Source organism: Ochotona curzoniae, unplaced genomic scaffold (genome assembly GCF_017591425.1).
Source record: "Ochotona curzoniae isolate NIBS_2020 unplaced genomic scaffold, NIBS_Ocur_1.0 scaffold_4506, whole genome shotgun sequence".
Classification (NCBI taxonomy): domain Eukaryota; kingdom Metazoa; phylum Chordata; class Mammalia; order Lagomorpha; family Ochotonidae; genus Ochotona; species Ochotona curzoniae.
The window spans coordinates 24,977,194-25,049,282 of NW_024467119.1; positions in this window are offsets into that span (position 1 = coordinate 24,977,194).

The following is a 72,089-nucleotide window of genomic DNA, read 5'->3' on the forward strand; positions in this document are numbered from 1 at the left end:
CTTTTACTAAGCTGTCAACGTAGGCTATCTGACAAATCCATCTGCCACTTTCCTCATCTAAACTCCCTCTACTACGGTTTTTGCCTTTGAGCTTGTAATTAAAATGCCCACACAGACATGGGAGGCACTGATTCTGCCAAACATCTTTGGATCTTTGGAAATTTAATTCAGTGTTCTGGCCATAGTAGCTGCTCAGTAAATAATTCTAGATGAAATTATAAACGAAGAAGGAGATGATGTTTTTTTAAAACACTCAAATGTAACCTAAAGAGGGAGAATAATTACAGCAACTAACAGGTCCCAAACAGGGGAACAACTTTCATCAGTTCTCCCCCTGTGATTTCAAGGGAGTAAACATATCCAATATTCTCAATTAATCCAGGTACAAATTTGGAAGGTACCGTTTTGACATTCAAAACTGGCTGCTTGGAGCAGGTGTTGGGCCTAATGGATACCAGTGTCCCATTTAGCAGAGGGGGAATGGGAGAGTTGGGTTCAATCCCTGACCTAGGTCCTAATTCCAACTTCCTACTAATGTGGATTCTGGGAGGCAGCAGTGATGGCACAGGTAGCTGGGCTCCTGACACCCACGCGAGAAGCCTGTCTTGAGTTGTTCACTCCCACTTTCACCCCTTTTCTGGTCCCCATGACTGCAGACACATGGAGAATGGGCCAACTGAGGGCAACTCACTTGCTCTCTCCCTTTCCCACTCCTGCTTTCTCTCTGATTCTCTGCCACTCAAATAAATCAGTAATTCTTTTTCTAAAAAAAGAAAACTGCGTCTTCTTCAGGCTCAATGGAGATTTTCTTGTGCCTTAATCAACATAGGCTAGCCCAACAGTTTTAACTATAATGGTGTCTAGCCTGCACTTGCTAAGCTACCAGCAACACATGACAACAGGATTTTTGTTAAGGTGTTGTCTTGGAGAGTGTCCTGGTGAGGTAAGATAGGGCAAGGGGCTACCGTCTGCAGGCACACATTTCTAAGGAGAAAGGAAGGGAATCTGTGTGGACACCAGTACTGATTCCTTACTTGTACAATCATTCAATGTCATTCACAGAATCTGGTCGGTGTTTGACAATTTTTTCTTGAGCAGAATGGATTTTCCAGAGACAAGTGAGCAGGGATATGAACTTGGGTGAGTACTTTTCCACTCACAGGCACCTTTCTTCCATTCCAATAATAACTGTGTCACCCGCGAGTGAAAATGTTTCATGGACATTTTCTGCTCACAGTCTTGAGAAATAGGAAGGCTGTTCCATGCTTGGGCAGAGGAGAAGACACAGAGAGGTTAGGTGATTTGGCTAAGGTCACACAGGTAGTTTTAAACCTGTTACCTACAACACCAATAACCCACACAGGTGCTCCACTTCCGATCCAGTTCCCTGCTAATGTGCCTGGAAAAGCAGCAAAATATGGCCCAAGCGTTTTAGGTTGCTGCATCCACAAGGGAGAGTCAGAACAGGCTCCTGGCTTCTGGCTTTCGCCTGACTCAGTTCCAGCCTTTGCAGCCTTTTGGGGAATGAACCAGCAGATAGAAGGTCTCTTTGTCTGACCTCATCTCTCTGTAACTTTGCCTTTCAAATAAATTTTAATAAATAAGTAAATCTCAGAGAAGAAAATGAAGAAATATCTGAGGGGCTGCCATTGTGCAATGGATTAAGTTGCCACTTGCCACACTGGTGTCCCAGATCAGAGCACAGGTTCTAGTCTCAGTATTTCTGTTTCAAATAACTCCCAACCTAACAAGGGCACAGGACAGCAGCAAAATACAGCCTGTGTGATTGGGCCCTTGTCACCCACACGGGCGATCCAGGTAAAGTTGCTGGCTTTAGTCTGACACAGCCCTGGCTAGTGTGATCATTTGAGAAGTGAATCAACAGGTAAAAGGTCTCTTTCTTGCCCCGTCTTCCCTTGTGTATGCATAGGTACGTAGTTCTGCTTTTCAAATAAATATTTTTTAGATAAACAAATACCTGAAACAACATATTTGTTCAACAACATGAACCAAAGGATGTCTCCTTCTTGACAGTGAACAGATCACTTGAAAGCAGAGCTGAGACTGGCTTACTGTGGATGACACCTCATCCCATGAAATCATTCAGCACATGTCAGGATGACAGTTTTAGAAAAAAAATCTAGGGCATGGAGCAATAGTTCAGTGGCTAAAACCCTCACCTTGTAACTGCCAAGATCCTATTAGGGTGCCTCTTCATGTCCCACCTGCTCCACTTCCCATCCAACTCCCTGCTCGTGGCCTGGGAAAGCAATGAAGGATGGCCCAAGGCCTTGGGACCCTAAGCCCATGTGGGAGACCTAGAGAAAGCTCTTGACTCTTGACTCCTGGCTCCTGGCTCCTGGCTTCAGACTGACTCAACTCCAGCCTTCGCAGACATTTGAGGAGTGAACCAGAGGATGGAGGATCATTCTCTCTGTCTCTCCTTCTTTCTGTAGATCTGCCTTTCTAATGGAAATGAGTGAATCTTGAAAAAAAATCTAAGATTTTTGAAATCTTAAAAAATACAGGAAAGACATTTAAATAACAAAATCCTTATGATCCAAGTTCAGAGACACACACAGCTAACATTTTTATTTAATTATTTTCTTTCTATTTTCAATGCAGGGTTTTTTTTTTAATTGAAAAGTCAGATATACAGAGAGGAGGAGAGACAGAGAGGAAGATCTTCCATTCAATGATTCACTTCCCAATGGCCACAACAGCTGGAGCAGAGCTATTGCAAAGCCAGGAGCCAGGAACCTCTTCCAGGTCTCCCACATGGGTGCAGGGATCCAAGTCCTTGGGCCATCATCAGCTGCTTTCCCAGACCACAAGCAGGGAGCTGTAAGAGAAGCAAGGCTACCATGATGAGAACCAGCACCCATATGGGAGCCTGGTGCATACAAAGCAAGGACTTTAGCCACTAGACTACTGCGCCGGGCCCAATGCAGTTTTTATTTAGTGAACTTCATATCACAAAAAAGCTTTTAATTCCCAAGACTCAGACAAGGTAAACATTGAGGCTCTTGCTTTTAACCTTAACATATTAAGCTAATAAACATTGGTCAGAATTTTTCATGAAAGGCTGACTTTCCGAATACTTAGTTAAATTCATTGGTTTAAAGGGATGGATCCACAGGACCCTAAATTTATTCAAATAATACTGTTACAGAATTATTTCAGGTTTCCTGAGCAGCAGAAATTCATAAATTTCCCTAATGACAGGAAAGCCCCAGTGAGGATTGCTGAATTCCACAAAGTCAGGAGTAAGCAAAAAGGAAATTAAAATTGTAAGGAAAGGGACATTAAACAGACTTTGTTCATTTGTTTTAATTAGTACAGCTGAATTTTAATTATCACAATTCTTCACCAAGCACTAGTAAATGTGCTGAAACCATCCTGTAAAATTAACCAAGCTTTAATAGGACAAAGTCTGCTTGAATTTTACTCCAGTCTTCATTTAAAAAAAAAAAAAGAGCTGATTTAAGCCCAAAGGTGGGACATTTGGAGCCGATGTGGAATAGAAGTCTTTTTCATTATGTAAGGAGCTCCCGTAACTGGAAGCCTCATGAAGGCAGGGCCCATGGTTTGAATAGCCCCAACAAAATGGTCACTTCATCTGCAACATGAAGTATCACATGGTGGACAGGTAGGACCTTAAAGAGGTGAGTAGGTTGGGTGCCCATGACTGGATGCAATGGTTAGTCCAAGAAAGGGCCTAATCCAACTGCTGGCTTACCTCCATCTCTTGCATGTGCTTCTCTAGACACAAAATGCCTGTGCTGCCTAAGAGCTCCGCAAACAGGCTAGCACATGAAGGCCCCAGCCAGATGCAGCTCCTTGACCCTGGTCCTCTGCATCCATGTGGGAGACCCAGATAAATCTCCTGGCTCCCAGTTTGAGATCAGCTCAGCTGTGGCCATTGTGACCATTTGGGGAATGAATCAATAGATGAAAGATCTTTCTCTTCTTCTCTCTTTCTCTCTGTAAATACACCTTTCCAACAAAAAAAAAAAATAGATCTTTTAAAAATAGTGAATGACTCTTCTCCTGACACCCCTAAAAGAACTATAAAGTTCACAAGGACAAGAATTGTAAGTTTGCTTTTCATACAAAATACAGCAGAATGGGTGAGAATGTGGGAGGAAAGGTACCCTAACCTGCTGTTGGTCGAAGTGTGGGATAGCGAGACCATTGTGAAAGGCAGTATGGAGATTCCTCGGGGATCTGAAAATAGATCTACTGTATGACCCAGCCATCTTACTCCTGGGAATTTATCCAAATGAAATTAAATCAGCATATGAGAGAGTTATTTGAACAGCTCCATTCACCATAGCTAACATTTGGAATCATCCCACATGTTCAACTGATGAATAGATAAAGAAAATGTGATATATGTACATTATGGAACACTGCTTGGCCATAAAAAAATGGAATCTTGTCTTTTGCAACTGAATGTATCCAACTGGAAACCACTACGCTTGGTGAAACAACCTAGTCCCCAAAAGACAAAACCCTATGCTTTCCCTGATCTGTGACAGCTAATACAGAGAGTATGAAAAAAATGTAAGCATTATGAGTGAAATTAGCATTCTGGGATTTTATTATTGTTTACAGCCTTTGTCCATAACACCCAAGGGATAGTAGATTTTTTTGTTTGTTTTCTTGTGTTTTGTCTTTTTTCTTTTTCACTTGCTAGGTGTTGCCATCTTTACTTACTGGAACATTAAGCTTATGAGAAAAAAGTGAAATCAAACTATGCCGTTGTTAAGCTAGGGGAAAGGGGGTAGGGGACTTAGGGAAGGAGGGAGGAGGTGAGAGATGTTATTACACTTCTAAATCTATATCATGGACTACATAAAATTAATTTATTTACTTTACATAAATAAATAGAACTAATAAAAAAATCAAAATGAGCAAGAGATGCCTCAGTAGTCAGGAGTCAGTCAATAGTTCCTTCTTGAGAAATACGTCCTTTAGGGGGTAAACCAACGTTCGCCATCACCCATTGCCAAAGATAGGACAACAGAGGCATAACCCGGCCAGAGACTAGTCTACTTCAGGAGATGCAGAACTATACTGCTTCCCCCAAACCCTACACCCAAAAGAAAAAGTTAATAACAATAATAAAACAATAATGATAGAATTGTCCCTAGACTGTCAGAGAAATAGCTTATTATTCTGTATTCTCTATGGTGATAAATACATTCATAAGTTTTAACATCAGGGATATAAGTCCAACACTCCCCGGTACACTGTGGTGTTGTCATACATTTCTTCTCATGTATGTTGGAATATTTCTATCTGTGTAATGGTGAAGCTTGACATACTGTTCAAGTTGAGTTCTGTTTCACTGTAATCATTTTTTTTCAACCTACTGATTTTCCTCCCTAACAATGAAGATGTGTCTTTCCCTTAACCTATTTGAATGATAAGCCTTGGATTTTGTAGTTAAGTGCTCTACGGATTCTAAATTTTACCTAGTTGTGGTTAAGTCAGAGTCCTGTTTGTCTTTACAGCGTGAGGTGAACAGATTTCTGAGAATCTATCCAGATACAGACATTTCAGAAATGAGATTAAAATATATGTGCAAACATCCCCATAAATCTTACAATGTCAGATACAATAATCGTATGTCACCTCTGTATAGATACCCATAATCATATTTACATCCTTGGTAGACTACTAATTAACTAAAAATAGGAAATACTGAATAACTGCTAATACTCAGATATGGGCATTAATCTTTCCTTCTAGGGAAGCAAAGAACAACACTCAGTCTTTTGTGTATGTAGCCAGACATCTAGGGATTGGTATATGGATGTCTTAACCATTTATATGTATTATATGGAGTGTTCAAGGAAATACATACTCCCCGCCCCAATTAAAACTAATGTACATTGGAAGGTGTGGAATACCATCATCTCCCATCCCCCTTCAGGAAATCACTGCAGGATATAAAACAAGAGGGCAGAGCTCCACTGCTTCGCCTTTTTTTTTTTCCAGGAGCCAAATTTGCATTATCCTTCTGCCATATGTTCAGGTAGCTTGCAATGGTACCTCATGCAGCTGTGTCATTGAATTCCCCAGCCCTAATGAATAAACTAATTACAGTCTGAAATGAACTCTTGCAGACGAGCTATCTCCCACCATGGATCAAGGAGAGAACTTTATTCCCACGCCTACATGCTAATTTACATTAACCATAAAGAGTGCAGCAGAGCATACTTCGCTACTGGAGCCAGGCGGCCAGAGCTGCATCAACAGGCTACTGTGCCACCGGTATTAATTGCTCACAGTTCAAGTTACAGCAGTAAATTCGCCACTGCCACAATGCTTCCTGAGTACAAATGTAACTGGGAAGCTATTGATTTACTTGAGTTGGATGGCAGCACTAATATAATTGTAAGTTTTACTGCATTAAATTTTACAACTGAGAACTATTATTCATTTGGGTCTCGGAGATCTCTTTAATTGCAAAAAGGTTTCCAAGAGGGTCAAAATAAAAGTTTGTCCATTTGAAGCATTAATGTAAAGGGCAACTTCATCAAATACAAATGTAGCTGAATCAAACAGCAAAAGTTACCAAGAAAAGAAGTTAAGGAGAGCTAGACACTAGATGTAAGCTCATCTTTGTTGTCTCCACCCAAGGTCCAAATTGGGAGCCTACAATATGTGTGAAGTTTTATTTTTTAAAGATTTATGTATTTATTTGAAAGATTTACAGAAATGGAGAGGAGAGAGAGAGAAAGAGACCACAGAGTCAAAGGTCCTCCACTCACTGGTTACTTCTATGATGGCCATAATGGCCTGCACTCAATCAAGCCAAAGCCAGGAACCTCTCCTGCATCTCCCACATGAGCTCAGGAGCTGAACCGCTGCTTTTATCAGGTACTGAATTAGAAACAGAGCAGTCGGGACACAAACTGATGCCCATATTAGATGGCAGCATCATAGGTGGGGACCTTACCCGCTATGCCACAATGCCAGTGGTGCCATAACTTGTGAATTTCAACAGTGAGCTGAAATTTAACAATTGTCCAACAAACAAAACCTCAGGGTTTCTTTATTGCCAAGTGATCACTCTCACCAACAGCAAGACACACAGTTGTAAGAGGCTAACAGAGCTCTCTGGGTTCATTGGCTTACATTTTCCTTCAAAGCACTTCCAAGTTTTTCCATTAGAGCTGTAGAATTTCAAAGAGTGAAAGTTGGGGCAACCTATCTCAAGTCAAGGGTGGGGGACTTGTCTGATAGTTACCTATACGTTAGGTGCCACTGTGTGGGATATAGTGAAGTGCGCTTGGGACCATGCTGCAGATGAAGATTCTGTGGCCCATTGACACCTGCTACAGAGACACAGTAGAATCATTTTTATTTGGCCTCTCTATGTAGATCGGCCCTCATTTTGCTTCCTCTAGTCATAATGCTTTCAGATCCACTATCCAACATCTTCAGGCATTATCGTTATCATCATCACAGTATTTGTGTAGAGTACAATTCCAAATTCCTTTTAAGAGCAGAAGCATCTTCCCTTGCATTATGTCCTACATTTCATAGAAAAATGAGGCTATAAAGTCACTCAGGAAATCCCCCAGGTCCTGGCAGCAGAAAAGATTCAAAGTAAACCACCTTGGGCAAAACATGGTCCTCTAGCAGGACTAGGCAGAATATCCAAATAGTGGAGAATGGAAAAGTAGAATTGATAGTGTAGTTTGCAGAAAAAAAAAAAAACTTGGACCTGGCGCAATGGCCTAGAGACTAAGGTCCTCGCCTTGAACGTGCCAGGATGCCATATGGGTGCTGGGTCATGTCCCGGCAGCCCTGCTTTCCATCCAGCTCCCTGCTTGTGGTCTGGGAAAGCAGTTGATGACAGCCCAAGGCCTTGGGGCCCTGCAGCCACATGGGAGACTTGGAAGAGCTTCTGGCTCCTGGCCTCAGATCAGCACAACTCCAGCCATTGCAGCTGCTTGGGGAGTGAATCATCAGATGGAAAATCTTCCTCTCTGTCTCTCCTTCCCTCTGTATATCTGACTTTCCAATAAAAACAAAACGTATCTTAAAAAATACTTATTTCTGGCTCAATGCCTACATCATTTAATCCATATTCTATAATCATATGTTGAAATGGATGGTTGTTTATTTTTCCCATAATTACTTCATATTACTGATAGAATAAATTCAGAGTTTTTCTTTCCACACTTATGCCTATACAAATTGTTTTTCTTTTCCAGATTTGCAATGCCCTGAAACAAACATTGCTCAACAGCCTTTCATTTTTTTCTCAACTTTTCTCAACTTTCACTTCAGCACTAATGAAATAAAATCTACAAGCTAATGTAGCAAGACCAAGATAGATAGCACTAGGCAAAGCATTTGTTTAATTTGCCCAGTAGCACTATAGATCACATTCTCTGGGAGACCTTACTAATGCCCAAGAACTCATTTATAGGGAGAGGGCTATTCCCTCCCGTATAATAGCTACAAGCCACCAGAACTTCAGTGATGACTTAGAACAGTGCAGTGCCTCCTTCCAAAAGGGGGGAAAAAAACAGAATCTTTATTACTGCTGCATATAACATGAATGACCTAGGAAGCACCATTTCTCTCAGCAAGTGTGTGGCTTCTTTCTTCAGAAGTTCTTCTAAACTAGCATCTCTCACTACCTCTTAATCCTACTTCTGTAAGAAGGGTCTTACAGATCCATCAGGATCTTAGCAGCAAATAGATGGTACACTCAACCTGGGCCACTAGCAGACTGTTTACAAGATGTGGGGAAATCAACAGAAACCAGAACCACACCCTGGAGCTAGTGGAATGCAGGTTGGTGAAATGGGTAGGGATTAGCATCCCCACCTGAAAGAGCAAGGTCAGTGCAGGAACCATGAGAACTCAAGCAGAGGACAGACAGCAAAGCCACGGACTGGGACACCCACATCCCACCGCCAAGTGTCACACTGAGTCTGAGTGACAGTTGTAGGCTCAGTTGCATTGCTTCGGATCCAACTTCCTGCTAATGACTGCACACACCAGCCCCTCTTGGATGATTCATGGGTTCCTCCCATTGGACCAACCCTACCAGAAGCCAGAGGGCAATGAAAATCCTTGAGGCATTCTTCCGGGGGATCCTTCACAGGGCACCCTTCAGGCTGAGGGATGACAAGAATCAATCCAGAGGGAATGCAGAAGCCCAAGTAAAGTGGATGAACCAACCACATTTCATAAGAGTGGGTAACATGTTTTCTCTAATGTCAGTGGAAAAGACGAACCCCTTTATTCCATGAAGAATTATGCCTTGTTTGACTATAATATGTCCTCATGTAAATTATTCTTAATATTTAACTATAATATGTTGTCATGTAAATTATTGTCTTTTAGATATAGCCATGATGCAGGAGTCAGCAAGTTGGGATATCATAACAACAGAATGAAAGGATTCTGACAGAATTTGCATTCCAAGTCCACTTGAAGCTATAGACTTAAATCTTTACCTGCAGCAAATTCCATATCTGTTAGTCAACTGAGACCATGGTAACGAAATACCCTATGCTGGGTGATCGAACAACATTCTGGAGGCCAGAAGTCTAAAACAAAACTGTTGCATGGGCAGTTTTTGTTTGGGGGGTCTCTCCCTGGCTTACACACAGATGCCTTCCCTGAGTCCTCGCACAAAACAGAGTGAGAGAATGAAGGCTCTGGTGTGTTTTCTTCTAAATGTACTAATCCCATCATGAGAATCCCCCCCTCGGGACTTCATCTAAACCTAATCACCTCCCAAAGGCCTTGTCTTCTAATGGTATCACACTGGGGCGAGTGTGGAGGCCAGGGGAGACAGGGACTAGGGCTTCAACATACAAACTGAGGGATACCTAATTTCACCCAGAGCATTCCACCGAGGATCCTCAAAACACACGACTTTATCACATGTAAAATGTATTCATATCATCCTAATGATGTTGAAAATCTTAATTCATCCCATTAACAACTCTAGGGATTAAGGTCCAAAAATCATATCTTTCATCTCAACCATAATGAGTGCAACTGGAGGTACAATTCTTCCTTAGGTATAATCGATCACCAGCTGAAAATCTATGAAACTAGATTCTACAATACATAGACATTTAAAGGCATACAAAGGGCAACTAAAAAGCATACACCCTCATGTCAAAAGGAAGAAACTGGAAAGAAGAAAGGGATGACAAATAAGGCCATGGCATAGCTAACCAAATTTCACTGGTTTTTAAGGCTCAAGAAGAATCCTGTTCAATTCAATGTTTTGCCCCCTGGGTCCACTAAAAGGGAGCTTGGCTCTCTGCAAGCTTCCCACTTCCGTGACCCTGCTGGACATTGACCCCACCCTTTGAAGCTTACATGGAGAAAACTGTGTCTCCCGTCCCCAAACCTGCAGACTCTGAGACCGTGGTGGGAGTGGCAGCTCTGACTGTGTCTGAATCATTGGAGGAGGGGAGCGTCTCTCCTTTTCTTGAAGGACAGTGTACATGTGCATTCTCATGGCTCTGCAGTCCCATCTTCTAGAAGTCTGACAGCCTTCTTTCAGTCCATTCCCATTTGTTTTATCTCTGTTAATTCCTTTTGGTGTTGTTTCTACTGTTATCAGCCCATCTCTACACCTGCTTTCTGTTGGGGTGGCTGATAAATCTGTGGTTTGTACTCATGCTAAAATCTTTATCCAAACACTGTATAGCCACATGTTTTGTATTCTCATCAGAATCACCTTTCTTGTTTTGCAATACAGGCAGGTGGGGAATATTCCAAACCTTCAAGTTCTGGCTCTCTCTCTTTTTTGCTTATCCTTTAAAATCATTTCTCCCCTTTCACATAACAATAGGTAGAAATAAGTCACATTTTCATTTTATTTTTATTTTACTTTAGGAGACACAAACAATACTCTTCATAGAATGATGTTGGGTAAATATTCTATTTTGTCACTCATGAGGGTTTTTTTTCAGTTTCATAACTTGTTTTACTTTCCACAAAACACCAGAGAACAACTCAACCAAGTTCTTTGCCACTATATAATAAAGATCAGCTTTCCTCCAGTTTCCTTGTCAAAAAGTGGCAAGCAGAATTGTCTTCATTTGCTGAGACATTGTCTGAATTGCTTGGACACCCATGTTTTTAGTATGCACAGTATGACCCTCAAAGTTTTTCTACTGCTATTACACAGCTCCAAATCATGTCCATGTTTTCTGATATTTGTTCCAGCATCACACCACTTCTTGATACCAAACTATTTCAATCAGCTCAGGCTGCCATTCAAAATAATCCATACTCTAGTTGGGTATCCCAAGGTTCTGAAGGGTGGCTAAATACTAACAAATCAGCATAACCACTTCCTCGCCATGTCCTCAATCTGGCGACAGAACAGAGAATATGTGAATCCCGGTGTCTCCTCTCACTTACGTACTAACCCTATAGTGAAGGATCTGCTCTCATTATCTCATCTTCACTGTTTCAAAAAGTCCAATCTCCAAGTGTTATCATATTGAAGTACATCAACATATGAATTTTAGGGAGACGAGACCGAGTCAAGAGCAACATCCAAATCAACACAGAAACAAAAGGCTGTTGTGCTTTGAGAATGGCCCAGGGATGGGCCTTTGGCAAAGCAGTAATGATGCTTTTGGGATACCCACATCTCATATTGGAGTGCCTGGACTTAAATCCTGATTCTACTTCAATTCCAATTTTCTAACACTACATACTCTTGGGATGGGAGTGGGGACATCAAGTGACGACTCAAGTATTTGAACCCCTCCCACCCCTCTGAGGGACTCATTTATAGGGCCAGGTCCCAGACATATTCACTCATTCATTCATCCATCTCTCTCTCTCTGTATATAGAATAATAAATCTGTGTGCATACATATGTGTGTATATGTGTATATATACATATATTAATTCCTATATAGATAGTAATTAGATAAATGAATATATGCATGTGTATGCATTATTAAACACATATATATGTGTTTATGTATATTGTGTTAATATGTATATATATTATCACACACATGTATTAGTCTATCTCATTTATAGAGTATATTTCATGTTCTATCTAACTTACATAATAATCATAATATATATTAATCTATCTACTAATTCCTACCATCCTTCAAGGTTCAATTCAAATGCTCCCTGCTGTGTTATGCTTTCCTCAAATCTACTAGGGAAACCTGACAACTCACAGCCCAGAAAAAAACTATTGTCACATTGCAACAGGATTGGCTTTTCACATTTCCAGCCTGTTTACCAGTTCCTGAACTCATTTGGAGGATAACACAATGTCTCATCTGTTTTTGACATAACACTAAGCATAGAATACATTTTAAATGTTCATTTCTAAAACACATATTCTTACTACCTCAAATAGTAAGCCCTACCTCTGGAAAAAGAATCTTTCTGAGCAACAGAACCTTTGGTAGATACAGAAAGGCATCCATTTAAGATGTGTAAAGTCACTGCTGACCAGTTAAGGCTGGACTTTAGGCAGTGTCAACAGGAAGGTTAGAATCAGACAACCTACATTCAAGTTAATGAGTAAAATTAAGGATAGGCACATAAATTTAGATTTCAGGTAAATAAAAAATAGTTTTAGTGGATGTTCAAACTATGGCAAAAAAAAAGTATTGGGCCTAACGCCGTGGCCTTGAAGCTAAAGCCCTTGTCCTAAACACACCAGGATCCCATATGAGCACAAGTTCTAATCCCAGCTACTCCACTTCCCATCCAGCTCCCTGCTTGTGGCCTGGAAAAGCAGTCAAGGACGGCCCAAAGCCTTGGGATCCTGCACCCGTGTGGGAGACCCGGAGGACATTCCTGGCTCCTGGCTTCAGATCGTCACAGCACCAGCCATTGCGGTCACTTGGGAAGTGAATCATTGGATGGAAGATCTTCTTCTCTGTCTCTCCTCTTCTCTGTATATCTGACTTCGTAATAAAAATAAATCTTTTAAAAAAAAACAAGTATTGCACAAGTTTCCTTTGTGTGTGTGTGTGTGTGTGTGTGTGTGTGTGTGTACATGTTTTTGCCCAGTGTGACAACCCTACATTGGTTCAAATCTCAGTTCTCCAGCTTCTGGGTGTCTGACCTCCAACAAGTTAATTAACCTTCCTGTACTTGGGTTTCTCATTTTTAAAATGGGAATAATAAAAGCAGCTATCTCACAGAATTGTTGAGAAGATCAAATGAGTTCATATTCATCTTTGTAAAGCAATTCCAGTTTCAAGTCTCTAAAATTGAAATGACTCAAAAAATGGATGAGAAAATCAACCTTGTTAAAATTTGTAGGAATGGGGAGGGAAGAATTTTTAAATGCTATAAATGATCATGTTCTAATGTCAAGGGATGACAATCTCATTTCCAATCACAAAAATGAAAATGCATTGTAAAAAGCAATCATTTTCATCCATATGTTAGTTTATCAGCACCACCACAACAACACATTAGCCTTATTATGCTGGACATCAAGCCCATCCCGATGGCAATCACTAACATCATATCATAGGATCATTTGCCAAGAGTGACTCTGTGCAGACTGTTAGAGCATGTTAGAGTATGTTCCCACATCCTTATTGTTTCCTCATTGCCCACTCAGCCAGGTGTAACCCAAGTCTCCTTAACTGAAAGCATAGCCAAATGAAAAGGGAAACATATCAAGCCAAAAAAAAAAATTAGCCTGCAAATACAAGGTCAAGAGAAACACCATCTCCTATGTTACCGTTAAAAACACAGGTCCATGCAGAGAGATACACACAGACATACACACAGAGGCACATCTCTGGACGAGAAAGGGCCCACAAAGAAGGAAGGCAGAATAGCTTGCTGAGCAATCATTACCAAACCAGAAGGAGGCCTGAAATCAACAAAGGATCGGTCACAGAAAATTTATAAGTTAATATCAGTCACACCTGCAAATAACTACAGTGAGACCCCTGACCAAATCCAGGATGCCATTTAAATGCATTTGGTGAGATATTTATACATCCCTTGGAGTTACTGAGATGCTCTGAATCTAAATTTATCAGTTATGCCAATTAAACATGGTGAGAGTAACATCTATCACAGGACAGATGAAGCAAATTTCACTGCCATGCTCAAGAATGGGGGTTTTCTAAGAAATCAGTCACACTAAATCACAAATCATGTGATTCAGGCTGTAAATGTATTGTTGGTATTTAATGATCAATGAAAATTTTTTAAAAAAATAAACCTTTATTGCTTAAAAATAACAAGACTCCCACATATACTTAGAAAACCCCAAACACAAAACACTCCCTGGATACTTCATGGGAATTTACTAAAATATGTATCTTGAGCTATGGGTCAAAATAACCCGACTGGAGTAACAATTGACATACATGTCACATCTCTTCATCTCCCTTGTTTCTGGGGAAAAGGTCAAAGCCATCAACCGACATGCTTAGCCAGAGTCAGGGAGAAACCATTTCACAACCGTGAAGTGGAACTCACAGCAAATGAGCCTAATCAGTCAGCAAGTGCGAAGGAAAGAGATTATGAGATCATAATTTTCTCACCAATTGAAAATCATGGTGCATAAAAATAGAAATTACTAAGGGGGGGGGAGTCAGAATACTTACAAAGAAAATAAAAGCCCTAAATAAAGTGATTTCTCAGCTGGGAAATGACTTCCCCTTGCAGGCAAAACTGAAAGCTCTCAAACACAGAGAAGTTAAGAGAGCAAGAATGGAAGCAAACCCTCCTGGAAGCCAGCTAACTCGGCTTCCTGATCCTCCAAACAGGATTTGTGACACAGAACGCCCTGACTGGCCCCCCAGATGCCACTTGCCTCGTGTCAGTAGCACTCTTTGTTGATAAGTGGGAAATAAATCTGATTTCACTTATATTTATATTTCATGGCTGCATATAGAAATGATTCAAGGCATCTTCAAAAAGTAACGCCTAGCATGAAAATAAAATGCCATGGGACTTCAAAAAATCTTTTGCACCAAAATAGATTTATTTTTTTCTATTCCACTTTCCATGAGTTTTTTGCGCTTCTCTCAAATAGCCCTAAACATATAGAAAAAGTGCTCTAAGGACTCATGAGGTCAATTGACCGTAGGGCACTGATTTGCAGGCATCTTAAAATCTTAGAAAAATCCTACTTACCTTTTTCTGGATAACTCCCACAACAAAACGATTTCTTTCTGATGCAGGAAGAAAAGGGGTTTTCTTTTCCCCCTCAACATTTAGGTATTCAGGAAATCCTCTGTGGAATTAATTTTTCATGGAAGAATACATCAGACATCCTTGGAAAATGCTATTTAATCTCCAAACTTCACTCCAAGGAGGATGGATTTCATTACAGAAATGGCCAAGTAGCCATTATGTTCAGCTGAGCACAAGCACGTGGGTTGTTGGGGGAATCTGGAATTGCTGCCCTGGGCTAGTGGGTGAGCTTGGGAGAGGTGATGTTTTCTCAAAAAAAGAGTAACAGGCTCAGATGTTCTCGCTGAAGAGTCAAGATGCTCATGTTCCACCTTGGAGCACCAAGATTCAATTATCAGCTTCAGTCATTGAAATTAGCTTCCTGTTACAGCAGCTCCTGAGTGGCTGGGTTCCTATCATTCACAAGGGAGACCTGGAGTAAGCACCCAGCTCCCAGCTTCCATCTTCCTGGATCCCTGTGGGTATCTGGTAAGTGAACTAGAGGATGAAAGTGATTTCTCTCCCTCTCGCTCAAAAATTAAAAACTAAGTGAGAAGGATCTGGCATTTCTGACACCAAACCTGGAGAGGTGATAGAAACAAAGAAAACTGAGCAGAGAGATGGAGGGTGTCAAGGTTGTGAAACAAAGCATTGTGAGCACTGAGGAGCTGGCCGGAAACACCTCCAAGGCCAGGAGCACCTCCAAGGCCAGGAGCACCTCCAAGGCCAGGAGCACCTCCAAGCGAGGAGCACCTCCAAGGCCAGGAGCACCTCCAAGGCCAGGAGCACCTCCAAGGGAGGAGCACCTCCAAGGCCAGGAGAACCTCCAAGGCCTGGAGAACCTCCAAGGGCAGGAACACCAAAGAAAAGGTCACCAGGTATATTAGGGCTGTGAGAGACAGCAGGGGAACTCTTCCCCTTTGCATCCACAGTCCTCTATGAAGATTCTGGTCATTGTTCCAATTCTTTGTAGCTGGAAGATCAGTCGGGAACTTTCTGTGACAGAGACAAAGGGTTGCCACAAGAAGCAGAGCAGGAAAAAAGAGAGATCTCCAAGAAAGCTTGCCAGGAAGGTAAAACCCTCTATGGTTTTCAGACATCTTAGAAAGGGCATCAGACCTCCCGGGGGATGCCAGTGTCTGAGAGGCAGAGTAACTCCAGTGGGTATTTACATACAGGTGTAGGAACCGTTCTCACAGCTCCGCTTCCTGGCTGCATGTTCATTCCATATTGTAATTCTGGCAAGGGCTCTCTGTGTACTCCCCTGGCTCCATACCTGAGAATTTAATTAACCTGATTATCCCCAACTGTAATCTACTTGCCAGTTGTTAACTACAGATGTTTCCCATGGGATTGTCATCCAGGCAACTAATTGCACACACAGGCAAGGCCCCACATAGCCACACAAGAGATGGCAGAAGTATACTTTAAAGCAGTTGGATAGAACTTTTTTCCCAGAGAAGTAATACTATAAATCAGACACTCTCAAGCCTTCATGTACACATGAATAGTGTAGGAGGTTGACTAAAAATAGATCCCGGAGATTCAGCTTCTGGGACAGAATCCAACAGGCAGCATTTTGATGGAACACTCAAGTAATTCGGAGGCAGCCGTACTTGGGGAAATATTGGCACTTGTTGTCATATTTTTGTGATAGTTTCACAAAAAAATTAATTTAGTTCACAATGTAACTGAAAGTGATCATTCTGAAGCCTTGAATACCCCCTGCTTTCAGCCTTGGATCCTTAAGCTAACAATGCAATAGCTCAGAGCACAGAGAGCAATTGAATGAGAACCAGTGAGATCTGGAGGAGGCCTCTGGAGTAAGGACTGAGTAAGCAAAGGAAGTTAGTAACTACTGTCCTATTAAAGGGTTGCCTGTAATTCAAGCCTTCCCCTGAACTGATCACCCACATGGAGCTCTAATTAAGAACATTATAGAACTAACATCTAGGATTTACAAAGAGCTTTAGAAACTGAATGTCAGCAAAATAAACAACTCTATGAAGAAATGGGTGAAGAAAATAAACAAACATTTTTCAAAAGGACAAATTCAAACAGCTTATGGATATATGAAAAAATGCTCAGGCTCCCTAGCTGTTAGGAAAATACAAATAGAAACTACATTGAGGTTCCACCCAACTCCAGTGAAATTGGCCCACATTCAGAACTCACCTAACAACTAGCATTGATGTGGGGGAACAATTACCTACTCCACTGTTAGTAGGAGTGCAGGCTAGTAGAGCCACTATGAAAGTCAGTTTGGGGAGTGCTAAGGCCATTGAAAATTGATCTACCATATTACTTAGCTATCCCACTTCTGGGAATATATCCAAAGGAATTGAAATATATCCAAACGCAATGAGAAAGTGATCTATACTCCCATATTGACAGCAGCACAGTCCACAATAGCCAAGTCATGGAAACAACCCAGATGCTCGTCAAAATGGACAAGGAAGCTGTAGTATATCTACTCATCCATTTTAAAAGATGAAATTCTAAAATTTGCAACAAAATGGCCCAAACTAGAGACCATTGTGCTCAGTAAAATAAGCCAATCCCAAAAGGACAAATATTATATACTCTCTCTGATATAAGGCAACCTTCATGCAAAATATTTGATCAATAGATATATAGGTAAACTTATACATGCATATATTTATATAGAGGAATTGTATATTGGAGACTAGCATATCAAGAAGTGAAGATAAATCACAGTATGCATCCCTACTTGCAAATCAAAGATGGACTCCCAATGAAACTGTGAAACATATCTTGACAATAGGATGCTGTACTTTAGGTCATTGTCTATACCTATAATGCCATGATACACTTAAATAGCAGACTGATGGACTTGTGACTGCTGTTGAAAGACCATACTACTGTAATAATATAGGAGAAATCAGTGGGGTGGGGAGGATTGGGGTCGGGTGTAGAAGGGGAAATTGCTGAGCCTATGGGATTCTTTTTCATGAAAAAAAAAAAGAACCTTCTGGAGTAAAAGAATTAAGATAGCTCCCCAACTTACACTACTTAGAGCCACAAAATGCAGTTGAGAAAATCTACCTCCGTTAGGTTCTGTCTGATGACAATGTTTCCAGAGAAGCAGAAAGTTTATTTTCTTGGGCAATTTTTCCCATGGATATTAATTGAAAGTAATATTCAATCGCTTCTCGGCCTTTTGGCTAAGATCAAGTGTGTGTGGAGAGAATCCAAAACCCCAAACAAAGACTGAATACCATGTGGTCTAGAAAATAAACACAGAAAAAAACATACCAGAAGGCTTAAGGCAGAAAGCCCTTTTTCTAGTATGGTGTCCAAAAAGATAAAGGAACAAAATATAACAGATTAGAATTGTTCTAAGTGGCTGAAAGATTACAGAGAGCCTTTGCACGATGGCCTGCCAGAATCTTAGTCTAGCAAAGGTTAGTAAAAGACAATAGACATGAGCAGGGCAATTTAAAAAAAAAAAATCTATCTACCATGCAGCTAGCAGGGTAAATCTAGACCTTGAGTGACTCAACATGACAATTTTATGGGATGACCTTTCAAAAGAAAGAAGATCTAATTAGACAGCCTGATGTGCAGGTTCTAAATTATGATGAGCAAGCAGAGGTTGGTAATCCCTGGAGCACTGCAGCTAAACATTTGGGAATAACACAGATCACTAAAGTGCCGCATTGCCACTGCAAAGCAGAGGTCCCTGTCTGGGCCCAGCTTCACAGAGCCTGCTACAAGTTTCCTCCGCAGAGACTTCATAGGGCTAAACAACACACCTGTAAAGGACTGGAAGAACAATGGCATGCGTTTGCCAGAGAATGTATAACAGTAAAAATCTAGCAAAAAACAAAAATCAAAATCTGACTATTTGTAGAGGAACATGCAAGCATAATATATGGCTTATTCATTCAGTGGTATAATATGTAGTACAAAACAGTTGCTTTCGGGAAAAAGAAGGAATTATGTATACACAAAAACTGTTGAAGCTGGCATTGTATCATGGCAGGTGAAGTCACTGCCTGGAACACTGGCATTTGATATGGGCACTGGTTCAAGTCCCAGCTGCTCCACGTCCAATCCAGCTCCTTGTTAAAGGAGTGGGAAAGCAGCAGAAACTGGCCTAATTGCTTGGACTCCTACATCCATGTGGGAGACCCATAGAAGCTCCTGCCTTTGGACTGGGCCAGCTATGTCCATGACATTGATAAATAAAAAAGAAAAATTAAAATACCTGTTAAACAACAAAATAAAAGCTTTGGGGGAGAAAATACACAACCCTAACATCTATTGTATCTCCAGGTGGGATTATGTGGGCCAATCTCTATATATACTTTATGCTTTGCAGTATACTTTGAATTCTTGATACAAAAAAGTATCAACTAAGTCATACCATCAAAAACAAATTGCTCAGTAATATCCATCTCAGAGAGGAAAGAAAGATTCTCTCAACCACATCATTAGGGTCCAACAGTATAGAGCAAGGCAGTTAAGACTAAGAACACTCGAACCAGCTTGAGTTCAACCGTTACCTCTTCCACTACCTAAGTCACCTGACTTCTCTGAACTTCAGTTTTGCTTTCTGTTAAATGAGCACAATAATAACAACCACTTCTGGAGGGTTTGTAAAATATTGGAGTAAGTTAATACATGTGTAGTACATAAAAGCCACCAATATTAATACTGTTATTATGATTCAATTAAATGAGTGAATACACCCTGTTTTGTCTCTCATAGTTTGAACCCCTTGCAGGGTTTCCTAGGATAACAGAATTAAAAGATCTACATTTCTAATGTGGCCTAGTCCCCCCAAAATAAGCTGATGGCTTTTAACAGTCAGCTAAAGCCATGGAGGGGCTTGTTTTAGCTAGGGTAAAAAGCTATAAAAGATAATGTCCGTTTTCATTACAACATGTCAATATGAATGTACTTCAAAAAGTTCCAGGAGGGCCAGCACCATGGCTCAATTGGCTAATATCTTCTTGCAAGAGCCAGAATCCCACATGGGTATGAATTTTTGTCCTAGCTGCTCCACTTTCCATCCAATTCTCTGCTTATGGTCTGGGAAAGCAGTAGATGGTAGCCCAAAGCAATGGAACTGGAAGAAACATGAGAGACTGGAAGAAACTCCTGACCTTTCCAATAAAGATAAATAAATATTTTTTTAAAAGTTCAAGGAAATGGGATTAAAGATAACTTGTTTTGGTGTTAAAAAAATCTTTCACTGCTTTTCCAGGTGCATTAACAGGGAGCCACATCAGAAGTGAAGCAGGCTCTTTGGACTGACACAGACATAGATAGCTAGGCAGCGTAACTCCCCGGTGAAGGGGATGTCCTGGGGCAGCCTGGCAGCACACTGGTGACTTGGAGGGTAGGCTTGCAGTGGGTCTGGGAGATGATGCAGGTCGGAGCAAGTGGGGACCTGAGGGTTTAGGTCCAGGTGAGGAATGACTACTGAGGGACTCCCATAGATAAGGACAATGTATTTGCAAGTAAATGAGGGGGCTGAGAGCAAGTGGTTTGAAGGAGAGAACAGGAGGAGCTTTAAGGGTCAGATCAAAGTACTAGCACATGTGGGAGACCTGAGCGGAGGCGTAATTAACATCAACCACCAGTGAATACCACTCACTGGTACACGCTAAAGCTCAGGCATACCTGGTGGAGTTAGATCACGGTGCCTACCAGTGATATTTGGAACAGGGGATGGGTAATGGTAGGCTGGCCCACAACATTAACTAGCACATCGGGTCTAAGGGCCAAATCTGTGGGGAGAATGTGGGCTCACCCCCGTGGAACTGCAATCTTCACTGGCACACGCAAGATTTGTGACTGAGAACAAGCCTCGTTGGGGAGCCAAGGGGTCGCCCTGGCTGGGTTGGGCTTCACACTCATGAGTGCCTGGGCCAGGGGGTGGTGGTTTGGATTGGATATGGCTGCAGTGTCCCTTGGCATGAGTGTAGACTGGGTCTGGGAAGTGCCAGGAACCCATATGGGTGCTGGTTCATGTTCCAGCTGCTCCACTTCCCATCCAGCTCCCTGCAAGTGGCCTGAGAAAGCAGTGGAGGATGACCCCAAACCTTGGGACCATGCACACTAGCCCTGTAAATATGCCTTTCCAATAAAAAATAAACAAATGCTTTTTTAAAGGAAGGAAGGAAGGAAGGAAGGAAGGAAGGAAGGAAGGAAGGAAGGAAGGAAGGAAGAGAAAGGAAGGAAGGAAGGAAGGAAGGAAGGAAGGAAGGAAGGAAGGAAGGAAGGAAGGAAGGAAGGAAGGAAGGAAGGAAGGAAGGAAGGAAGGAAGGAAGAGAGAGAGAGAGAGAGAGAGAAAGAAAGAAAGAAAGAAAGAAAGAAAGAAAGAAAGAAAGAAAGAAAGAAAGAAAGAAAGAAAGAAAGAAAGAAAGAAAGAAAGAAAGAAAGAAAGAAAACAGCCATGCCTTTTATGCTTTCTAGGTTAATCACTCCTCAGAGCTGATGGAGTGGCTCCTGTCCCACCCACGGTCCTGTGGCTTATCCTTTAACAGCACAGGAGTTTGAGTTATACAGATGAATGGACTGGGTGCCATGTAGTACAGTGAGAAAGACACAAAAGGCTGAGAGTATATAAATATGGTAAGGTACCACTCATGTCACTGTGGTTCCTTGTGACAGATATGTTCATTACCTGTCCTTTCTTATGCAAGGACAAAATACCCAGCCCCAGGCTGAGGTCCAGATGTCAGTCCTGATAATGCTGTCCCTCACCTTCTGAGCCTCTTTTGTGGCTAGTTACTAGGGGGACAGGGTGAGGTCGTTGGACTCGGGATTAATGAGATTTATGGAAGAAGACACTGGGCAGTGTGTTTCCAGAAAGGATTGTGCTTTCTTACCATGAAGAAAAGATGCAGATGGTACAACTCCTTTCCCTCAAGGCAAGCAAAGCCCAGAGAGACCTCAGCTCCCTAAAGTAGCTGCATCAGCAGCGACCTCCAGAATATTTTTGGAATATGAGAAAAATGAACCATTATTTGTTGCAGCCAAGGCATTCTGTCTTCTGTAGCCAAATGCACTCTGAGCAGATACAGTTCCTCTTCTCACTGAAACCAAACCACATGGCAGTGGAAAAGGCATGCCCAAGGAGGCCGGCTGAATTCAGCTTCTGATCCTGCTCCACCTTGCACCCCAGGCCCTGCTGGGCAGGGGAAGACAAGCAAGGCACTTGCCTCATGGGCCAGACCAAGTGGGTACCAGTCACTTCCTGAGACAAACAGCAATTTAACACCATTGTTTTAAGATGGAAAAAACAAATGTGCTCATTTTTCTTTTTGTTTCAGTCTCCAAAACAGCTTAGCACAACACTCTTAGAAATCCTGCCTTTATCTAAGTTGTGATAGTTACTCTACCATGGATATTTTGCGTTTACTTAGATTTTTGAAAGTATTATATTAACATATTTTAATCTTGATTATACTGTTTCAGTACCCCTTTCTGTCCTGTGGCCAAGAGGTACACTTTGTTTAGCCACCCTGGTCCCAACACTGGTACTGATCCACAAAGAAAGAAACATGCAGGAAATTGACAGGTGGGCATTTGTACTAAGCATACTTTTCTGTGGTGATCCTTCGACAGGTGGGGCCTTACTGACCCTAGGGAAACTGCCCCTTCCTAGGACTCACCAGCTCTGACAAATACTTGAAGGGTTTCCTAAGGAGTGTAAATGCCTCAGAAATCTATAGCCCAAATTTTTATTTCTTTTAATTTGTAATTTATTATCATTCTTAGAAATGCAGAGGCAGAAGGACAGACAGAGATCTCTCATCTGATACTTCACTTCCCAGTTTCTCACAACAGTGGGGATTGTGTCAAACTAAAACTGCAGTCCAGGTCTGCTTTAGGGGCTGCAAATACCCAAGACCTTTAGCGATCGTCTGCTGCCTCCCAGAGTAAACATCACCAACAGGAAGACAGAATTAGAAGCAGAGTCCTCACTTGAACCCAGGCACTCCCTGGATTCAGATGGGATTTGGGCATCCCAATCTGCGTCTTAAACCCTGTTCCAAACACCTCCTCTTTACTTACTAATTTGTTCATTTATTTATTCCTAAGCTCCTGCTTTCTTGAACAGATCATACTTTGATCAACTATCCCCTGGTGTCAGCCACCCCATGTCCTCTGCCCCTGTGCCCCCAGATCACAGAAATTATTGCAAGTTAGCTGTCTTTGAGCAGCTTACTCATCTCACCTGTTTATTCCCATAGTTGGCAAGATAAAGACTGTTGCCCTAACCTTCCCTTCCTCTTATTACCTGACCTACTCTGACGCTCCCCTGCATAACACCCCTGCTTCTAGGGTGTGTGCCCCCTCTTCTTGGGAACCGTAACAAACCATCTTTTCCTTGGTAATTGGCTCCTGATCTGTCAGCCTCACCCCGCCTGAAACCAGACTGACATTTGTAAACAGTCCTTGCAGAAAGGGCTACGCAGTGATGAATGAAGAACCGTCTTTGGGGCAGAAACCCAAAAATTTCTGGAAAAAGAAGATACCATCTTTTCTGCTGAACCACCTCTCCTTTGCTCCCGTGACCCCATCACATTGTTTCTGTTCCTATTTCTCTTGCCTTCACGCCTGCTGAGGTTTTCCTGCATCAGTGTCCCCAGGGATGCAGTATCACTGATGCTTCAAGTACAGATTCTCCCCACTGGCTCCTCTGAAGACCTGCTGGCCTTTTAGCAGACCCTAATACAAAGCCCCAACATATCCCATCTGACATCCATCTTCTCTTCACCCTCCCCAAACATGAAGACATTCCACACTTCCCACCTGGATAATACAAATATTCAATTTGCCCTTCTCCCATCCATCTATCCTGCAGCTGATTTCCACAGCACAGCATTGCTTGAGGATTCATGTCACTCCACTGCTCTACCCAGTCCTGTCTTTGCCGCCATCTACAACATGAAGCCAGAAGTTTGAGTCCCTAGCCATCAGGTCAGCTTCATTTCCAGCCCCCAAAATCTCAAACCTCTGCCCCCACTTCTGTCTCCCAAACACCAAAGTCCAATTTCCATTTACTTCATTGATTGCAGTAACTTTCACCTCCAATGCAGATAGGCTCTGACAATCATGTCCTGACTATTTGCAAGGATTCTCCTTTTTAAATATATTTTGATTTCGAATTTTGAATTATGTGGTACAATTTCATATAGGCTGGGATTTCCCCCCTAAACTCCCACCCTGGACAGATTTTCCCCAGTTTACTATGATAGTGTAGTCCTTCATAAGAATCATAATTCTATCAGTCTGTTATTTAAGTGTGCCCCGACACTGTTGGTACAGACAATGTCAGACAGTGCAGCATCCCATTGACTGCACATGTCCAACAGTTTCATTGGGAACCCATCTTTCGTCTGAATGCGGGGATGCTTGTTTGTAAGGATTCTCCTTATATAACAGATAAATCCATTGTAGAACAAGCCCAGTGAACAAAGTTGACATCACTACATGCAATCTTACCGTGCATCACCATTTGTTTATAAGCAGCAATTGACAACATAATATGTACAAGGAGTAGGATGTAAGCCAGATATGAAAGAATTAGAAACTCTAAGTTGTTTGAATAAAGCAGGGAAAGAACAAGAACAAAGGGGAGGTTCTTCTTTACAGGCTGTTTCAACTGGAACAATCTTCACTCCATTACTACATGGCCAACGTCTCATCCTTATGCAGCTTACTTAAACCTCTCCTTTAGAATTTCTTGCCAACCCTCCTGCCTTGTGCTAATCACCACCAGGCTTCCCCACTCTGCATCTGTGTGGCCATAGTGTGTCCATAGAGTGTCCACTGTGTCCATAGCAGCCCCTGTCACATGCTACTCAAGATGTGAGTACCAGGAATGTCCCTACCCTTCTAGTCCATGAGGCTTGGAAACACGGAGACTCAATCCCAGCAGATGACACATAGTAGGCTCTTTACCAATGCTTCCTGCTTCCCAGAATTCCCCCAGGGTCAAAAAAAAAATAGCTGCAATTCCACTTGACACAAGCCCTGTGTATTTTCAAATGTCTCTTTTTATCTTAAAACATTTTCACGGGCCATGTTTTAAACATAATAATGTATGTAACTCATTTTAATGGGACATGTTATACAATAAGCAAGTTCTACCAGATACCAGAGCGAATTAAAAGAGCTATTTGGAATAGTCCATATGCTCAACGAGCCTGCTCCAATTACCCAGCCCACCTTTCTTGCTGTCAATAAGAAATACCCTGCCTGTTTCAAAGCATTTAAAATAATCAATTAGTTAATACTTGCAACACATCTCAGGCTTTGAGAAATGACCTCGTAACATTTTAGAGATGTATTTTGTTGAGAAGTGGCTATCCTTCCTACATAGTAGGTGGATTACCCAAGGACGCATCACATGCAAGCCATTAGCAGCCAGTGCTCAGGATGAAGACACCAGCATACAATCTGAGTGCCCCAGAGACCCCTTGCTTCCACTATTCATCACTTGAGTGCGACTCATCTGAATATTCCACAGAGTTAAGGTAAGACTGCAAATGCAGCCACAGTTATTTCTGGGAAATACAGTGTCTTTGAACTAAGCCCGAATGTGTGGGGCACGAGGTGGGCTGGGTTTGTAAAGGCTCCACATAACTTGGTAGACGAAGATCAGTGACAAAAAAGGAAAAGGAACTAAAAGTGACTGCTTGGTAACTGATCAGGCTATAGCAGTGAGGCAGGTACTCAGTGCTCTGAGGAACAAATACACACAGGCACGCATACACATCTACCTAGACACAAATAGGAGGAAGGCACTCCGAGTCCAGTGTCTGTGTGTGTGTGTGTATGTGTGTAAGGATCTATCCCAATTCTGAACTTTTAAAATTTATTTTCATCTTCTTTAAAAGAAGAGAGAGAGTCAAAAAGACCTTCCTTTCTCTGGTTTACTCTTCAAATATCCACAGCAACAGAGCCAAGCCTGGATAAAGCCAGGACCCTGGGATTTCCTTCATGCCTCTCTCCTATTAGGAGGCAGAGACTCAGGGTCTTTGGCCATCACCTGCTGCCTCGTAGGTGCTCCTTAGCAGAAAGCTGGAATTGAAAGCAGAGTAGGCACTTGGAATCCAGGCACTCTGCCATGGGACATGGGCATCTCAAGTGGTATCTTAAACCTTGTACCACACACTTGACCCTACATACAGCCAAGCAAATGATTAATGTTTGTAAATAATATTGTCCCCATTTCACAGTGGAGAAAACTGAGGTTCCAAGTGACTGAATGATCTTTATTCCCAGTCAACCAGATCAGTCTTTCTGCAAATAGAAATTAAGCATTGCACCCTGCTCCCTCCTAGGACTGCAAGCATCCACTGACAGATTTTTCATCAGAACTCCAATAAGGAACTGATTGCCAAGTCCAGCTTAAGGAAAATATCATAAAGGGCTTGTCACAATGGGGTGGCCCAGGAGGTCAAGGAAGCCATTACAAGACAACATAGAATGAATATCAGTGGCCCCTGAAAATACACTCAACCCTGAGCAGCCAACAAGCCTTCTGGAATTTGGGGACAAAAAGGCTGTCAGGAGAGGGGTGCTTTACAGAACCCTAACCTGATCCCGAAAGGCAGCCAGGCCACGGAGCACCACACAGAGAGGGAAGAGGGAATGAATCCCTGGCCTCAGCCAGCTCCCTCCCTCTAATCAGCAAAAGTGCTCCCACCTGCCAAACCAGCAGCAAGGCAGAGGCTGAGGCGCAAGCACACTGACTGCCAAGTAAAGAAAAGGTGAACTGTGGGTCTGAAAAGGTAAACAGATGGCACAAACACGGATTCAAGTGAGAAACGTGGTTTCAGGAGATGATCCCGGGGGTCAACTGGAAGAGGTAGAGAAAGGCATATCCCTCCAAAAGATTGGAGGGAGAGACATTAAATCTTACATGAAAACACAATAAAAATCACACTTTTAAATTATTGGAAACATGTAAGATTATCAGGTAAATTAGCAAGAATCGAAATATGATCAGAAGTGTGATTGCTTTGTCTTTCTTTGACCCCAGTGGCTTGATGACTCCAAGGAGAAGCAAGGAATGCTAAATTAAACCATCCAGAGGAAACGATGACCTGAAAAGCAGCCAATTTCTTCCAATCCTCCTGTTCATGTTTTCTGGTAACTGGTAGGCTTCAAAAACCCCCAAATCTGCGATCTAAGGTGCTCTATTTTGGAAAAAGCAGAATGTTGAGAAATGAGGGAGAAATAGGATACAGCAACAAATGCAAAAATAAAGGAGGCCTTTTACTAGGACAACAGTCAAGAGATCTGTTCATCCCTTGGACATGGTCAACAGGTATCGATCACTGAATAAATCTCCCCACATATAAATTCTCCTTTTAATTTGCACTAGGTAGACTTCCTGTATAATGAAGACTGAGTCCATCATTAGGGGACAAATGGACATTGATGTCAAATCCTATTATAAAATAATGTTTAAATTGAGATTAAACGCAGACATAACACCAGCCACATTATTCTTCTAAGACAAGTTTTGACATTCAAAGGCAAGCATTCTTTGCTGTCCTGAACAAATTACACAACTTGCTGAGAGAGCAGAACTCACTTGAAAGCAAAGAAGGGATGATGGACTACCCTGGTCCTTAGGTTTGGTTTGCTTTGGTTTCATTAGTGATTTCATAAAATCTGGAGAGTGAACCCAAGGATGGGAGTTTCGATCTCTCTCTCTCATACACACACACACCTACAGCTTCCATGTCTCTCTGCCTCTCAAACAAATAAAACAAGTTTTATTCAAAAGTAACCATGAGATTAACCCCTTTGTGTCTGTATGCATATAAAGGCAAATGTTATCATGAGTGCTGCTGGGGAAGGAGCTGAGCTGGAAATGGGTATAAGGATGTGGCCAAAGGCAAAATCTGTGTGCATATAGAAGGATAGAAATATGGCCCAAAACAGCTGTGTGTAAGGACTTGCACAGGCCCATCACTGCTCATGTTCACAATCTATTTTTTAATTACCTTCAACAGAGACATTGGAGCCCAATCATGTGTTAGCTTACCTAAACCTTTGCCCACAGGCAGTTGGCTGTCTGAACCAGGAACCCATAACATAGAAGACCAACCTCAAATGGATTACCTCTTGAACTTCAGTTGTCCCTATCTTGGCCATGACCTATGCCTTTATTCATTTCACAAAGAATTTCAGACTCCCACTGGTGAAATCAGAGACCTTTTACTCAACAATATGAGTGCAGAAACACTGGTACAAACAGCACTGTTCAAGGTCAGGTAGGTGGTAAAAACACCCGTCATACTATCACGTGCAGAGACTCAAGGGGTTTTCACTGAGTCCTAAATCTAATCTGCAAAAGTGGCAAGGCTTCTCCCCTAAATGGTCCTGTGCCCCTCCCCCACATCAACAGAGATGGAGGAACATCCTGGGGAACATGCAGATGACTTGATGTCTCAGAAAGAGAGGATGGGACGCTTGGCTTTGGGTAGCAGTTCTCACCGGTTCAATTACCAAGTTGCAAAGTCCTGAATGCATTTCCTTCCAACATACATTGTACAGTGTGACTACCATTGGTTGCCCTGAAGCCTACACTGTACTTAAGAAAACAATTTTTAAAAGACCACATATACAAAAATATACTTTGCAACCACAAACACAAGATTGACCAATGTAGCTCAGCCCTTTTGTTCTCGACATTGAAACTACATAATATATCTTAAAGTAACCAAATCCAATTTCCACAGGCTAGCACATCCTGACAGTCTGTTGGTAAATATCTACACTGCAGTGCGTCTAAGCTAAAAGTTCAAAATGTTTCTCTGAAGAGTTCTAACCATTTCGGTGTACAGTGTTTTCACATTTTTGCAAAAGCCCCTTTTAAGTAGCTTCAATATGTGAACTTTTATTTCACAGCTTCCCCTAAGTATCCTCATTAATCAGCTCAGTATTAAATGCTATGTCCACTTATAATATGGTATTCCATTGCTCATAAAGTCCCCAATTAATTGCCTTTCCAAACTATACTGAACAACAAAGAAGATGAGGTGACAAATCAATGAGCAGACAATAACTTTGCCAACTGCTGGTGCTTCTGCAACATTAAATACTCACGATAAGGTGGCCAATCAGACAGTCCCAGCCAGGGCTTCTTTGCATAATCCTTTAATGAAATGAGACTGCTGCTTTGGAGAGAGTTGGGCAACCCTGACCCAGATTTGTACAGGAAAGGCACTTGCCCTAGATGTCTGTCAAGCTTGTGCATTAGAGTGTAGTCTTCATCAGTGAGCAATCAAAACAAATATTTCACTTCACTTCAGAAATCCATGCCATGTGATTGCATCTGACACGTCTAGGAGAAGGTAATCCCTTACAGTTCACTTCCTCGTGCTTCGAACTGCAGGCTAAGTTGACTTGAATAAGGCTCTCTGTTCTGCTTTGTCCTGGAGAGAGGATCTGGTCAGGCAGAAATTTCTAACTGATCATTGGAATAGGAATTGTGATCATCAGGATGACCTTCCCAGGTAGCGTGGAGGCCACTGGACTTGGAAGAATTCTCTTCAACAGAAATCAATATGCATTACCATGTTGTTTATCTCAGTGTTGTTTCTTTCAGCATTGTTGACAATAGCCAGGAAAAGAAGAGCAAATGCCTACTCTCCAATCAGAGAAATGGTTGAGTAAATTATTAACTGTTCACCCATGGATTATTATACAATTAGAAAAGGACTGTGATTTACATGCGAAGGCCATGGCTCGTGGAGCTGGGCTGCTCTGGGTGGCTTGCTCCCTGAGCCAGGGCACTCCCACAAATTACACATCTTGTCTGGGGGTGGGAGGCATTCTCACAAATGGACAATATTGGTACACAGTGCCTATTTCTCAAGGTAGATGAAGGGATTCAGGAGAGTGAGTTGATCAGAGGAAGCTGAATATTGTGTGATAATAATGATCAGTTAATATGGATATAGGAAGCTGTTAATAATTAAAATGTTTAATTAAGCCAGGCCAAATATGATAGCTGAATACAATAGACATCCTTAGCAAAATAATATCCAGCGTAAGAACATATTAAAAACTGACCCTATATATCATCATCCATTCATCTATGTATATTTTCTCAGCACAGAAAAAGATATGGAAGGACACACCGCAAATTATTAATGCTAGTTTGGAGGTGAGAAAGAGAATAAACTTTTTCCAAATCTATTTTTTCTTCTTTGAGTCATCTAGTAAAGTAAGAAAAGATATGCATGTTCTAGCTAAACATGTGCTTGCGTAAGTACAGTAAGGAGAGAGTTGGCCTGGCATCTAGTCCCAGAACAGCAGCACGGCAGGCTTTTGTCAGTACCAGCTCCACACCAAGCCTCCCTGGAGGAGCCCAGCCTCCATCTGGAACCTTAATTGAGCTCATGCTCAGAAGCAAGGAAGAGAATGCACAGCCACACATTCCGGTCAAAGAAATTCACAGGCAAGCCGCTGGGTTCCCCAGGGCAGAAGTGGGAAATCTCCACTATGGACGACACCAACGTGAATGAAAGCAATGCCCCCTAGTGCATCGTGCTTCTCCATCGCACTATGTCATTCACATGCGGGCTCGCTCCCTCTTCTGACAACTGGTCAACAATCCATTTCCTGGATGCCGGTCAGAGCTCAGATTTTCTTTTCTTTTTTTTTCTTTCTTTCTTTTTTTTTTTTTTATGCTGTGAGCATATGCTAGGTAGCACTCTAACCTGGATTTGAACAGCACCTTGCATTGCTATAGCAAACATTTGGCAGAGTCTCAGCTTGACGCCCACATTCCAGCCTGCTGTGATGGTCATTCCTTGGAGGTGTCATGAGGACACACATCAGAAACCCCATCTCCATCCAGCTTTCCTCCACATAGACACATGCAGAGACCAACTTAAGAGCTCAATGGGTTTTGAAGTAGATTAAAAATCTTGAAGTAGATTCAATCTCCATCTAAAAATATAGGCATTTATCCAGGGGATGATTTTATTAGACAGGTCTATTTCCCTCCCTCTGTGTGTGTGTGTGTGTGTGTGTGTGTGTGTGTGTGTGTGTGTGTGTGTCTCATTCTTTATTGTGAGGAAAAATATTTTTATCTAGTGACCCATGTAAATTTTTAATAGTGACATCATAACCTGTAGTTCGTTTCCACAAGATACAATGGCCACCTGCCATGACGTCAAATTTCATTCACTTTAAAAAATGAAATAAAGCAAATGATGAGTTCATAACATGCTAGCTCACCTTGCGCTTTGATGGTGATAGACATCTATACTTTAACATCAGGAACCTAAGGAAAAGCAGATTAAGCTAAGGAGGTAAGAGCATAAACGATTTTTCTTCTCATTTTACAATAAATCATAAGAGAACAGGACAAGATACATGTATTCATTGATTTAATTCTGATCCATTTACAATGGGAAAAGGAGAAAAAATTATGTTAAAGTCATGAACATTAATTGTAATGGCCTTTTCCAAAGTTTATGTCCCTGTGGTATTCAATTTAAGTCCTTGGTTTGGATTTTTCCCTCTTCTGTATTCATTCTGTATTGCAGGAAGGACTAATTCTATTTTGAAGACTTGTTATATTTATTTGAAAGGCAAAGTCACAGAAAAAGGAGAGACAAAGGTCTTTCATTCCCTGGCTCACTCCCCCAAATGTTCACAATGGCCAAAGCTGGGTCAGGCAGCAGCCAGGAGCCAAGAACTGCAGCCACGGCTCCTGCTTGAGTAGAAGCGGCCCAAACACTTGGCCATCTTCTGCTACTGTCCCAGATGCAATAGCAGGAAGCTGGAGTGAAAGCTGGGCAAATGGGACTCAAACCAGCAGTTCAACTGGAAGTGCTGGTGATTCAATGTGCTTTGTCACAATGCTGGCTCCAGTCTAATTCTGTTAAGTTTATGTTTTAGAATGGCAAAAATAATTTTTAGCTTTATTCCTTAAAGCAAAAAACAATACAGGCATGATCTCTCCGTAACAGGGAAACTACAGGAAAACGATGACAGGAGAAAACTCGCAGCTTTCATGCTCTTTTATTCAAATAATTCTTCTAAAATATGAGCTCCTTTTAAAGTGTCAGTCTATACACAGTTCCATTCTCCACCTGACCAGCCTTTATCCAGCACTTGTTATATAGGAAGCAGGGGAGCAAGCCATGTAGCAGGTACATGTAGTGTGTAGCATTTTGTGAGCAAGTTTGAGATTCTGGCAGAAATGGAAACTGGAGAAGAGGAGGGGTCAGTACTACAGGCCTGTTTTGCCAGTTAAGGTGTGACAGAGACTGCTGGGCAGTGGGCGTGGGGGACCTTGGAGAAGGCTCTACCCCTAAGGCATGTACCACAGAGAAGTCAGGCAGGGCTAGGAGGCACTGCTAGGTGTCAGAGCTCTAGACACGCAAGACAGATAGACAAGTCCATAAGTATCAGAACTCCACAAGAAAGCAGGAACCAAGAGCAATGCTGTCACTGATGTTGGCATACCTGGCTTGGCTCTCCAACCCTCCCAGGTGAGCAGGTGCCTCCCCTTGCAGCCCTCAGAGATGTACATGATCATCTCCCATGCCAGGATCCTCCGTGGATGCCCGAAATCACAGCTATATTGAACCCTATGGATTCTGTGTTTTTACTCACACATTCATCCCCATGATAAATGCCTGCCTTTTCACTTATAGGAAGACCTTAATGGCTTTTCTTAGTCATGTTCAAGTTACCAGCATCACAACTCCTGGGCTTTGGCAGCATCATTAAATCAGAGTGACTCAAACACAAGCATTGTGATACCAGGACAGTGTATCTGATAATGAAGTCCTGGTGGCTAACAGGCAGGTAGGTAAACAGAGGAGGATATGCTCAATGGACAAAGGGGAGATTCATTCCCTGGGCAGGAAGGAACATAAGAGTGTGAGCTGAGGTTTCATTGCTCTGCTCAGAACAATGTGCAGTGCTAAACATATAAATTGCTTCTTTCTTGGAGCTTCCAGTTCTGAATTGACCATGAGTAACTGGAATTACAGAAAGTAAAACCACAGAGTGGAGGGGGATAGCTACATATGCTTCACTGTTCTCACGTCTGCAGGGTGGTTTCAACCCAGGTTGGCAGAGAGGCAGTCACTGAGTCTTCTGCAAGGTCAGGATGGTGGCACACTCAAGTCCTCGGTGAGCACCCAAATGTCTCACCCCACAGCCAGACAAGAGCACCCAGAAAGGAACCAAAGGAGCCACCAGCAATCCACGCCCACCCCAGTCTGCTCATTGTGAGTCCCTGCCACACAGGATGAGTGCAAGAGCTTCCATAGTCCTAAGGCTAGAGGAACCTGAAAAATTCTTGGAAGAAATCTAGCATCTTTTCTTAAGATATCACTTGAGTATATCAGGGACATGCATACACCTGTTAAATAAAGGGTACCTCTTCAATGGCACACTGTATTGGGAACTATGTTCTGCTAGGAACAGAAAGTAAGATAATAGGTACAATGTGGTTCTTGCTTGGCAGAGAAGGAACTGGGACAGAGTGAGCACCTGTGTTTACAGTCTTCTGAGATGGCACTGGATGGGCTGAAGGCTGCGAAGAGAGATCAAGTGTGACTTTGTTTCATGCACCAACACACAGAGGCCTGGCTGCACATGCATCTGGCAGTGCAGCTGTGGCAGACTTGCTTCACCGCAGTGGCAGGAGGGCTGGCTAGCAGATGGCCTGGGAGTTGTACATAGCAGATGAATTTGGCTATAGCTCAGATAGAATCACAACCTACTAAACAATCCACTTCCCTATGTAGTCCTGTAGAAACAATCTCCTGTGCACGAGTCAAATCATCAAATACAACTGTGATTAAGATCCTCAGGTGGGACGGATGCTATTGCTCAGTGGATTGCGCTACTACTTGGACACCTGTACTCTGTATCAGAGGTCCAGATCCAAGTCTTAGATACTCCTTTTCCAATCCGACAGTTGTTGGCTCAAGTGGGTGGGTCCCTGATACCCTGATACCTAGCTGTTGCACTGCTGCATCTGTTTGGAAATTGAACCACCATATGAAAAATATCTCTCTCTCTCTCTCTCTCTCTCTCTTTCTCTCTGCGCATGTGTGTATGTGTGCCACTCTACCTTTAAAATAAGCAAATAAATGCATACATTTTTTAAAAAATAATTCCTCTGGCAGGGTCACCTCTAGCCCAATAAAGTAGCTGTAACCACCCAGGAAGGATCAATGGAACTCAATCATTTGCCCATTACAACGTCTACCCCCTTAAAGTTCACCAGCTTTGCAGTCATGTGACATGACCAGTATCACCTATTCTCTCTGATCCCAAATCTACAGTTTCTTATGCAGCTCACAGCTTCCATCCAACATCATTTAAAATCTCACCCATTCGGCACACATTATTTCCATCCTCACCACCACTTTCATAATGCACAGTGAGAAGATGCTGTGTGGCCATGCCTCAGGAAGTGGGCACTAGTGGCTTTAAAATAAACCATCCCCACATTGCAGATCAGAGCTGGGGCCCAGGATCCTGCATCATAGATCAAAAGACCATTGTGAAAAACAAAACTAAATGGGCTGACACAATGCCCTGTCCTCTGTTCGGTTTGAACTCAGAAAATGTAAAATGCTATAAACTCAATATCACAAAAATTGGAATGTAGTCTTATAACACTGTTGGTTTCACCCACAAAATAGATGCCTTCAAGCTTAATATTCAGTTTGAGCTTTCAACATAGTCCCCAAAAGCCATAAATATTTTATGCAAATCCTGATCCATAAATGACCAAAAAACTCAATACCTTCTCTATGATGGACAGGGGCTGAGAGAGATTAAGCTTTAAGCCATGTAGCCCAACCCTATATATCTTCCTATTTGGGTTCACAACCCATCATTTTGAACTTGCACTTTATTTTATAGAAGTAATGCTGCTAGATTTATGCACCAAGGCAATGTGCCCTGCATAATGAATGTGGTACTTGATTTACACTTGATTTTTAAGCTGGTGATGCTGAACTTAATGAATTAACCACTTTGCTTATCATCTCTTTCATTTCAACCTTCCTTTTGATCCCAAATTTATTTTGCACATCTACAGGTGTTTTCCACCATTTCCCCTTATATCATTACTGTTAAAGTGTTACTTGGAACATACAACACGATGTCTGCCAAAGCTAAATGGGAAAAGGCAGAGGAAGAAGAAGGGAGAGGAATAAATGGAACTAAATGGAAGAGAAGAGGGGGAAAGGAGGAGGAGGAAAGGAGAAGGAGGGAAAGGAGAAGGGAGAGGTCTTTTAACCAGTCCCATGCACGTGAAATTCACCACTTTCCCTCCACTTTCCCCTCCTATTCTCCCAGTGACAGAATCCACACTACAATCCCAACTCCAGTTAATTACCTTGTGTGCTCCCAAAAGACTCTCAGAGAATCAGTATCATTAAAGATAGCTGACCCCCTGCTGTCCTTCTCCTTAGAGAGGAGACCACTGTCAGTTAAGAAGGAAAGGGCAGCTGCTTAGACCCGTGTTGGGAGTGTCCCTGCTCATCTCCCAGAAGCTCCATCCAGTGACGTAGAGGGTTGATGCTGCTTTGGGTCTGGTCATCTCCAGTGTTGTGATTGCTTGACTCTCAGCCTCTGTCCTATCTGCCCTGAGCTGTCAATGAGCATTTAGAAGCATTGACAAAGTGCACATACTGTTTTCTAACAGTAGGAGTTACAGAGTAGACATACAAGATCTGCTGCTGTGTGGGCCAGTGATTCAGCCCACACTAAAAGCAGTCAGGACAAGGGCACTACAGTGTGGTTAAAAACAAAAATCCTGGGGAAGGCATTGCGGCACAACACATTAAGCAGCCGCCAGTGCTGCCAACATCACATACGGGTGCCTATTCAACTCCAGGCTGCTCTAGCTCCTATCTGGCTCCTTACTAATGCACTTGAAAAAGCAACAGAAGATGAAACTGGAGCATGAAGTCACCCATGTGAGAGACCTGGATGGAGTTCCTGTGCCAGTCACTGCCACCATCTGGGAAGTGAACCAGCAAATAGAAATATCTCATCTCATATCTTTATCTACTTTTCAAGTAATAAATATTTTTCTTGCAGATGTATCTTGTTTTTATTTGAAATATAGAGTTACAGAAATAAGGAGAATCAAAAAGAAAGAAAAAGGGAAAGTGCCAAATTTTCCATCCCCTGTTTTATTCCCCATAAGGCTGCAATGGCTGGAGCTGGGCAGTCAGAAGCCAGGAGCTTCTTCCAGTTCTCCCATGTGGTTGCAAGGGTTCAAGGACTGGAACCATCTTCCACTGTTTTTCCAGACCATAAGCAGGGAGTTGGAGCACAAGTGGAGCAGCCAGGACTTGAACCAGTGCCCATAAGAGCACCTAGCACCTTAGACAGAAGCTGAATCAACAACATTTTTTTCAGGAAAAAAAAAATCCAAACTAATCTGTATGCAATATCCTGTTTCATATTTTGAGCAGATACATGGGTATTTATCATTTTGCTTTCATTTTCTGCATCTTCTCTGTAAGCCCTCAGATTTAATTTCCATAAAATCATAACTATCTTCCCATTTCTTTATTCTCATTCATTTATCCCTCTCTTCTTCCTAAACACAAAACTCCACGAATTATCTCCTTCCTTTAATCATGAGTGTGAATTTGTTGGATAAGGAAAGAAAAGGAGACAACACAAAATAATTTTTAAAGATTTTTCCAAATTGAGTCAGTTAAAACCCTTACTGAGCTACTGCAATACTACCAGATATATGCCATACATGTATCTTACATAAATATATTCACACTTAAACCCCTTAAAAAAATCTTTGATCACTACAACAAAGGAAAAAATTCAATATGATAGTTCTTTTAAAAAAAGATACTAACTTACAAGTCTTACTTCATAATTTTTTTAATTGGAAAGTCAGATATACAGAGAGGAGCAGAGACAGAGAGGAAGATCCCCCATCCGCTGATTCACTTCCCAAGCGCCCTCAACAACCGGAGCTGAGCTGATCTAAAGCCAGGAGCCAGGAGCTTCTTCCGGATCTCCCTCACAGGAGCAGGGTCCCAAGACCTTTTGCCATCCTTGACTGCTTTCCCAGGGAGCTGGATGGGAAGTGGGCTGCAGGAAAATAAACCAGTGCCCATATGGGATCCTGGCACATGTAAGGTGAGGACTTAAGCTGCTAGGCTACCACGCCAGGCCCCATAATTCTTTTAAACACCAAGTGATCCATAATACCTCCCTAGTTTTGTGACATTTGCTGTACAGTTCCTCCAAAGATCAAAGTGGCATTTGCACAGGCAGAACATTGACTAGCAGAAAAGGAAAGGGTGGGCCCAGCGCGATAGCATAGTGGTTAAAGTCCTCGCCTTACACGCCCGGGATCCCATATGGGCACAAATTCTAATCCCAGCAGCCCTGCTTCCCATCCAGCTCCCTGCTTGTGGCCCAGGAAAGTAGTCGAGGACAGCCCAACGCTTTGGGACCCTGCACCTGCATGGGAGACCCAGAAGAGGATCCTAGCTCCTGGGTTCAGATTGGCTCAGCTCCAGCTGTTGCGGTCATTTAGGGAGTGAATCATCAGACGGAAGATCTTCCTCTCTGTCTCTCTTGCTCTCTGTATATCTGACTTTCCAATAAAAATAAATAAATCTTTTAAAAACAAACAAACAGGGCCCGGCGCGGTGGCGCAAGCGGTTAAGGTCCTCGCCTTGCACGCCCGGGATCCCATATGGGCGCCGGTTCTAGTCCCGGCGGCCTTGCTTCCCTTCCAGCTCCCTGCCCGTGGCCCGGGAAAGCAGTCGAGGATGGCCCAAGGCTTTGGGACCCTGCACCCGCGTGGGAGACCCAGAAGAGGCTCCTGGCTTCGGATCGGCATAGCATCGGCCCGTTGCGCTCACTTGGGGAGTGAATCATCGGACGGAAGATCTTCCTCTCTCTCTCTCCTCTCTGTATATCCGCCTTTCCAATAAAAAATAATAAAAATAAATCTTTAAAAACAAACAAACAAACAACAACAAAAGAAAAAAACAGAGAAGGAAAGGATGTGGCTCTGGGCGGAAGGAGGAGCTGAGCCACACTTCAGCTGATGCTCCTGCCCTTCAGCCTTGTCCCAGTCTGAGCTAAGGGGACAAAGCCCTCAAGCCTTGAACAGACACCTCCAGCTTCATATGTAAACAGGCTGGAGACAGGAAGGCGACTTTGGCTAAAGAGTCAGCAGGAGTGTGTAGCCAAGAGCAATCTCCCTGGAGAGGCACCCGTAGGCTGATGCCCCTCCCGCCCCTGCCAGCTCTCCTGGAAGTCGTGGTAGTGAGTGCCTTTGCTCTGAAGGGAGCTTCAGGGAGGTGCACCACATAGCTCCTCCTACATCTGAGCTCTAACGATGGAGGCGTAACTGTGCTTTGCATGGGTGACTGCAAACAAGTCACTGAAGGCTGGATAGGCCATTTTCTCCATCTGCCAGCTGAGGCAGGATGCATCTTCTCCCAGGTCCTTCAGTCCCTAAACCACCACCTGAGGGCCACATCATCACCCTGCAGAACTGTGTTTGTATGGTCTCTACTTACATCTTCTGTGTATATGTGGCTCCTTTGAATAAACACTCTGTGCCGTTCGTTTGGGCTCACTTGGTGTTGCCTGAGCTAGTGGGACTACTGTGAATGCCCCCTGATTAAGGAAAATAGAGAAATTTAGGGGAGAAAAAGATTTTTAAAAAACACCAATTAGAGGACATTTCAATAAATTATGACATATACCTATATATATATATATGCCATAAATATTATCACTGGCTGTTGGTATAAGAAAACTACACAATCTGTCAAGTAAATGAATGGGCCATGAGAGAGTATCTATGATATAGTCTTGTCTACTACAATGTTTACAGTAGCATATTTTTCTTCATTTCCTGAGTTTTCTCCTCTGAAAGTATATTTGCTTTAATGATTAGAAAAGGGGTGTTTTTAGTGAACAGATTCATGGACACACAGCAGACAGGGTGAGAATGGATTACACCACAGACTAAGGGGCACCGCGTCCTTCCTAACAATGAGCAAGCCAGGGAGCAGATGAGGCTGCGGTCTGGAACTTACAAGTACCTCACAGTGACACTAAGCTTGCAGTCCTAAAAGCTGGAAGTTACCTGGCCATGCAACAGGAGAGGTGAAGGATGCCTCGGGGCTGAGGAATCCTGAGCCAGCAGGTGCAGCTGCAGAAGAGCCCACGTGGGGCGTGGCCTGAGCAGGTGCACCCCACTGAGCCACCAGCCTCGTTGGCTCCCCACAGCTTTGTCCTAGTGAGGATCTGAGAGGAGAATTATGAATACGGTGGCAGGCGGATCCAGAAGGAAGAGTCAGACGATGCAGCATGTTAAGGAAATACCACCTTACACCCATGACACTGGCCACTCTCCAAAACAATTAAAAATAATAAACAAGAAGTGTTGGTGAGAACATGGAGAAGCTGGCACCCTTACACGCTGGCGGTAGGAATGTAAAAGGGTGCAGCTGGTGTGGTAAATGGAATGGCAGATCCTCAGAGAGCTCCCAATAGCTTTGCCATTGGATGCAGCAACTCCATTTCTGGGGATACAGAAAACGCTTTCATTTCCACAGACAGACACTAGTTAATGCCCATACCCATAAGAGCGTTATTCACAAAAGCCAGAAGGTAGAGGCTACCCATGATGGATGTACAACAGATCAACAAAGTGTGCCAGAAATAGGAGCACAGCACAGGACAATTTTTTTTTTCAGCCTGCAGATGAAGGAGAATCTAACAATGCAGGAATCTTATGGACCTCACACTAAGTGCATGAGTCAGTCGCAAAGACAACGCTGTGCCACGTATAACATAGGGTGAGTTAGATTCACCGAGTCAGAGGACGGTATAGGCTCAGGGAAGAGTAGGAAGGCGGAGCTGTCTGATGGAGACAGAAATACAGTGTCAGAGAATGAGTGTAGCTCTAGAGACTGCACGATGTCACAGGAGCAATGTCAATGTGCTTACCACTGAGCCACACACACCAAAGTGGTGAAGACGGTAAACCATGTGTGTACTTGGGCTCTATTTTAAACTTCATCACTTCAGGCAAGAATACTGAATATGCTGTACTGCATCACCTAATTATTGCCCAGAGTCTGTGACTGGCTGTCAATGCTGCCTCTCCCCACCCCTGACTGGGGAACTTGCACATGTCAGCAGGAGCCCCTCCAAGGCAGGCAGGATGGCCAAGTGATACGGGTTATCCCAAACCTGCCAGCCCCCTGCTCTGTCACCCTGAGCAGGTTCTTCTGCTGCAGCTGAAATCTAACTGCAAGAACAGGGTGATGCCATCTCACTCCACAAGGACTATCAGGCACAGATGATACGAGGAATGCAGAACCGTGAGTGATGTGTTACTATCTGTGCAGCAGAAAGATAGGCAGCAATTTCCCCATGCATTTTCATAGTTGTGTATGGAAAAATATCTCCATGAGGACTGTACAAGGGATGAATATCATTTATTTATTTATCTGGGCGATGATAACTCAGTAGATGGGAGGAAAATTTTTACTAGGCATTTCATGTAATTTTAAAATCTGGAACTTCAGATGTATCTGTTCTAAAGTGACTGCCATGAAAATAGGCATGTCTATACAGACTGTACATGATTCTATGTATATATTAAGTGTGATAGTAATTATTAGCTCTGTAACTATTCCCTTTTACACCTAAGTGAACCACTCTCTGAAGTTTATCTTAACAACAACAAAAGTCAAACCTTGCAAGCCACCCTGGAATCAAGATTCCCCATGCTTAGCCCAGAATTCTTCATGCATCATTCAGACAGAAATTTCTAGAATGCTAAGATGTAATCCTGCCACTCTGGAAATGGAAATCTAAGTAGAGACAGTGTGGGCCAAGAGAATGATGCGATGAGGGAAAGCAAGCCAGGGAGAAAGAAAGTGGACAGGAAATCGTCTGGAAATGTCAGCCTGGGCAGCAGGACTCCTTTTCTATTTTACTCACCCACAGCCCCTCCCCCTCATCCCGCCCCCCCCCACACACACACACACACTGCCCTGGCTAAACAGAAGCCAGTTGGCTTAGCTAGTTCAGGCAGCAAACAATTTAGACCCCTGCAGACTGAGATTAAACAGCCTGGGCCCAACCAGCCAAAAGACCAGGTGACAGGGCCTGGAGGCAGGAAGTCCCACGGAGCAAGGTCTGTCCTGCTCCACCAGCTGCCCAGGCCCTGGAAGGCACAAACAGCACCCTCCCATGGAAGCTGGGTGCCCAACCCCACCAGCTCTCATTGTCCCACCACCCCCTCATTGGAGGCCTTGCGGCATCCATTGTCCGGTTTCAATGTCAAAGCCAGCACGAAAAGACACCCTAGTGACAGAACCGCATCGCAGTCACAACCCAGAAGGCAACAGGAGCTGGACAGCTGCTTGCGGCGCGTCCTCGTGTAGGAAACAGACTGCCTGACTGGGCACTAAGTTATTTAAGCAAATCTGCATTTTTATATCTTCCCCGGTGCAGAAACAATCGGTTCCGCTTGGGTGCACAGGAATATAGAGAAGGAACACACTGTGATGTTAGCATCGGGAGCGTTGGGCTCATCAAGGACTGATCGATAGAGATGCTCGGACGCATGCAAAGTCCTCCCCCTCCAAGCCAACTTGCTACCCGCGGTGTTTCTCAGCCCCTACACCACGCAAACCTCTTATTAATTCTCAAAGATGTATTTAATTATGGAGGATCAAGCCCCCTCAAAAAATAATTAATTACCAAAGCTACTTAATATGCAGAGGTGTCACGCGAACAGATAACTGGCATTCTCTGCTGCTAGTTTAATTAGACAAGAAGAGGCGAAAAAAGAAAAAAAGCTGTCACTTGGGGAGGTGCGTGGCTGCAGGGGAGGGAAGCCCTGCTAAGTATTAGCAGTCGGCCATCTGTAGCCAACACAAAAGCTGCCCCCATGTGGACCCTGTCATCCGTCAGCAACTTTTTCTGCAGCTCTTTGATAGAAGGCACAAGACATTCATGAACTTGATTTTAAATGTGACGTCCCATGGATGCCACAGGTTGAGGAAAACAATGACCCGCTCGCTGACTCAGTTTCCCCATCAAATAAAAAAATAATAATACAATTCCTAAATGTCGCCCCTCCATCTGTCTCCCGGAGGAACAGCTGCTGTGCGCTTTCGTTACAAATGGCCAGGAGCGTGCCAAGCAACAAAACTGGCCCCGTGTTACACACTTTGATATAAATATGCTGGCAAGAAACAGAAACACTTCTTAATGTAATGGAGCAAGCCATTCCTGATGATTTCAGAGTTGGTTGTTCAAGTTGTAGCTTTTCTGCACTTTCCCCTCCTCCCCACGAGTTGATCAAATCATGCTTGGCCATCTGCTCACCGGATAATTCTCATTTCTTTAGGATCTTCATTAGACAAAAAGAAATCATAATCCCAACATTCATTACCACCGTTCATTGCATCTTGGGTCACTCACTGACATGGGACACAGCATTCTTATCAACGTTTCTACTTCACAGATAAAGAGACTAAAGTTAGAAGAATAAGTGACTTTATCAATGTCCCCAAATTAAGGAGCAAATTGGAATTAAAATTCAGGTCAGTTTGACTCCGGACTTCTTAAGATTCTTTTTGCCAATCTGTTATAGAGGAGGAAAAAATATCCAGAAACATCCCCATACACACAAAATAGTCAGATTTCTGTAGTGTGTGGTAATTATTATAAAAATATAGGGAAAATGGAAATCATTTAATGAAAGCAATAAAGTATTTTGGCTTTTCTCTTGGAATAGAAAAAAAACATTAGTACAAAAAACAAGTGAAATCTGATTAAAATCTGAACTGGGTTTTTTTTATCGCTTCTAAAGAACTCTCACCACTTGCATTGAAACCTGTAAATACTACTACCATCACTAAGCTTTAAAATAGAGAACAGCATGGTCAGTAAGTGTTGCTTTGAATATCTGTTTCATATAATATTTAACCCATATAACCCATATAATACTTAATATTTAACTTTGTCTTAGGAGCCCTTTGGGGAAAAAAATAACATTAATTTTTTAGATCATGATTTTCCCCCACATAAATAACACAGACAACAATTGAATTAGTGAGCAAAACTCAATCAGCATATCAAAAATATTTTTATATTTGAAAACTAAAAATTATAGTATATGTGCTGCCGAAGCGAGCACGAAAAATAAAAATTATAATATTAAACTGTTTTAATTGATGAAGTATAGGATCTCTAATTTCCTTCCTCAAATGAATTTGTTTGAAATAAGATGAATTTACTTAATACATTATTCAGTCAATCTGTTTGGGGTAAAATTAGATTTTATTAGTAATTCTTAGCATGCAATTAATTTTCCAGTAAAAACACATTTATAATAACAAAGCTACATAAATTGTTCAAATGAACAAAAGGACAAAGCAAATGCATTCACACAAAGCTAAAAATACATTAAAAATTTATAATTTAATTAAAGTATTACTGGTATATTTGTTAGCTTCTTTCTTTTACTATATTTCTAGTCTGTGCAGAATTTTGATACAGCCATATAATAGAGAATTTTATATGATTCTCACTTTCACTGGATTTTTGAATCAGCATTTTAAATTTTGTTTTGGCATTGGGTTTAAATCAAATCGACATAAAGTATAAAACAAAAGCCAGAAGGAACTACATAATGGCTCAGCATACTGCAATAAGAGAATTCACATATTTTTTCCTGACTCACAAAACCTGCCAGAGTGTTGTACTAACAACAACCAAAAAAAAGTGACTCAGGTTGCCATCTGTATAAAATGTGCCACAGAAAACAGGGCTATCCAAAGATTTTTCTGCCTCAGATCTGAATGTAAAACCAAGTCCACACATTCCACAGAAAACTGTGTAACACGGTAGGGAACCCATCTTCAGCCCTTTTCTATAAATCCATGAATTTTTCCCCCACTTTCTTATCCACTCACTCATTTGAAATGCATTTCTTAGTTTTGAATAGTCCTCCTTCCATATAGTTTTAAGCCACCAGGAAACAACCTTCCCAATTCCTCCCCCTCCAGCCCTACGCTGCACACACACACAGCCACTTGGTTTCCTCCTCAGCTCTCCCACTAAAGACCTTGGCCTTCATCGCGACAGGCTGCTCTGGGTGCTTCTCCCTATCAGAACTCTGCAGTCGCTCGCTTTGCACCACAGAATGATGGGAGTAGCTCAGCCTTGTGTTACCCTCCATGGACCTACATCTGCTCACTGCACAGGGTTCCCATTTGTTCAAGTTGCCCAAAACTCTGGCTCTTTGAAGCTGTTGTTCCTCACGCCAGCTTTCCCAACCCAACCGAGGTGGCATTGTGTTTTATGATTTATTTTATTTTATTTTTATTTTTATTATTAGAGTTATAGAAAGAATCTTCCATCTGCTGGCTCACTCACCCAAACAGCTAGGAAGTCTGGCACACCATCTGGGTCACCCCTGTGGGTGGGGAGGGTCAAAACCCCTGAGCCACCTTCCATTACTTTTCCCAGTCCTGAGAGGGAGCAGAATCAGATTAGATATGATCCATATGAGATGCAGTGTCACAGATGGCTTTATCTGCTTCGCCACAATGCCTACCCAGCCAGGGTGACATTTGGTGTTGGGGGTTATATATTACCAGCATCACCCCGGCCTCCCAAGTGCTTCTGGTGCTTGCTGTTGTGGCTGTGGTCTCTAGGCTCGTGTGGGTCAGCCAAGACAAAGGATCCATCTTCTCTAACTATAAACAACAAGGCTAAAGGTATCTAATCCTGCTCCCTTCAGTGACTGGTTACATTCAGCCCCTAGAAATCTGATTTAATTTCAAGTAACAATAACTCCATTTAGGTTCAAGCACTGAAAGAATGTAGGTTATCTAAGAGGCAAGACCCCATTGGAAAGTCACCCCAAGTATCACAGGCTCCCCACCCCTTCCCCACCATTTTCTATGAGCCACAGCTATAGTCCATTTCCCTGCAACCAAGTGTAGGCACACCTCAACATTCATAAGCCCAGATGCGGGGACTGCCAACAAGTAGCACTGCTCTCCCACATCACGGATCCTTGCTGAAAATTCAGTGTTAGGCAATGTCCTTGGAGACAGAGAAACACAGTCACACAGTTGACTCTGGCAAGCACTCGAAGCTTGTCTTACTGGAAGGGGAAGAATTTTACAGTCTTACTTTCAACTCCTTATATTGTAGAATTTATAATCAACACACTGTAAACATTTAGGCAAAAGATCTAACTTTGTAATTTAATACTGATGGGCCTTGGATGAGTTTGATGAATTGCAAACACCCGATTGGTGAGAACTGTCTGATTTAACTGTGCCTGTGCTAGGGGTTCCCTACCCTAGGAGCTACAGAAAGCGAGAGTGTCATGGAAGGAAGTGGCTGTCAGTTCCTGCATATGAACTTCTTGGATGTGTATATGGGGGCTCCTCAACTTTGTACCCACCTCCCACAATAGAATCTGTAATAGAATCTGTAACTGAACAGAAACGCAACATTATTATACAAGAGCTAAGAGTTGTGGTGCCAGACAGCATCTCAACCAACAGAAAAGTATCTCAGATGCTATTTTGGGCCAAATTGTGTTCCCCCAAAATTCATGTGCTGAAGTCCAAACCCCAAGAAGCCTGGATTTGACCTCACTTGGGAGATGAACTCTTTGGGGGATGGGTGGCAGGTCAATAGGTATGATATCCTTTGAAAAAGAGAAAAGTTAGGCGCAAACACAATCAGGGAAGGCCCTTGAACACATGAGAGAGTGTCCTCACAAGGAAACAACCAACACTTTAATCTTGCACATTTAGCCTCCAAAACTGTGAGAAGATGAAGTTGATGTCTGAGCCACCTGCTCCATCGACAGTACTTTAGCTTAGAGCTTGTAGTCATTTCAGAGTATATAAACTTCATGCAGAAAATATCAAAAAAGACTACTTGTCAGTAGAAATGACCCAGTGCTGGCACCTGCCTTCACATTCAAGGTCACAACTAATGAGAAGTTAAGTGTGTTCACCTGCTTCAACAGCAAATTCCCAGAAAGAATAAAAATGAGAAGTTGTTTTTGCTCAACCCCTTGAAAAACAAAAGCGTAGCATCATAAATTTTGACCATCTTTTAGTACCATAAATGCCTTTCTTTGTTTCTCTATCTTTTTTAAAGCAATGTTTATTTTTATTGAAGAGTCAAATTTACTGAGAAAAAGATCTTCTATCTCCTAGTTTACTCCCCAGGTGGCCACAACAACCAGAACTGAGCTGACACAAAGCCTGGAGCCAGGAGCTTACTCCGTGTCTCCATCGTGGTTCAGGGTCCCAAGGTTTTGGGACATCCTTTACTTTCCCAGGCCACAAGATGGATGGAAAGCAGACAGCCAGGATACAAACTGGTTCCCATATGGGATCCTAGCACCTGTAAGGCGAGGACTTTAGCCTTTAGGCTACCACACCAGGCCCAATCTTTTTGTAGGTCTCTTCTGAGCCATGTAGAAAACAAAATGTATTTGTTATCTTTTTAAATAAAGTAAAATGTTGTTATTTCCTTTATTAGCTTTTTAAGTAAGAAGAAACTTCAAGAAGTTCATGAAAAATGAAATATAAGAAACAAAATATAAGTATTTTGATGCAAAAGATGTTTGAATTCCATGAATTCCATGTAATAATATTTCATTTTTTAAAACCTCTAGTGAAGGTCTTAAAATCTTTTTCAAAAGTTTTGTTTATTTACTGATCTATATTGGAGAGGCTAATTTACAGAAAGAAAGGACAGAAGGATCTTCCATCTACTGATTCACTCCCCAAACGACAACGGCTAAAACTGAACAGATCTGAAACCAGGAGATTCTTCCGGGTCTCCCACACAGGTGCAGGGTCCCAAGACTTCAAGCTATCCTCCACTGCTTTCTCAAGCTATAAGCAGGGAGCTGGATCATAAGTGTAGCAGCCAGGATACAAAAAGTGCCCACCTGAGAGTCCAGCATTTGCAAGCTGAGAATTAACCTGTTGAGCTACTGCCCCAGATCCCCACAATATGATTTTCATGAGCTCTTTCAAGACAACTCCTCTGAATCCATTTCAAAATTTTTTATACCAAAATGAAATTTTGCTTTAGGACCCAGCACAGAAGCCTGGTGGCTTAAGTCCTTACCTTGCACAAGCCGGGATCTTACAGGGGTTCCAGTTCTAATCCCGACAGACCTGCTTCCCATCCAGCTCCGTGCCTGTGGCCTGGGAAAGCAGTCGAGGACAGCCCAAAGCCTTGGGATCCTACACCCTCATGGGAGACCTGGAAGAAGCTCCAGTCTCCCGGCTTCAGATTGACGCAGCTCCAGCCATTGTGGCCACTTAGTGAATCAACAGACTGTAGATCTTCCCCTCCGTCTTTCCTCCTCTCTATATTTGTCAAACTTTAATACTTAAAAAAAAGGAAAGAAATTTTGCTTTAGTTCCATTTTCTATGAACTTCCTGAACTCCTCTCATGTGGGTAGAAGAAGAAAGAAAAACGGAACCGTTAAGACCCAAAAGTAACAATGTATTATGTTGCTGTTGGATGTCAATGTAACATTTTCCATGACACTGTGAAATCATCTTGACACATCCCAACAAACAAGGTTATTACAGGTTAGTCAATAATACACGAAACATAAAGCTTTCAGATTTTGAAATACCATTAATAAATGTTCCTCAATAAAGAATGTGAGCAATTACAATTCTGTATTTTATGCCAAAAATGATGAAAGGGTTAATGTTACATTAAACGTTATTATCACAAAAAGTAATAACAATAAATAAAAGGATGGGAAGAAACCATCTAAGATGAAACGTGTGTTTAGGAAATAGATTGTGGTTGTTGTACGGCATACACTTATTTTCAGAGTCATCACTACGTACAGCTTTTTATGCCTCTCTGTAACTCTGCCTTTCAAATAAAACACAATAATAAGAAAAGAGCTCGATCAGCTAATCCTCTCATTGCAAGCATCAGGATCCCATATGTATGGGCACTGATTCGCCTCCTGGCTGCTCCACTTCCCATCTAGCTCCATGCTTATGGTGTGGGAAAGCAGCGGAGGAGGGCTCAAGTCTTTGGCCTCCTGCACCCAGAGAAGGAGTTTCTGGGTCCTGGCTTTGCAGAGATTCAGCTCTGGCTGTTATAGCCATTTGGAGAGTGAACCAGCAGATGGAAATGTTTCTGTCCCTACTTCTCTCTGTAAATCTGCCTTTCCAATAAAAAAAATCACATATATATTTATAACTATATATATAAGTATATATACACATATATACATATATATAATTATAACTATATATATAACTAAAAGAAAATTTACTTGGGGACCAGTATTGTGATGTAAGCATCCATATGAGAACCAGTTCATGTGCCAGGCGCTCTGTTTCTGCTCTGCTCCCTGATAATAGCTTGGAAAAAAGCAGCAGAAGATGATGCAAGTGTTACGGTGCTGCTACCCGAGGAGGAGAACCAGATGAATGTTCTGAGACTTCTCACAAGGCAGCCACTCGGCAGAAGGTCATGAAGAGTTTGAGGTAATTAACTTTCATTTAACTCAAATTCAAAAAATTTCTTTTTGTAAAAAAAATCATAGCTATATATAAGGGAACTAAGTGGTAGGGGGAGGCATCATGGCAAGTAAGGAAAATCCAAGGGCCAATGGAACTGTGTCATAGAATGAGAATAATAATTTTTAAAAGTAAAACAGAAAAACAAACAAAAACAAAGCCAGGAGCCAGGAGCTTTCTCCAGCTCTCACACGCAGGTACAGGCTCCCAAGGCTTGGGGCCGTCCTCTACTACTTTCCCAGGTCATACGCAGAGAGCTGGATGGGAAGTGGAGCAGTTAGAACACAAACAGGCACTCATAATGGGATCCCAGAGCATTCAAGGTGAGGATTTAGCTACTAAGCTATCATGCCAGGTCCATTAAGCTATTGTTTTTAAACACATGTCCACTGTGACTTGTAGACAAATTGGGAAATTCACATATTTTCTTGAGCATAATTTTTGTCTACTAAACACAAAATTTTTTATAATTAAAAAATCATAGTTAAAAACTCTGCACTCTAAAAAATAATCTATAGTCTATATGAAAAGGAACATTTTCTGGAAGTCAATAAAACTGTTACTACTCGAGTATTTTGCTATTTAAAAATTCACATGTTGCCTATGTCATTTTAAATTAAAATAGCACACTAATACATGAGTGAAATGGACATCTTTTCGTATGATTATTATTTCTAGCCTTCCCTGTATTCCTGCTGAGCTATGATCCTTTCACTTTTTACTTGTGAAGTCTTTATTTAATGGAGCCTGTGACTATAGTGTAAATCAAACATATGCTATCCCAAAAATTTAAAAAGAGAGCAACAGAAAATCATTCTGTTATAAGCAGGAAATACATTGAGTCTATTCACTTTGTTTTAATATCACATTAATATAACATGAGAATTGATGAGCAGTTGGGTTTATGTAGTAATTATCATAAATTTGCTGGACTCTGAGAAGGTAAGGAATTAATAAATTTCTTTATAGAGAAAACTATAAATTAAATACCTAATATACTAGATACAAATGATGCATTCAGTAAAAGCAATTTTGAAGATGTGACTGCTGTTTGTGGTGGCAATCAGAACACACGGGGATGTTGAATCATGGGCAGCTTTGGCTTGGGTGTCGGCAACAGCGTCACATCTCCTCCAATACAATGCAAACTAGATGGCCATTTGGAGCCATGGGTGCCCATTTAATACATCTTGACAGTTTTCGAGTGTTCCTACACTCACTTTGCTGTTTAATAGAACTGCTTCCTGCAGAAAACCATTCCTTGGTGCTCTGTACGAACTGTGTATGCATTCTGCAGCATCTTTGGTTGTGGCTATCCAATTTTCCTAATAAGTTTGTTAATGTGCTTCTGCAATTTGAATTGTTGAATAAATGGCAAATTAAAAATAAAATTATGCATTGGTGGAACATAAGGAACAACTTACAACTTATCATCTTTTGAAGATCCTGGTCCTGGATGTCCTCCTAAGAAAGATCTGCTTCCATTTTAAAGCTGGAAAGTCATTGGAATAACTTCTAAGAAAGATAATTCATAGCTAGTTAAACTTTTGGTATATATGTTAGGAATTGTAGAGTCTGCAATAAGGAAAGCTTAGAACAGACAGGAAATAGTCAGCTTGGACTCCCATATGCCTTACTAGGCGGAACACAAAGATTACTCTTCACTAAGGTATTAAAGATTTCTCTGCACACCCCTCCTAAAACTGTTCTGCTCCTCAATTGTTAATATATGCTATGTTTGAGTTATAGGCCTGTTTGGACTAACCTAAAATTCACAAAGTTCAGTAGAAATCATGCTTGAATACTATAAGCTGTTAAGTATAAAAATGGATATAGACACAAGACAGCTGAATAGTACCCTACAACTATTTTAAGGTGTATAGCAGCAGGTTGTGTATAAACAAAAATTGAAATGTCAATGAAGTAGTCACAGGATGTGGTTAGGAACTTACATTTTCTAACATATTGGTCACTTAATACCATGTCAATTAACTTCATGATGTTGCAAATTGTTGTTGAAATTGTGTAGTGGCTTTTTATTGGAGGGGATGATATTCTGCCAGCTCTACTTTCAGACCAGGGATGGTCTCCCAATGAAATTGTTGAATTTCTCTGGACAATAAGATACCGGACTTTCTGCATGGTCCATGTCCGCAATGAAGGAATCATGACTGGTTATAAGCTATACTACTGTAACAATATGGAGGAATTCAATATGGGGGGAGGGTATGGTGAAGGATTGGGGGAATCCCAGAGCCTATGAAACTGTGTCATAAAATGAAATTAAAAAAAAAAAAAAGAATTGCAGGGTCTGGTGTGATAGCCTAGTGCTAAAGTCTTCAGCTTGCATGTGTGGGGATCCCATACGGGCACCAGTTTGTATCCCAGCTGCTCCAGTTCTCTTCCAGCTCCCTTCTTGTGGCCTGGGAAAGCAGTGGCAGATGACCCAAGGCACTGAGACCCTGAACCCACATGGGAGACCCAGAATAGGCTTCTGGCTCCTGGCTTTGGATCAGCTTATCTCAAGTCTTTGCAGCCACTTACGGAGTGAACTAATGGATGGTAGATCTTTCTCTCTGTTTCTCCTCTCTGTAAATCTGGCTTTCCAATAAAAATGAATAAATATTAAAAAAAAAAAGCAAGTGTGGTAGTCAGAGTTGTGGCATACCAGGTTAAGCCAAGTTAAGCCTTAGCCTCCAACTGTGATGCCGGCACTCCATGTTGGCACCGGTTGAAGTCCTCATGGCTCTGCTTCTGATCCAGCTCCCCACTAATGTGCCTGGGAAAGCAGCAAAGTATTGATCACGTGTAGGGCCTCTGCATCCACATGGGTGACCTGGAAGAAGCTTCTGGCTAGTAGCTTTGGCCTAGCACAGTCCCAGCCACTGTTGCCATCTGGGGATTTAATGAGCAGATGGAAGATTCTGTCTTTCCTCCTCTTTCCATGACCCTTCCTTTCATATAAATAAATTAATAATATTTGCTTCAACTTTAACATGGAAAATTAAAATAGAACCCACCAAAATTCCAAAACAGGACAAGATGAAGCAAATATATATTCAAGTATATACATATAAAATGTGTATTTCTGACAATGGACATGTATTAAAGGACTAACTTTCTTTTAAATTTTTTCAGTGAAAATTAAGGCTTCCATTGAGCCTGCTTTCCAGTGGCATAGCTTCTTCCCAAGTACAGACACACAGAGATGGGAAACCCAGTTAGCAGAAATCTGTGCTTTAGCAAAATTCTTGTGAATTAGGGTTGTACCATGAAGAAAAATATAATCAAGAAGTCATTAAGACCTGTCAAACACAACCAAGTTCAGAAACTACTGGCAAAGGGAGACTCCACAACCCAGGGGTTGAGCCAGATGTGAAGCCCTTGGCTTCCAGCAGTATTCCATGCATCCACCCTGCCTGGTAACTTGCAAAATAAGGCACAGCAACGTCTGAGCAGTGACACCAAGTTCACTTTCCTGGTGGACCCTTACCCAGGTAGAACCGTCTGAGCTTTCAGTGATAAGACTGCTCTGGCTTCTCTTTGGATCTCATGAAGCTTTTGCCTTTTACCAAAGACGGCATTCCTGCCAGATGTGCAAGGTGGATTTTTCTCTTTTTCCTCCGACTACATTTGCCAAAAGATGTGTGAATTTTCCAGAAGCGATTCTGCGGTGATCTCTGATTCCCTGTCATTTCGCTTCCCAGGAGCTGGGAGAGCCTGTGAGACCACCAACCCTGTTCCCAACAGCTTCCCAATTGTGAGGGGAGCAGGGGAAAGCGGGAAGAGGTGGAAGAATGGAGGGGAGGGACAGCAGTTCTTGCTTTTTGGGTGGCAGTAGCTCTGATATTCTGATGTTCACTCCTCCAGGGTTTTGCAAGCAGTTCAATGTCTGTTTAACTGTTTCCTACCTAAAATGCCTCCTGCAGTGGTGTTTTTCTCGCTCAGCTCTGCTGCAGCTTGGTTTTGCCCTGGTGACCCCTATCACAACTTCAAGATAAAAGGTCATGGGCATTTCCAAAATTTTCTTCAAGATGCCTTTGTAGTATCATTTAAAAGGTTTTCTCTGTAATCCTCCCAACTGGTTCAGAAAGGGTTTGGGACAGAGGCTTACTGGTGATCCCTCACGGAGAAGGAAATGCATATACAATCGTAAACAGAACTTTTTTTTTTCCAGACATTGCAAATTTGGAAGCCGAATGCTCATTTAGTTGGCAAAACTCTTGAAGACTTCATCCAAAAACATCACAGCCATTGCAGTAAGCTCAGTTATCTGTGTGGAACACTCCTTAAACACCAGCCTCTTCTGATCTGCTAAACTTTATGCTTTTTCACTATTTCATGAAGCTTTGCCAAAGGATTTACATCTGTCCTGGTGCCTCCAATGCCCTAGTTCCTCCAAGCAGCCTTTTTGCTTTCCAATCACACTAACCTGGTGGTATTGCTTTAAATATTCAAAATGCTGCAGGGTGCATGTCAACATTTACTATAGCAGTTAAGCTGATGCTCGGGACCCCAGCTTTCCATATCAGAGTACCTGAATTTGAGTCCCAGCTCTCCTTCTGATTACAGCTTCCTGCTACTGTGCACCCTGAGAGGCAGCAGGTAAGGAAGAACTTAAACACTGCCACCCACATGGAAGACCCAGACTGAGTTCCTAGCTGCTATCTTTGGCTAGGCCCAATCCTGGTGGGTGTGAGCATTTATAGAATGAGCCAGTTAGACCTACCTTCAGACCAGAGAAGGTCTCCCCAAGAGGCCACTGAACTTATCTGGACAATAAGACGCTGAACTTTATGCTAGGCATGTGTTTGCAAGGAATGAATCTCAACTGAACTTGAACTATGGTTATGCAACAAGGTGGAGGAATCCACCATGTGGGGAGGGGTATGGGAGGGGTGGGGGGAATCCCCAGCGCCTATAAAACTGTACTACATAATACACTGTAAGCAACAATAAAAAATAATAATAATAATAATACAATGTAAGCAACAATAAAAAAAAAAATAGAATGAGCCAGTGCATAGATCTCTGTCTGTCCCTGTCTTTCTTCCTTTCAAATATATGAGAATTTTAAAATGTATTGATTTTGAATGAAGTTACAGAAAAAGAGGTCCTCCATCCAATGCCCAGATTACTATAACAACCAGAGCTGGGCTAAGCCAAAGCCAGGAGCCTTATCCAGGTCTTTCATGTGGGTGGCAAGGACCCAAACACTTGAACCATCCCCCAGCACTTTCCCCAGGCCAATAGCGAGAATCTGGATCAGAGGTGGAAACAACCAGGACCTGACCAGTGCTCATATGTGATCCTGGCACCACAGATGGCAGCTTCTCCCACTATGCCACAATGTCAAACCCATAAATAAGTTTTTTAATGTATTTATTCTTATTTGAAAGGTAGATCTCAGTGAGAAAGAGAGACAAAAAAGATCTTCCATCTACTGGTTTACTCCCCATATGACCACAACAGCCAGAGTTGAACCAATTCAAAGCTAGCATCAGGAGCCTCTTCTGGGTCTCCCATGTAGGTGCAAGGCCTTGGGCCATCCACCTCTGAGCCATAAGCAGATACCTGGATAAGAAGTAGAGCAGCTGGGACAGGAGCCAGTATCCATATGGGATCCAGATTCTTGCAGGCAGAGGACTAGCTGATGGAGCCCTCGTGCCAGGCCCAGCAATTATTAAAAATATAAATATTTAAGTGCTATGGAGCTGAACATCCCAAAATTCCATCCAATGTTGTCAAGGAAGAACATATGCCATTTTTTTGTTGTTGTTGTTCTGGGAAACTAGAACAGAAATTCTCTGATTTCCAAGGATTTTGATGAAAAAGTATACTCAACTTTCTCAATTCTTGAAGAAGTATTCTGCAGCAAGAGAACACACTTGAAAAAGCAAAGGACTTACTCTAAGAGAACCAAATTCTGACTCTGAAATCTGCCTCCTCTGTGACCACAGTCAAGCAACTCTGCTTCTCTGAGACCCCACGGCCTCCATGGAAAAAAAGATGTGGCAGTAGCCCACTGGGCCACAGACAGCCCAAAAAGGCAACAGCAGCAGCCCCTGGGGACCTGTTCCAAAGGCAGATTGGGGACCAGACAACACAGACCTACTGAGTCAGAAACCCAGAGTGGTAAGAGGAGAGATGGATTTGTGTGTTCACAAATCTTCCGGGCAAATCCCAGAGCTGCTGTGCTTGGGATTTTTGCGTTGAGTCAATAAAATCAGATGCCATGGCAGAGTGTGTTCTCTCGGAAGGGCTGCGCAGAGAGGAGCTGGAAGCGTCAAAAACATTGTTGGTTGTGCGGTCCTATTCCCAGTGCTTATGGCAAGCTTTGTGGCTGTTTACTACCACGCTGAATGGCCTCCAACCACGGGACCACAGACCTAGGCAGAAAGAAAAAGAAAAGACTACACTTTCAAGAGCCCCCTGTCGCCTCACTCTGTGGTCAGCCATTATTTCTCACTAAGGTCCCCAGTCTGCAGAACAGTCGCGGCATCGGTAGCGGTGGCGGCTGCTGCTGCTGGCATCTACTGAATTGCAGCCAGAGCAGCTCCAAGCCGCACTCTGGGGGCAATCCTGATTGCTAAGTGAAGGTCTTGAAGGGTTCACAGCTCCAAGCCTCTCTCCTCCCTGGTTTCCAATCTGTTCTGATTGGTTGAAGCTACCTTTAATCTGACTTCTAGATAGGGGTGGTTGTAAAAGATAATGACAGAGATGTGTCTTTGAGGTAGATGTGCACGACCCATCTAGAGCACTAATATGACCTGCTACCCTAGTGGTAAGATTTTTTAGTAGGGCCTGGCATGGTAGCCTACTGGCTAAAGTCCTTGCCTTGCATGCTCAGAATCCCACATGTGTGCTGGTTCCTGTCCCAGCAGCTCCACTCTCTTCCAGTTCCCTGCTTGTGGCCTGGAAAAGCAGTCAGGGATGATCCAAAGCCTTGGGACCCTGCACTCACATGGAAGACCCAGAGGAGGCTCCTGGCTTCTGGTTTCAGATAGGCTCAGCTCCTATCGTTGAGGCCACTTGGGGAGTGAACCAGTGGATTTTTCTGTCTCTCCTTATCTCTGTAAATCTAACTTTCCCAAAACAAATCTTTTTTTAAAAAAAAGAATGTATTAGTAAATAAATCAGTGTGTGCACGCATATGCGCGCATGCACCAGTCTCACATAAGTCTAAACATAAAGACGATGCACAGCTTCACCTTGACTCCTCTAACTCCTACAGGTTATCACACCAACAACAGGCGCTGTGTCTTTTATCTTTTTCTTTTTTTAACAAATTTATATATTTTTATTGGTGTGGGTTCACCAGTTCTGGGTTCATCAAAACTCCTGGTAAAGCACAAAAAGGGCAGAGGCTGATGGGAAAGCATCAGTACTCTGCTCCTAGAGAAAGAGCAGCATTTTGCTTGTGTGCAGGAAAAAGTAGATATACCGCAGCATCTGAAAAAGACACAGCACCAGATCAATCAAGACTCTGCCACAATGGATGCAATTCCGTCTGGGCTCTGTGCAGCACCTTATACCAAGAACACAGAGTCTGCTCTAGACAGAGTCTCTGTGACCTGACAACTGGCCCCCTTTAAGGCCCTGCTCACTGGCTCAACTCACGACGGGGAGGAGAGGTGTTTGTCACCCTTGTGAAAAGCAGTGTTGTGCACCTCACTCCCTTGTCAGCACAACACAGCCCCTAACAGAAATGCCAGCTATCTTCCTCTGACCTTGACTTCACTACCGCCCTCCCATCTGCTCATTTTCTACAGTGTCCAGTTAGGGCATGCTGGCTATCTACGTGTTTGGCATTGGAATCTGGACCACAGCCCCAGAGTTCAGTCCGTGTTCTCTGATGAAAGAGCCCAACTCCAAGCCTGTTCCCTGCCTCAGTTTCCCTATGGTGATCCACATGCTGGATGAACCAACACTACTCCCAGTCCTGCGTTGTGACAGAACACTTCCCAGGGCTTGATTCATCACCCAAACTGTAAACAGATCAGCCAAACAGGTGTCCCCAGGTACCCAGGGCACAGCAAGACCCAGCTCCAGGCACGCATCTACCAACTTTGCATTCTATCACATAGTTCTCAGTAGACCGGGCATGCATGATTCATGTTGCTGCCTGTGTGAAACGTTTCAAGTTTAGAATGCTGATCGTCATCTAAAACCAGAAATTTGCTTGGAGAAAGCAAGTCAACATCGTCCTGAAATAGTGATATAATCAGCAGAAATTTCGACCACATCAATCAGAAGGGTTCACCCGGGTAGTCCATGAACCAAGTAAAGTGACCTTCCCAGTTCCCACTCCGGCTCCACTCCGGATTCTTGTTAGCTACTGTTGATTGATGGCTTCCGGGAAAAGACAATCCATCACCGCTCAGACAGAGCTTCTTCCACAACTTGTAGGTTATTCCAGTACTTTGTATCATTGAGACAGAATATAAAGCATATATAAATATAAACTCATGGAAAAAAGGAAAAGTTCAAAATAGCACAGTATGGCCAGGCACCCCTGAAATTAACACAGAAAAGATAGACAGATTCATTTCAATGTCAGATTATTGAGATACCTATGTTCCAAACATATCAAAAGGCCTGTGATAGGATTTTAGTTCCATCCTAGAAATGATTCACTATAAGAAAAGCCACTGGAAAAAAAGCCAGGACTCGAGACAAGGACTGGTGACCCTGTTAACTGAGCTCCTGCGCATGCTTGGCACAGTTCTAGCTGTTTCATATACATTATCATACTGCATCCTCATTTTCATTAAAAGTGAAAATCTCTTTGTAGCTGCTAAAAATTTCCTTTATGGGGCGGGGGTGGGGGAGTGGCTAGTGAATACTTACCACAAGTGATATAATCAGACTCAAACCAAAGTAACACCCTTACCAGAAGTTTCATACCCAGGTCCCAAAGTTTCACAAAGGTAGAATCAGGCTTAACAGAGCATGGCTACCAGACGAAAAGACAAGTCTCATTACATCACAAGATGGTGGTTAGAATGGGAGAGGGACAGCCATACTCTTGACAGTGTATATTAAAAGGAGGCCGGGACAATGGCTCAACAGACAAACCTCCATCCCATATGTCATTTCATTCCACTTCCAATCCAGCCCTCTGCCTATGGCCTGGGAAAGCAGTGAAGGACACCCCAAGTCCTCAGGACCATACATCACAAGGTAGACCTAGAGGAAGTTCCTGGCTTTGGATCAGCTCAGCTCTGGCCATTGCAGCCATCTGGGGAGTGAACCAGCAGTTGCAAGATCTTCTGTATCTCCTTCTCTCTACAAATATGCCTTTCCAATTTAAAAATTAATAAGTATTTTAAATAGCAATAATAATAAACCTTAAAACATGTATAGACTGTGAAACACACATGAAAGACACAGAGACTATTTGGAATCGGAAACCTCAACATCACGAAGTCATCAGTATACTTCTAACAAATAAGGACTCCCTTATGAGGTTGAGCTTTGTGTTTATAACACATTTCAACATGAACAGCTTCTCAGCATCTGGTCCCTGTACAGTTTTCTCTGAATCGTAAAAGTCTATTTGAAGTTAGCTTGATTCAGGATTCAGACAAGGCCCACAGCTTTCCTCTGACTGACAGGTCCCTGGCATTCTCCATGTCCTGTCACTGACAGACCCCAAGCAGGATTTCTCAGCCCCAGAGATGTTGACAATCTGGACAGGAGAATTAATAGCCAAGGCGGGGGGTGGGGAGGCTGTTCCAGGCATCACAGCACATGCCATTAAACAGAATGTGGCCCACCTCATCTTCAAGATGGTCAGACGGGGCCAACATTGTATTATAGGAGCTAGGGCAACCCATCTTAGACTGTGTCATCCCATATGGGTGTCAGCCCAAGCCCCAGCAGCTCCACTTTCCATCCAGCTCCCTGTAAGTGTACCCAGGAAAGCAGCACAAGATGGTCCAATTACTTAGGCTCCTGCCACTTACACGGGAGAACTGGAGGAGGCTCTTTGCTCCTTGCTTCAAACCAGCACAGCCTACAGCCAGAGCGACCATTTGGGGAGTGAACCAGCAGGTGTAACATCTTGGTCTTCTCTCCTCCTGCCCCACTCTGCAACTCTTCCTTTCAAATAAATAAAAAAATCTTCTTTAAAAAGTTAGTTGGGTAAGTGCTCCTATAGATACCTGCACAGCCACACAGCAAAATGGATCAATTCTGCTTCTGCTTCAATCTGTATTTTTCCAGCCTGGTTTACCTGAAATCTAACTGGGGAAACTAAGGAAAGCAGACTCCGTTACTCTGTATAATTCCAGTACTCTGATTGCCTCCCAGGAAATTTTTATTACCAAAGCATATTTCTAGTAACAATAGGTTTCTTAATAGCAACAGACAACAAATAGTGGTTAAAGCCATTAAAATGAAATAAAACAATATCAACCATTTCCATAGTGTTAAAATTAAACACCAAAAATGTATACCCCACTAAAAGCATGTGTATGAGAAAATATGCAAGGATAGAAACATATAAACTAAATCATATTCTATTAGACTAAATATTTGCTGTTGCTGACACATGATGATTTCAACATTAAAATTATGAAAAAAAACCAGATTATATAACTATTAACTTCTAGAAAAGGAACTTAAACAACTGTGGAACTTGAGAAATAATTTGCTTTCTTACTCTGAGATACTTGACAACATGTATGATCTGATCAATGGGTAGACAATAATGCTAATAATCAAGAATCAGAACACAAAAAAAATACAGTAACATCCTCTTCCCTTCCAGTAGAGGGATTGTGATGGGAAAATTATTCTTTGCAGTCTAAGGGGAAAAAAAGGTAGTGACCTATTTGAGAGAACTCATCAAATCATTGTGTATCCCCAGATTTGTATCAATAGGAAAATAGCATGACTTTCACACAACAAAGGCGCCATATGAAGAAAGATTTGCGCATAAGTAAACAAATGAAATTACAAGGCAAATGGAACAGAGTTACGGTCTACTCTGAGATGGGCGTTCATCAATTTTTTGATCTTAAAATGTCCTCCCACTCTGTAATTATGTATTGAAAGACAATGTTAGGCACAGCTATTTTCAGTTAGTGTCTGAAAAATACAACCATCACATACAATTTTTCCATGAACATATAAGAAAATAGGGTCTAAATGTCCAACTGGATTAGTATTTATCTTTCCCCAGTGATCCTGGAAACAAAAGAAATAAGAAGCTATAAATATGTGCAAGGTACAAAAAATATATCGAGGACAGGGGTGGGGCATGAATTGGGTAGGTGAAGAAAAACTGAGTCGGGCTCATACACTGTTAAAAAAAGAAGGAACAAAAAGGAGAAAAGCAAGTAACAAAATTCCATAAATCACATTTACTTTCAGTGGGGATGTGAGCAAGTGGGCTGTTCTCAAATATCTACGATTATTTTCCAAAATCATGAAAATTATTAGACTGAACGGTTATGGATTTTTCATGAGGCAGCATTATACTGCTGCTGGAGCTCCATCTAATAAAACCAGTGATTTGCAGCACAGGAACACTTCACGCCAACGACGGTGTCTGCCAATTTATCACACCAGCGAGCTTACTGTTTTACTTGAGAGGAAACCTTTATGAAATACCTGGGGAGCTGGTAAAAATGCAGATTTAAAAAGCATACATTTTGTTGTACCTAATTTTAACATTTTAAAGGGGTTTTTTTCTCTAGTTGTTTAATTTAACTTTTGCACAACCGTGTGGTTAGTCTGGTTGTGTCTTTCTGGGAATAGAAAAATCAAGGGCCCAAACCTGTGAGTTTTAGGGGGAATCCACATATGATGTGATAATTTGGAAGCTAATTCACAGTGGTTCAAATGCCACTTTTCAGAATAGAAATACAACTTCCTAGACCACAGGCTTTTTCACAAAGCCTTGATGAGTCGGGGTATAGAACTTTCCAGCCCAGTTTAATTCTCCTGCGGGAGTTTATCTGTGACCACCCAGCTTGTGCAATGCACAGCTTAATAACACATGACCATCTTATTTAGAGATACTATTTGACAATGATGGTTTGATTTATCAAGAGCTCCTAAGTAGCCTTAAGGTTTTACTTCCAAGCCAAATGTGCCTGCGCAAAACAAATGTCCCCCAATTTCTTCCTCCTTGCTGTTACAATTTTTTTTTAAAAGGCTTGGATTTACATTTAAAAAATAAATTTTCTCCCCTACTAGGAGAATATACTTTGCATATATCTGTGAGTGGTTTTAGAACAGCCCACATTGCTCTGCAGTTTACCAAAAAAAAAAAAAGTTTGCAATTGGAAAGCATATCAAAAATTGTTAGCAGGGCCAGGCGTGGTGCCCTAGCAGCTAAAGTCCTTGCCTTGAACACACGAGGGTCTTGTATGTTCATTGATTCTGGTCATGTTGGCCCCAATCCCATCCAGCTCCCTGCTTGTTGCATGGGAAAGCAGTTGAGGATGGCCCAAAGCTTTGGGCTCCTGCACCTGCATGGCAGACCTGGAAGAGGCTCCGAGCTCCAGGTTCCGGATCGGCTCAACTCCAGCCATTGAGGCCACTTGGGGAGTGAATCATCAGACTGAAGATCTTCCTCTCTGTCTCTCCTCCTCTATGTATATCTGACTTTGCAATAAAAATAAATAAATCTTTAAAAACAAAAATTGTTAGCAAGAGTAACTGGAGCTATAGACTACGTATCTGCATTCTAGCTGCCTGGAAGTCTGATCACAGAAGAAAAAAAATACAACAGTGGAAAGTGTGAAAATGTAACTTGAAAAAGGCTTTCACACTAGTCAATCCTATATCACTGCCAATAGAAGGGAAGAGAGCTCTGACTACATATGAGTAACACATATCAGATAGTCAGACATGTCTATCAAGGTTGGAAAGGGAAGGGGACATGGGGACACGAGGGGAGAAGCACTGGATGGAGCAGATACAAAGGCCAGACTAGGTAAGTGAGGGTTAACATGAGCTTGCTGAATTAAGAATTAACAAGAAAACTGAACAAATAAAACTGGAAGTCAGAGAGCAACCAATGGTAGGGAGAAAAGACAGACCAATCATTTTAAGATTAAAAAGTTGAGCATAGGGTTAAAGGGCAGGTGCAACATAATTTAACAGTTGAGACTTTAAACAAAAAAAGTGCTTTGTGGTGGTTGTTGGGTTCAAACTCCATGAGGCATCTATGCAATGTGGCAGCTCCTAGCATTGCCAATGGGCCCGGGTCCCAGCTGCCTGTGGTAGAGACCTGCTGATAGCCTTTCCTCCTGAGACCTAAGGTCAGCCGTGAACCAGAGGCCAGCTTTGAAGTCATGGTGCCTCGTACCCAGACTTGCTCTGTCAGCAAAGAGATTTGGCAGGAGCTGGGCTAAATGCTCTGATCTGCTGTTTGCCTTTCTTTCTGTGCCCCATTGAGCTTCTCTGGCCTAGCAGCTCATGCAGTCAGGGTTAGCTATTTCTTCCTCAACAAAAACACAAGACAGCAAATGTTTGATTATCATCTTACCCTTGTCATTATCCCTCATTTTAAAGACTTATTTTATTTGCAAGGCATGCTTATAGAGAGATAAGGAGCAACACAGAAAGAGAGAACGAGATCTTCCATCCACTGGTTGACTCTGCAAATGGCCACCTCAGCCAGAGCTGGCCAGTCCACAGCCAGGAGCCAGGAGCTTCTTCCATGTCCCCCATGTAAGATGCATGGGCCCACGGATTTGGGCCAGCTTCCACTGCTTTCCCAGGCCATCAACAGAGAGCTGGATCAGAAGCAGAGCAGCCGAAACTCAAACTGGTGCCTGTATGGCATGACAGTGCCATAGCCAAAGGCTTCACCTACCATGCATGGTGCCATCCTCTCACTATCCCCCTTGACCCAGTGTAGGCCAAGGATTATGTACAAAGTTGGTGGGAATCTACCCAGCCTGTTGGAGATCAAGGGACCAAGCATTGTGAGAGCAGAACTTGCTGCAGATTAGATGTTCACTTGTTCAATATTGAATCAACAACTCTGAGACCACGTTTCTAGTGCCATAAGACAGGCAACAAAAGAGAAAAAAACCTGTCTTCATAATGCTTGCATGAGACTTGGAGATAAGCAATAAAGATAACTCAGGAAAACAGCCACAACAGTAGAGGGTAACAGGTCCTCTAGCAGATGCTATCAGGGCTCCATCTCAACACCCTCAGGATGGATTCCCCATTTCCATCCATCCCACTGGGAGACAAAACAGAGCCTTCCTCCAGCTGCTGGAGGAACCTCACTTGAGCACATGGATGGGACGGACAGGGGTACCCAATTCCACACTCCCCACAGAGGCCCTCCACAGCATCTGCTGTGAACTGGTGGGCCAACACCACAACCTGCTGTGGCAGAGTCTCTCCCAGCCATCCTCAATGGGCCCGGGTCCCAGCTGCCTGTGGTAGAGACCTGCTGATAGCCACACTCCCTTCCTTGGGCTCCCTGGAGACCAACTGGCAAAGAAACCACATGCATGCCAGTTGTCATCTGAGACCTTGCTTCTGTGCAAGACAAGTTTTAAGGAAAAACATGATACACATAGAGGAGCCACAAAGGCTTGGGGATGTATAATATTTTACCCTGGATGACCAAGAACGGCTTCACAGAGGCAAATTTGATTTAAAAAAATTTTTTTGAATGGAAGGATACATTTTCCTCTCAAAGCAGGGTCATTGCCAAGCCTAACACACCACGCTCCATCCAGGAACATAGCGAAACTCCTGTTTAGGTTAGGGGACTGGAGCATAATGACCAACCTGCAGTGTTCTAGAATAAAACATTTATCCCTAGCGACTTGGTGAGATGTGGATTTTCACCGCCAGAAGCCAAACATCAATTTTCTTTCACAACAGCTTGATAAAAATGTATGTGAGGTCCTTAGGGCATCTTGCCCTCTTATTACACAATGTCTCATCAACTGTCTCAGTTCAAGGCCACGAAACCAACCCAATACCAAGTCCTTCTCGGAAGAATTCTCAACAAAATGTCATGAGTGCAAATATGAATCTGGTGAGGATTCATGTCACTTACAAGATCCTCCAAAAAATAAAATGTCACTTCTATTCACCTTAGGCTTAGTGAGAGATTCCACATGGCTCTTACACTGCGCAGTGGCCTGCAGTGTATGCATTAAATACAAATAGATGGACTGGCATTGTGGTACAGGCTAAATACCGCTTACAATGTCCACATCCAGTATTACAGGGCTTGTTCAAGTGCTGGTTATCCCATGCTTTCAGTCCAGCTTCCTGCTAATGCACGTGTGTGACAGTGGATGTTGGCTCAACTACTGGGCATCCTGCCAGCCACATGGGCAATCTGGATGGAATTTTTGGTTCCTGACTTCAGCCTGGCACAGCCCTGACTCTCGCAGACATTTCGGGAAATGAACCAATAGATGGAAAATTCTACTCTCTCTCCCTGCCACCTCCTTTCAAACAAATAAGTAAATATTTTAAAATACAAATAGAGGGGCTGGCATTGTGTCCCAGTGGGTCAAACACCACTGGGACTTCCTACAACACCAGCATGCCCTGTAAGCATCAGTTCAAATCCTAGACAGGCTGCTCCACTTCTGGTCCAGCTCCCTGCTGATGTAACTGGGAATGAGCAGAAGATGGCCCAAGTGCTTAAACTCCTACCGTCTACTTGGGAGATGCAGATGAAGCTCCTGGCTCCAGCCTTGTGCAACCCAGCCACAGCAGCCATTTGGGAGGAATGAACCAAAGGATAGGAAATCATTCTTTCTGCCTCTCCATCTCCCTCTCCGCAACTCTGCCTTTCAATGTGCCCTTTAAAGAGAGAGAGAAGGAAAATATAAATAGAAAGGCAACAATTTCACAGTCATTGACTTCTAAAATAAGCAGCTAGTCTTAACAGCTAAATCTCTTCCTTGGGATAGTTCTCCCTGCCCCACCCCATTCTCCAGGTCTGAGCAGGTGCATCACTCAGCGGCTATTCAAATATTTCTACAGAAGGATGCTCACACCAAACAAGTCAGATCGAGTGCAGTAGCTCAAAAAGCCTGTAGCCCCAGCATCCCATATGGGCATCAGTTCTAGTCCCAGCTGCTCCACTTTCCATCCAGTTCCCTGCTCATAGCCTGGGAAAGCAGAGAAAGATGTGTCAAGCCCTTGGCACCCTGCATGCACATGGGAAACTTAAGAAGCTCCTGGTTCCTGGCTTCAGATTGGCTCAGCTCTGGCCACTGTAGTCACTTAACGAGTGAACCAACACATAGAAGATCTTGCTCTCTCTTTGTCTGTCCTTCTCTCTATACATCTGTCTTTCAAATAAAAAATAAACAAATTAAAATTAAAAGAAGGAAACTAAGTTTCCTTTATATTGACTGAGACACGCTTCTTTCTACTTCCTCATTACATCTACTAGAACTATAAATGCAAAGCTGAATTCCTCTCTGCTTAACTAACAGACTCCCCTATAAACCTTTTCCATATGAAACATCACCCCTCTACTTTAATGGGGCTCCAGATTTCTCCTACCACACCATGACCCTCCCTTTCTTCATACAAGCCTAACACTCAGAACTTTGCTCTGTGATGGTGCTGATCAACAGACAAATCCTTAGGACTCTGCCCCCACCCCTTTTGTCTAGACCAATAATCTTCAAGTTCTTTCCCTCCTGTTCCTTTATGCACCCATGAAATGACAGTGCTCTCCAGGTTCTGTTGTATAGCTTCTCGAATAAGCTGATCAACCTCAGGCCTCAGCAGACATCCGTAAGCCCAAAACTCTCAAATCCACATCCCTGGCCAGACTCCTGTACTTATCCAAGTCGAATGCCAAATGAACACATCAAGCAGCTACCCTAAAAGTCCTCAAATTCAACATGTCCAAATCCAGTCTCATTATTTTACCCTACAACCAGGTCTTCTATCTGGATTCTGAGCTCTGGATAGCAATGCCCTCTATTCTCCAGCCAGAAATTACCAAAATATAACTGGAACCTTTCAACTTATTTCTGTCTCCCTTGCTGTCTCCTAGCCCAAACCACCAAGCAGCCTGGGTGATCCTGACATGTTCTAATTGATTTCCTTACTGTCTCTTGTTCCTCACCCCAGCAAAATCTAAGTTTACTTTTAAGCATCAATCGGAGTGATCTAGCAAGTCTGATCATGCCACTCCACTACATCTAGCCTACGATGGCAGAAGTGGGACACAGATGGGAAATGATGTTGGGGAATGGATGTTTATCATATCAAAGTGACACTAAAAACTAAAAATGAATGTTATTTATGAATTTTAATTTGTGTGGGCCTTGGGTCTCACTTTGCAGATTTTAGTAATAGGTGGCAGGAAGAAAGAAGAGAATTCTAGATGGCACATTAATTTTCATAAGAAAATTTTTATAAGAAAAGATGTACTCTGGAGAGAAAAACATAGATACACAAGGTAAGAGAGTAGGAATGAGAAATTAAAGCCCAGCAAGGCTGCTTTTCAAGTTCTAAACCACATAGGAACCTAAGAGTGATCAGAGTCACCTGCCCCCCTCTAAGTAAGACTTCCACAAGACAGCCAATGAGTAAAAGTCTTGTAAATGTTTTGAAGCATTTGATTAAGGTCATCTCCATGTGGCAAAGTCCAAGAATTTTTTCTAAAAAAAGTCTAAGCTGTTTACCAACTCCTTGTAGATGTCAGGCTGTGTTTTCTGGGGCTGTAGCAATGCAGAGAGGCCCTAAAGTTACAATCAAGAAGTCCAGAGTCACTTCAGTTCTATAGCAACACAGTGAGACTCTCAGCCTGCCAAACTCACCCTACATTCTAGAACAATATTGAATTGCTTTAGAAAGCTGTTTCTAAGGGCAAGAGTTGAATGCATTGGTGGAGGTGTTGTTTGGGAAATCCATATCCTATATTGGTGTGCCTGGGCTCAAAAGCCAGCTTTACTTCCAAATCCAGCTCCCAGCTAATGTACACCACGTAAGATAGCAGGGGCCGGCTAAAGTACTTGGATCCCTGCCACCCACGTGGGAGACCCATGCCTAAGTTATTACAGACATTTAGAAAGTGAGCCATTTGGCAGGGGAGATCTCTAAATCTCTCTTGATCTCTCTTTTAATTTCTCTCTCTCTCTCTCTCTGTCTCTGACTCTCTCATTCCCAATCCACATTTCCTATCAATAAAAATTAAATAGCAATAATAATGAATTATTTTTTACTCAAGAGGCAGATTTTTACAGAGAAAGAGATATCTTCCATCTGCTGGTTCACTCCCCAAATGACTGCAACTGCCAGAGCTGAGACAATCTAAAGCCAGGAGCTTCTTTCCCAAATTCCCACAAGAGCATAGGAGCCCAAGAGCTCAGACCATCCTCAGCTGCTTTCCCAGACCATAAGCAGAGAGCTAGATGGGAAGCAGAACAGCCAGGATTGCCAGTACTAGCATATGGATGCCAGTACTTGCAGATGGAGGATTAGCTTGTTATGCCACTGTGCCAGCCTCATAATGAATTATTTTTAAAAGAGTCCTATCTAAAATATTATCACTTCCAAGAGCTTTGACACACTCCATCGCCAAACACTACCCAAGTGGAAAACTGGTCTTTGGTTGATACTGATATTAAAATAGAAGCATAAAACACAAACTTGACTGCAGATGTATAATATTGCAAGATTTAACATCACAGAAGGTCTCTGCTTTCTCTCTCAGAGGTAAGAACCTTAACTGTAAGGAGTAGTCCTTCCCCCAACCTCACTCTCTGCTGTCCTGCCTTTCACACACATATATAAATGAATCTTTTTACAGTGAAAATCTGGGCAAACGGAGACTCTAAGGTGGACTGTGTCAGCCAGTGGATTCTGGAGAGATTTCATCGTGCTTGGAATGGCAAGATTGGCAGCAATTCAGAACTGTTGAACTATCAAAACCACTTGAGCAGTGCCCTCTGGAGCGTGCCTCACATCAGGGACCCGGGATGGGTGGGAAGCTGGGTGGGGCTTCTCCCTTTATCTCCCCTCTTACCCCAGATACAGAAAAAAAAAAAAAAGGAAAGAGAGAATGTGGAAGCAATGGTCTTACCCACTTTCCTGTAGCCCTTGACCCCTTTGCACCCTAATCAACGATGTAAAGATTATCAAAATAATAATTTAAAAAATAATCATAAAAAGTACACTTCCATTGGCATGAACCAATAAGGAAAATCACAATCCAACAGCTTTAAAATCAATGACTGGAAATGATTTGATCGGAGTCTGACCCTTCGGTTCTGTTTCTTCTCTTTCCATATGTATTCATCCGGGTGGCTATAGTATTTCCAAGCCTAATATCCCAAACATCATATCAAGAGCAAAGGAATGATGACCCTCTCTTAAAGCCGAAGAAATTATTCTTCCAACAGTCCCCAGGAAATGTGTGCGATAGGAACACAGGTCTATTTGAGAATCATAGAGATTGAATGACCCTTCTTCCAATCAGAAACCTCCAGGAACTGGGCTTGGCTTTGCCTGCCCTGAGCCCCATGCACTATGCTGGCAAAGGCTAGAGTCATGGATGGAATGGAAAAGACAAGCAAGAAAAATCTGCCAATAGCAGCTGCCTTGCCTGTGGCTGCCTGTGTGCCCAGGTGGCCCTACCCTATGCTCAGGTCACCTTCCCAGGGTCCAAAAATCCTGTCTGCTGAGCTACAGTCCAAAGGAGTCCTGGTTGGTGGTATGAGTTCTTTCCAAGGTGTGAATTTATCCTATGCTGTTTACACAGAATTTAGCAATCTCTGGTCTACTTCATTTTCTCCAGAGAGAGGTCCAATTGTCACTTATATATCCTGACAAAGGCCTTTAAAAGCTCCCCCCTCAGTTCTTTAGAATGGAGAATATTGCACGACAACAATATTAAAGTCAGATCTGTACAACTCCTATCCTCATTCTTCATTGTCATTAAATGGAAATTTCAACTCTTCAATATGATGATCATCCCTAGCCTTTGATAAAAAATTTTCCATTTTCTCTCTTTTCTAATGCCTTTAAATTGTAATAAAGCTTTAAAGACTGAGCGACCAATAGCTTCATTTGTCTCTCTTTTGACTATTATGAATACAGATGGGCAGAGAGGAAAGGAAATCCCAGGATTTGGTCTAATCCTGCAATCTTTCTCATTTGCTTGTGAAAGGTTGAATCATTCCGGATGAATGCCTTATATTGCCAGTGTTTTCTCATACCAATGATTTATTTTTTTCATTGACTCTCAAGAAATACTCAATATTATGTGCATAAATAAACTACGAAATAATAACTACATACGAAAAGCCGTAAGGAACCAGCATGATCAGAAGTAATATGTAAGTCTCGATGCATTTGCCTACATGACTAAATACAGCAAACACTTCCTTAAAAATGCACTAAAAATATTACTAAGTGAAAGAGGCATACTACAAGCACATTTTCTGTCCTAAGGAATAGGAAATTGCCCTGTTCTCTTTTCCTAGCCATTATCTGTTTATACATTATGATTAAAATGCCATATTGTTGTAAGTCATGACAAAATCCTTTTATGGAAGCTTTCTTATACAATTTTATTTCACTTTTCTATAACTTCCTCAATCATTTCCAGTCTAGTCTATATCTCTGGAAAATTGGTACTTTTCCCATCCCATGAGTTCCTCTCTAGTAGTCCCCCTTAAAAATATTAAAATCACACCCCAGGGGTTCTAGGTTTAGCAAAGCAGGAAAAACAAAATTAGCTTGATTTTCCTTGGCTTAGGGGTTTACAATGCCTAGCCTGCATTATGGAAATAACAAGCAATGATACAATAATATGATCTAAAGGATAAAATCCACAGTGAGCTCTGTCTACTAAACAAGGCAAAGTGCATGAAAATGGCAAGACCTTTTCAACAATGGATCAAAAATAAGCTATGGAAGGAAATTTTCTAAAGGGAAAGTGGAAGATAGATAGTAGGCCTCTGTATTTCCCTGGGTTTCATCTGTCTGACCAATTGCATGTAGTCGACGCTTAGCATTAACATTTCAGGCAAGACGCTTCCCTCTGCTCCTCTGGCTCAGATGAGCAGCAAAGCAAAATCAATTTCCTTTACCTCCAGACCAGACAAGTTAGAGTTAATTTCCAAATGAGCTGAAAAAAAAAAAAAAAGAAAGAGACATAAAAGGATCCAAACTTAGAACGCATAGTTTCTTGCTCCCAGGTGACTTATGTGCTTGGTTCATAAGCCCTGTTTAATTGAACATGCTATGTCAAATGTGTTAAAAGACTGAGGAAAGGAATGCTGGATTCTTTTGCCTGTGTTCAGGACAAGTTTGAAAGGCAACCTGGGATGTGAAAAGGTAATATATAGTCCAATCATAAAAATTCATGATTTTGCAAGCTGGCATATCTTTTTATTCAATGTCAAGCAAATTTAAATGAACATTTTTAACCTTAATTTCAATTCCCCAGAAATTCTTAAGTACCAAGAATCCAGTCCTTTGAGTATTAGGGGCATATAAAAGAGGATTTTGCCTTCATTAGTGCAGAATGAGTGATTTAGACCTGCTGCTGAGAACTACTTGAAAAGCTGAACAAATAGTTTTTCTAATCTGTTCAGAGTCATCAGAGAGATGGTGAAACAGTGAAAAATTACACAGACAGAGCTCATGAGTAAGGAAACCCAAGAAGGAAACCTGATGTCTTTGTTATATTTCGGTGTTAATCTTCTGGCATTTGTGAAAACACCTGTGGGTTTTCTGTTCTGGTGGTTTCTATGTTTGAACAATGCTTCTGTGGCTTGGTACAGTGGCTGGTCCCTTGATGGCTAGAGGTGTGTGCTGGTTGGGGCCAGGATGCTCTAGTCAATGCTACAATGTGCAGAGAAAATCCCAGGCAACACCCAAGTAGGGAGTGGTAGTTCTCCTCACTTGTCAGCAGGGAGGGAGATTATGTCTGCTACCATAAGCGGTGTCTCACCAATGATCAACATCCATGGTTAGCCCCTAGTGATTACAACTCCCAACCACACGAGGGGGCTGGGCAGCCCCCACTATGAACGCAGGACCCTGTAATGACCCATCCTGGGATCTCTTAGCCTTTGATGTCAGACCTGTTGAATGTCCATGGGCCCAGTTACATGTCACGCCTTACGGCGTACTCACAGAATTCCCGGTCTTTTTGTTCAAACTCTCACAACCACAGGACACTGGGGCTCTATGCAGCCATATGAGCCTTCTCCACCTATGGAGTGAGCAGCAGTGTCCCCAGTGCTCACCATGTGAGAGTTCCATTTTGGCAATGTGCACCCCAAAACCTGTGATAGGATATGGGGGATGTGTGCACCTCATAGTCCTGAATGGGTGTGAAGGCCCTTGTCAGGCCACTAGCCCGGGCTCAGTTTGTGAGGAAGTCAGATTTATCCCTCTGATAAAATCACCTAGCCACTGGCACACATGCACAGACACTGGCACACACTAAAGTCACCTCAACTATAATTGGTTTCAAAACAGCACTCTCTCCCTCACTGGTGTGGGGAAGGAAGTGAGCTCTTTCGCATGTCCCACTTTGGCTCCAGTCTAAACTTAGTGTGGTCTGCAACATTCTATGCCAGGCAATATTACCAAGTGACAAACTTTCACGGTCAGCACCTGCTACAGCAGCCACAATCTGTACTGACATCAGAATGGCACTATCTCTCTCTCTCTGCCACTGGTCGGACACTTCTGTGGAGGGTCCGGTCACAGGGCTGGGGAGGATGTGATCTGTGGGCACCCTGCCCCCAACTCTGGCTGCGGTACAAACCCCATGTCAGTACTGTCTTCAGATTCTAAGACAAGCAGTATCACCAGTGACTCTGGCTGTAACAGTCTAATCCTGCCTCCCCTTCCGGAACCTGCTGCCTCCCCTCCAGCCCCAGTCATGGAAATCACGAGCGGCATCCCAACTCGTTGTTGTCCACACTTCTCCATGGTGTTTCTTGAATATCTGTAATGCTTACACAGAAAACCTCTCAAAAAATCTCCCATGGGAACACACTTCTGCTTTTCTTTCTCTTGCTTCCCTTGGTCAAAATTAGCATGTCTTTTCCCTATGTAGCTACCTTAAGACCCACCCCTAGGTCTTTTTTTATATACAAAAATTATATTTTAATAAGTTTAAGAAAAATTTTAAAAATAAAATCTTGAATTTGAGGAGATCTCAAAATTATAAAAGGATCAATTGTAAAAAATAAAATTATTGAAATGCAAAATGTTATATGCAATTTAACAGCACTCCAGACACATAATCACATAACCAAACAGAAAATTATTGAATT